The sequence below is a fragment of the Bos indicus x Bos taurus genome, chromosome 28 (genome assembly GCF_003369695.1).
Source record: "Bos indicus x Bos taurus breed Angus x Brahman F1 hybrid chromosome 28, Bos_hybrid_MaternalHap_v2.0, whole genome shotgun sequence".
NCBI classification, from domain to species: Eukaryota; Metazoa; Chordata; class Mammalia; order Artiodactyla; family Bovidae; genus Bos; species Bos indicus x Bos taurus.
The window spans coordinates 160,848-232,936 of NC_040103.1; the positions used below are offsets into that span (position 1 = coordinate 160,848).

The 72,089-nt window shown below is 36.7% G+C and overlaps 1 protein-coding gene and 3 pseudogenes across 1 annotated transcript; 3 read left to right on the forward strand and 1 right to left on the reverse strand.

Moving 5' to 3' along the window:
* Positions 1 to 7,183: 7,183 nt before the first annotated feature.
* On the forward strand, positions 7,184 to 8,114 carry LOC113885185 (annotated as a pseudogene).
* A 19,793-nt stretch (positions 8,115 to 27,907) lies between these two features.
* Positions 27,908 to 28,819, forward strand: LOC113885186 (annotated as a pseudogene).
* A 31,468-nt stretch (positions 28,820 to 60,287) lies between these two features.
* LOC113885187 (olfactory receptor 4P4-like) lies at positions 60,288 to 66,036 on the forward strand. Its single transcript, XM_027530319.1, has 3 exons — positions 60,288 to 60,584; positions 65,046 to 65,791; positions 65,874 to 66,036. Exons 1-3 carry the CDS (start codon positions 60,288 to 60,290, stop codon positions 66,034 to 66,036), a joined length of 1,206 nt encoding a protein of 401 aa, XP_027386120.1.
* Positions 66,037 to 68,664: 2,628 nt separating this feature from the next.
* Positions 68,665 to 69,475, reverse strand: LOC113885188 (annotated as a pseudogene).
* Positions 69,476 to 72,089: the final 2,614 nt, after the last annotated feature.

Sequence of the window (72,089 nt, forward strand, 5' to 3'; positions counted from 1 at the left end):
ATATATATATATATATATATATATATATATATATATATAAAAGTAAAACCTTACATGAACCCATGAACAACATCTGATAGATATAGTGACTAAGGACTACTTTGTACTCAACCTGTTTCCTTAGGTTCTACTGACACTCCTCCTCCTCATTCACACATTCACAACAAGTGAAAAGGGACTAAACAAAGCAAAAGAAGCTAAATAAAGAAAGAAAGATCTATTATGGATTTCTACTTGACCTTAAATAGCACATAAAAATAATTAATATTGAGTAACACAAGTCAGTATATGGCTTCTAAGTTTCCAGTGGGTATAATTAAATCTTGATAGATAATTTCCTAATTTCTATCCTAATGGCAATGATGTAATGTTTATAAGGAACAGAAATTATCTTCTTATTCTCTCTTACTACATTTATGTAAAATGATAATAAAGATTACAAGATTATTAATTTATATTTTAATATATACCATGGTAAAAAACAGCAACTTCAGTCTTTGAAGAAATTATTTTAGGAAAAGTGAAAAATAGATAAATATCTATGCTATTTCATCAGTGCTATCATATTATAGAAATATGGAGCCATACCTGTGGTAACCCTTGAGATTCCATTAAATAAGACTCAAGCCTCTCTTATAGATCCCTTTAATATTATTGACAATTCCTATAATTATAACCTCATACACATTGACTGCTATAGACTGCATGTGGGATTTTTTTTCCCTATTGCCTCTGTTGTGCTTTTAATCAAGTTATCCCCAACAATACTTCCCTAAATGCATCTTTTGGATGGACATTCGTAGGAGAGTCAGATGTCAGATCAAATCAGTCGCTCAGTCGTGTTCGACTCTTTGCGACCCCATGAATCGCAGCACGCCAGGCCTCCCTGTCCATCACTAACTCCCGGAGTTCACTGAGACTCAGGTCCATCGAATCAGCGATGCCATCCAGCCATCTCAGCCTCTGTTGTCCCCTTCTCCTCCTGCCCCCAATCCCTCCCAGCATCAGTCTTTTCCAATGAGTCAAATCTTCGCATGAGGTGTCCAAAGTACTGGAGTTCCAGCTTTAGCATCATTTCTTCCAAAGAAATCCCAGGGCTGATCTCCTTTAGAATGGACTGGTTGGATCTTCTTGCAGTCCAAGGGACTCTGAAGAGTCTTCTCCAACACCACAGTTCAAAAGCATGAATTCTTCAGCGCTCAGCCTTCTTCACAGTCCAACTCTCACATCCATACATGACCACTGGAAAAGCCATAGCCTTGACTAGACGGACCTTTGCTGGCAAAGTAATGTCTCTGCTTTTGAATATGCTATCTAGGTTGGTCAAAACTTTCCTTCCAAGGAGTAAGCAGCATTTCATGGCTGCAGTCACCATCTGAAGTGATTTTGGAGCCCAGAAAAATAAAGTCTGACACTATTTCCACTGTTTCCCCATTTATTTGCCATGAAGTGATGGAACTGGATGCCATGATCTTCGTTTTCTGAATGTTGAGCTTTAAGCCAACTTTTACACTCTCCACTTTCACTTTCATCAAGAGGCTTTTTAGTTCCTCTTCACTTTCTGCCATAAGGGTGCTGTCATCTGCATATCTGATGTTATTGATAATTCTCCCAGCAATCTTGATTCCAGCTTGCGTTTCTTCCAGCCCAGCGTTTCTCATGATGTACTCTGCATATACGTTAAATAAACAGGGTGACAATATACAGCCTTGACATACTCCTTTTCCTATTTGGAACCAGTCTGTTGTTCCATGTCCAGTTCTAACTGTTGCTTCCTGGCCTGCATACAAATTTCTCAAGAGGCAGGTCAGGTGGTCTGATATTCCCATCTCTTTCAGAATTTTCCACAGTTTATTGTGATCCACACAGTCAAAGGCTTTGGCATAGTCAATAAAGCAGAAATAGATGTTTTTTTGGAACTCTCTTGCTTTTTCGATGATCCAGCAGATGTTTGCAATTCGATCTCCGGTTCCTCTGCCTTTTCTTCTTTTTTTTTTTTAATTTAATTTTATTTTTAAACTTTACATAATTGTATTAGTTTTGCCAAATATCAATCCTCTGCCTTTTCTAAAACCAGCTTGAACATCAGGAAGTTCACGGTTCACGTACTGCTGAAGCCTGGCTTGGAGAATTTTGAGCATTACTTTACTAGCGTGTGAGATGAGTGCAATTGTGTGGTAGTTTGAGCATTCTTTGCCTTTGTCTTTCTTTGGGATTGAAACGAAAAATGACCTTTTCTGGTCCTGTGGCCACTGCTGAGCATTCCATATTTGCTGGCATATCGAGTGCTGCACTTTCACAGCATCATCTTTTAGGATTTGAAATAGCTCAACTGGAATTCCATCACCTCCACTAACTTTGTTCGTAGTGATGCTTTCTAAGGCCAACTTGACTTCACATTCCAGCATGTCTGGCTCTAGGTCAGTGATCACACCATCATGATTATCTGGGTCGTGAAGATCTTTTTTGTACAGTTCTTCTGTGTATTCTTGCCATCTCTTCTTAATATCTTTTGCTTCTGTTAGGTCCATACCATTTCTATCCTTTATTGGGCCCATCTTTGCATGAAATGTTCCTTTTGTATCTCTGATTTTCTTGAAGAGATCTCTAGTCTTTCCCATTCTGTTGTTTTCCTCTATTTCTTTCCATTGATTGCTGAAGAAGGCTTTCTTATCTCTTCTTACTATTCTTTGGAACTCTGCATTCAGATGTTTACATCTTTCCTTTTCTCCTTTGCTTTTAGCTTCTCTTTTGTAAGGCCTCCCCAGACAGCCATTTTACTTTTTTGCATTTCTTTTCCAAGGGGATGGTCTTGATCCCTGTCTCCTGTACAATGTCACGAACCTCAGTCCATAGTTCATCAGGCACTCTTTCTATCAGATCTTAGCCCTTAAATCTATTTCTCACTTCCACTGTATAATCATAAGGGATTTGATTTAGTTCATACCTGAATGGTCTAGTGGTTTTCCCTACTTTCTTCAATATAAGTCTAAATTTGGCAATAAGGAGTTCATGGTCTCAGCCACAGTCAGCTCCTGGTCTTGTTTTTGCAGACTGTATAGAGCTTCTCCATCTTTGGCTGCAAAGAATATAATCAATCTGTTTTCATGTTCACCATCTGGTGATGTCCATGTATAGAGACTTCTCTTGTGTTGTTGGTAGAGGGTGTTTGTTATGACCAGTGCATTTTCTTGGCAAAACTCTATTAGTCTTTGCCCTGCTTCATTCTGTATTCCAAGGCCAAATTTGCCTGTTACTCCAGGTGTTTCTTGACTTCCTACTTTTGCATTCCAGTCCCCTATAATGAAAAGGACATCTTTTTTGGGTGTTAGTTCTAAAAGGTCTTGTACGTCTTCATAGAACCGTTCAACTTCAGCTTCTTCAGTATTACTGGTTGGGGCATATACTTGGGCCAGGGATGCCGGCCAGGAGGAGCTACCCCACGCCCCCATGCCTGAGGCCAGGGGTGGTGGCTGGGAGTCAGATGTATTCCATATTTATTTGCTGTGTCAGATCACACCTCAGAAAAATAAAAGGAAACAGCCTGAAGGGTTGCCTGACATTTCAAATAAATGGAAAATCTTACAGAAGTGAGCTTTGTTCTGAGTTACACATGTATATTTTGTTGGTGGTGTTGTTTAACATGTAAACAACTAAGTTATGCCCAACTCTTTGCAGGCCCATGGACTGTAGCCTGCCAGGCTTCTCTCTCCATTGGATTTCCCAGTCAAGAATACTGAAGTGGGTTGACATTTCCTTCTCCAGAGTCTTTTTTCCCTACCCAGAGATAGAACCCGAGTATCCTGCTTGACAGATGGATTCTTTACCACTGAGCCACCAAGGAAGCCTTGTGTGTACCTTAAATTTCTATTAAATATTGGGATTTTGAACAACTTTACATAATTTTTTGATCCGAGTGATTGGAATCTTAAAACTTGAAATCTTCTAGATTAATTTTCTTGGTGGTTATTTTCAAGAGAGGGAATTCAGAAAAATCCAGACATTAATTTGAGGACAAACTGAGAGTTTTAAGCCTTTATTTATTTGTGTCTGGGAAAATAAATTCCAGTATAGTGAAAATAGTATGAGGTTCTAAGCCATACAGAATTTGTCTAGATATAGAATTCCCCTTAGTTGTTGTAGAAACTTGTGTTCCAGCTCCCTTATCTGCAAAACAGGGGCACTTATACCTTCCCTAACAATTGGTGGTAAAGGGAAAATGATTAGTAAATGAAAAGTTTTTAGTATTGTGTCTAGAACATATACAGATTTTCCTACATGGCACAGTGGTAATGAGTCTGCATGACAGTGCAGGAGACCCAGGAGACAGTGGCTCAGTTCCTGGTTCACAGAACATCCCCTAGAGTAAGAAATGGCAACCTGCTCCGGTATTCTTGTTAGAAAATTCCATGGACAGAAGAGCTCTCCAGTCCATGGGGTTGCAAAGAGTCAAACATGACTGAGCACAAATGCCAGAACACATAGTTAGCATATGGTTATTTCAGCTTTTTACTCTAATTACAGCAAATAAAGAATACTACAAATTTTAATTTCATGATTTTCTTTTCTATTGATATGTTAAACACTGAAAGAAAAAAAAAAATCCTATCAAATTTCCCTTGATGGGTTTTTACACTGTTTATGTACTTTTTAACTTTAGTCATAAATCCTTTTTCGTAATACACTTTATTTAAGTGGTTTTTTTTTTTTTTTTCTTTTAAACTGTAGCTGATGTCTTTCCAAACAGTTCCTCACAGAGATTTTTCTTGAAGAATTTCAAGTCTGAAGAAGGAATTCTTGAAAGAAATTCTTTAACAAGAAAGTATGTGGGAAAAGTTAACTCAATATTCTTCCTTCACTCAAAAAACACATGCATCTAAGCATATATATGGGTGGTGTGTGTTGTGGGTGTATGTGGGCGGGGGGCAGTGTGGATATGTGAGTGGGTAGGGAGAGAGAGAGGGATAAAGAAAGGAAACAGGGTAGGAGACAGAAACGAACAACAAACCATAGGCAGTTTTCATGAATTTTAGTTAGAGAAGATCAGAAGGAAAATGAGACCTGCTCTAAAGGATATTTTCTCATGAGAATGCATTTTCCAAAGTGATGTTCACTTTGGAAAATTAGTGCAACACTGCTCCAGATGTTGAATGCTGAGACTTAAACCAATATATAAGAAACATTCTAAAACAAGAGATACACTTCCTACAGTTTTTCTACAATTTTTTACTAAAATCTTAATAAAAAGTTATCTTAAATTTGTTTGTGTCATGTGATCAGTCTTCCACATAAAGTAGGTTTTTTCCTCCATTTATATATAAATAATTCTTTAATAAGCTCTCTTTCATACACAGACTAAACTTATGTTAGTCTGTGTAACAGAAACACTGATGTTTCTTCCTTATGTTTATGTAAGTCTAATATGGATTTGTCAACCAATTTCCCTATTACAGAATAGAAAATCTAAAGATAAAATAATTAACTGATGAACATGGCAGTATTTATTTTCTTAGAGAACAGTGGTTTTTCTCCAATTACTTGTTGGAGTATTGTCCTGTGGAGTTGACAAGTCTGAACAATAGGCTATTTATACTGGATATTCTTTGCACATTTTTTTTTTGATATGAAGCAAACAGATCTACTGTTACCATTTTCACTTATCAGTTGAAAAAAGAGGCTTACAGAGTATTAACTACTCAGCGCTCACAACAACACCACCTACAAACAAACAAAACTAACAAGAACATGTGAGCCCAGATGCTCATCTTTATGATCATTTGATGATGGATCTGTACAATACATCATAGTGTTCCTCAGTAGTACTATTAGGACACAGGTCATTGAAATTAACAGTACTTGAGGCAAACCATGACTTTGCTGTGGAGGACGTTTGATTATGGGTAGAAGGTGATGCTTTCAACATATTGACTTCTCTGCTTCTAGGTATACTACATCAAAAAGGTGGCACTGTCCAGGTTCAATGCACAATACTGGATGCTTGGGGCTAGTGCACTGGGACGACCCAGAGGGATGGTATGGGGAGGGAGGAGGGAGGAGGGTTCAGGATGGGGGAACACATGTATACCTGTGGTGGATTCATTTTGATATTTGGCAAAACTAATACAATTTTGTAAAGTTTAAAAATAAAATAAAATTTAAAATAAAAAAAAACTAAAATGCAAAGCACTGAATAAAAGTATAAAATTCTCAAAAAATAAATATAAAAAAATAAAAATAAAATGAAATGTGTATTTAAATAAGTAGGTTATTTTTTAATCACACAAAGTTCTTCAGATTTCAAAAGAAAACTTCTAGTTCTTGAAAATGTTTATAAATTATCAACAGTAACCTCTATATTTTGAATAATCAGAAAAATGGAGTTTTAATATAGTAATATCCTATATTCACATGCCCCACATTGTACTTGAATCTCTTGTTTCCAGCTACTCCATATTCTGAATCTTGACCACACCTGCCTAAGAGAACCCTTGAAACTATTGATACTTTTGACTAATTTAGGTAGGCTCTACTATAAGTATTACATGCTTTGTTTTAATTTCAAGAATATATATGGAGCTCCACTGATTGTAGGAAATGTTCCTCTGTGACTGAAACTTTATACAAGATTCATATGCACATGGAGAATGGGAGAGATTTTCTTAAAGTTATGTAGATGACTAAAGGTTGAAATGGAGAATGACCTTTATCTTTTATAGAGATGGACAAGAGCTGGAATTTCCTCAACATTCAGTGAATGTTGTTACATAGTTCCCAAGAGCATGAAGTCTGGTATCAGAGTCAGGTTCATCTTGGCTTGACTTTAATTTAATATCGTAATTATTTGGTGTAATTAACTGAATCCTCCAATACTTTTGTTTTCCAATATGCAAAATGACTATCAGAAACTACCTGTTAGTTGGTTATGAGTTAAATCCCTGAAAAATATTTACAAATGATCCAGATTTATATACATATTCTTTTAAAATATCATTAGAAATATGATGTCCATGATCTAAAAACAACAGAAAATATAGACTGTCTGTAGTAAATCCTCTATGAACAACATCTTTTTTCATTGCATAATTAACACAAAGTTTTAAAATGCTCTTAAATATGTATCATGATCTGTTTCATTTCAGATAAACTGAATTTATGTTGTGTATTCTGAACTCAGCTCAGCTTCATGGAAAATCAGAACAATGTCACAGAATCTGTTTTTATAGGGCTGTGGGGAAATAAGAAAATAGAGTTACTTTTCTTCTTCTTGTTCCTGCTCTGTTACCTGGCTGTCTTAATGGGGAATTTTATCATCTTGCTCACCATCACCTGCAACCATCTAATGCAACAACCGATGTACTACCTTCTCTGTCACCTCTCCCTCATCCACGGTGGTCCCCAGGCTAATCAGGGACCTAGCTACAGCACGAAGAAATGTTTCCTATAACAACTGTTGAAACATTTCCTATAACAACTATATGACTCAGCTCTTCACTGCCCACTTGCTGGCAGGTGTGGAAATATTCATCTTGGTGCCAATGGCTTTTGACCACTACATCGCCATTGTCAAGCCCCTGCACTACATGGTCATCATGAACAGAGGTATGACATGTTGATCATCCTGGCCTGGGCTGTGGGTTTTTGGCATTCTATTGCTTTACTTCTCATGGTACTCTAGTTACCTTTTTATGGTCCTAATCAGATAGATCACTACATGTGTGATGTGAAGCCTCTTTTGAAACTGGTGTGCAAAGACATTCTTGTTGTGAGTATCCTAGTGATTGCAAATTCAGGGATGGTAGCTGTTGCCATTTTTCTTGTCCTAGTAGCTTCTTACATAGTCATATTATATAATCTTAGAACACATTCCTCTCCAGGGTGAAGGAAAGCTCTCTCTCCTTGTAGTTCTCACATAACAGTTGTACTGTTATTCTTAGTGCCCTGTATCTACATTTGTATTCTACCTGCAGAGAGAGAGGACAAGGATAAGGAAATCTCTGTTTTACACTGTGATTTCTCCCATGCTGAACCTTCTCATCGACACCCTGAGAAACATGGAAATGAAAATCGCCATGAGGAAAGTATGGTCTAAAGTGATACATTTAGATTTAAAGTAAATAGGGTGATGTACTTGATGTCCTGAGGACATGTATCCATTGAAATATTATTGAAACATATTAGCTTTCTTTGAGGAGTTGGACTCAATGACCCCTGACATTTTATGAGTCAAATAAGCATGTTGCTATGATTCAGATCACGGTCTGCTCTTTTAGGGATCCAGCTAGTTCTGGGTGTGACCACTTGGATTTGAGACATTTTAATATAAGAACTATCCTAAAGCACATCTCCTGTCATATAACAGCCCTCTGCAAAATTGCTGTTAAACCTTATTTTCCTTGGAATAAAATCTAACCTGTTGATCCGTGCATTAGAAAATTATTTGATTGTAACAAGCTAATCTCAGAGGTCACACCACATTGAAAGAAAAATATGGTGTTATAATAATAGGCTATGGGATCAAGGAGACATGGGTAACTACTGACTCTGTAAGTTTTTATGCCTTTGTCTTAGAAATTTGTTTTAATTATATTGTTTTCATTTTGAAAATATCTATGCTGCTGCTAAGTCACTTCAGTCGTGTCCGACTCTATGCAACCCCATAGACAGCAGCCCACCAGGCTCCCCCTTCCCTGGGATTCTCCAGGCAAGAACACTGGATTGGGTTGCCATTTCCTTCTCCAATGTGTGAAAGTGAAAAGTGAAAGTGAAGTCGCTTAGTCGTGTCTGACAAGAGTGGAGTGGGGTGCCATTGCTTTAAAATGAGATAATATTATAGTTCATAAAACGTAATATTAAGAGCTTCCCTGGTGGCTCAGATGGTAAAGAATATGCCTGCATTGTGGGAGACCTGGGTTTGATCCCCGGGTAGGGAAGATCCCCTTGAGAAAGGAATAGCAACCCACTTCAGTATTCTTGCCTGGAGAATTCCATGGACAGAGGAGCCTGGTGGGCTATAGTCCAAGGGGTGGCAAAAAGTTGGACATGACTGAGCAACTAGCATTTTCTTTCTTTCAATACTTGTGAAATTTTGCAAGGCATGTGGCTACTAGAAACTGATATTCGGTGCTTTTCTGCTTTCTTTATCATTCTTCCCTCAATTTGCTTTGTTTGGATGCTTTCATCCAGCTATGCTGGGCCCCTCTACATTGTCTAAAGTGAATGAAAGTTAAAGTGAAGTCTCTCAGTCGTGTCCGACTCTTTGCAACCTCATGGACTGTAGCCCACAAGGCTCCTCCATCCATGGGATTCTCCAAACAAGAATACTGGAGCAGGTTGTCATTTCCTTCTCTAGGGGATCTTCCCCACCCAGGGATCGAATCTGGGTCTCCCACATTGCAGACAGATGCTTTAACCTCTGAGCCACCAAAGAAGACCTCTCACATAGGAGGCCAATCATAAAATTTTTATTCCAATGAATAAGTATGAAACAATCTGAAATATACCCCTTGTTTTTATTAAAGATGATTTTTAAATGAAATACTACTTATCAATTCTAAGATGACTTTTTTAACACATATTAATATCTTTAAAATCAAAGGCAGTATAGATTTAATAAAACATTGTATGTAGAATCATGTGATCTTTCATAGTCCAGAATTTCCATTTTGTCTGTTTCTGTGGAACTTTCAAGACCATTTTACTAGAGAATTTATGTTGATGTTGAAGTTTATGTTGATGGTTTTTCTTTGTGTTGCTGCTGCTGAGTCGCTTCAGTCGTGTCCAACTCTGTGCGACCCCATAGATGGCAGCCCATCAGGCTCCCTGTCCCTGGGATTCTCCAGGCAAGAATACTGGAGTGGGTAGTCATTTCCTTCTCCAATTCATGAAAGTGAAAAGTGAAAGTGAAGTCGCTCAGTCGTGCTCAACTCTTCGTGACTGAAATTAAAGAAAATCATCTCTCCATGGAAAAGGAGAAGAGTCTGCAGGAAAGAATTATCTGGGCATTTCCAAACACTTTAGATTTTTAAAGATAATTAATCCTAATGAAATCTTTGTCTATAAAAATAGATAAGCTGCCTACTCTGTCCATAGTTCTTTCCCAAGGGATTTATTCCATACTCTTTACTAGTACTACTTCTCCAAATATATGTTCTAGATAAGACTGCCTGTGACACCTAAGTATATGCAGAGAGTAACTTTCAAGGCAGCTGATTATCATGCATTTATTCAACTTACAATCTCTAAACTTACCTTAAATCTTTAAACTCTTCTTCTGCTCTTCTATTTCCTCTGACTAGGATAGCCCTACCCATATGCTTTAGGACCCATAGCTTAAATATAACTTGGACTCCCCAGGTAGTACAGTGGTACAGAATCCACCAGCCAAAGCAAGAGACAAAAGAGATGTGGGTTCCATCCCTGAGTCAGGAAGATACCCTGGAGTAGGAAATGACAACCCACTCCATTATTCTTGCCAGGATATTTCAATGGACAGAGGAGCCTGGTGGGCTACAGTCTATGGGGTTGCAGAGTCAGACACAGATGAGTGACTGAGCTTGAGATCAAGGTGATCTGTACTCCTGAGGTCACGTTTAAAAATTAATATTAACAACTGAGCACAGAGAAAGATTCACTCATTCAGAATGCTGAAAAAACAGTGACTACTATTGCACTTATTAATCAGAATATAAAACATTTCCCATAAAACTTAAGAAACTGAATAATAAATTGTATGTATTGCCAAACTCCTAAATGCTTAAAATAGATAAGTAAATGAGTAGTTACTGGATTCAGACGTTTTCTGCTACATACGGGGAAGGGGACTAGCAAAGGACAAATAAGATATGGTCTAAAGACCAAAAAAAAAAAAAAAAACAAGCAAACAAATAAAAAACCCCAAATATTAACTAGGCTAAACATGACTGTTTATTACAAGTGTATGAAGAGTTAGTCGCTCAGTCATTTCTGACTCTTTGCTACCCCATAGACTGTAGCCTGCAAATTCCTCTGTCCATGGAATTCTCCCAGAAAAGAATACTGGAATGGATTGCCATTCCCTTCTCCAGGGGATCTTCCTGACTCAGGGACTGAACCCGGGTCTCCTGCATTGCAGGCAGATCCTTTACTGTCTGAGCCACCAAACAAGTTTACTTATAATTACCAAATCTTGAATGCAGCTAACATGTCTTTTCATGGGTGAATGTATAAACTATTATATATCAAGACAATGGAATATTATTCAGTGCTAAAAATAAATGACCTACCAAGCTATGAGAAGACATGGAGGGCATCTGAATGCATATTGTGAAGTCAAATAAGCCAATGTGGTAAGACCACATATTCTGTGATTTTACATACATGATGTCCAAGAAAGGGCAAAACAATGGAGCTACACAAAAATTTCTCTTCAATATTTATTTCTCATCAGATCAGATAAGATCAGTCACTCAGTCGTGTCTGACTCTTTCTGACTCCATGAATTGCAGCATGCCAGGCCTCTCTGTCCATCACCAACTCCTGGAGTTCACCCAGACTCACGTCCATCGAGTCTGTGATGCCATCCAGCCATCTCATCCTCTGTCGTCCCCTTCTCCTCTTGCCCCCAATCCCTCCCAGCATCAGAGTCTTTTCCAATGAGTCAACTCTTCACATGAGGTAGCCAAAGTACTGGAGTTTCAGCTTAAGCCTCATTCCTTCCAAAGAAATCCCAGGGCTGATCTCCTTCAGAATGGACTGGTTGGATCTCCTTGCAGTCCAAGGGATTCCCAAGAGTCTTCTCCAAGACCACAGTTCAAAAGCATCAATTCTTCGGTGCTCAGCCTTCTTCACAGTCCAACTCTCACATCCATACATGACCACAGGAAAAACCATAGCCTTGACTAGATGAAACTTTGTCAGCAAAGTAATGTCTCTGCTTTTGAATATGCTATCTAGGTTGGTCATAACTTTCCTTTATAGTTCTGATGAAATGTAGAAAAATAGTTGAGAGCACCTGACAATAGTAGAGGGAAGAAGGATGTTGTCCTTACTAAGGTATGACTTCAGCCTGGAGCCACAGGAGCTCTGAAGTATTCAGAGTACAACAGAACTGGCTCCAACCTAAGATAAGAAGATCAGCTCTTTTTGCTCCATTAAGTCAGCCATTGCTCCCTGATGGGCCCTGGGATGGTGAGCATAATGACACAGATGAGACAGCTTTCATTTTCTCAGATTAGTTTGTCCAGAGCAGGGTGGGGCTGTGAGCTGTTAGAAGCCCAGAGCTACAGCAGCTGGAGCATGGGGACACTGAGTCAGTGAAGGGGCTCTGATGGATGCAGCTTTGTGTGCTATGTTCTGCATGCTCCATGACACCACAAGAGTTCAGTCTTCATCCTGATGGGTGCAGCTTTGTGCACTGCATCCTGCATGTTCCATGGCACCACAAGAGCTCAGTCTTCATCCTTTCACAGTCAACAATCACACTGACCTCATATCCAATGATAGCAAGCAGGCAAGTGCTTTATGGAGTAGAACTGTTTTGTTTTGTTTTTTTTAATAAGTTGAAGATCCTGCCTGACATTAAAGTGCCCTTTTGTTTGAGTCATCACTCATTCTGTTAGGTTAGCATCCTAAGGTGGTGGTATGAGCAATGCCAATAAGTTCTGAAGGCTGCAAGAATTTGAAAACTTGAAACAATCTCTTTTTTATTTACCCTTTGGAGGTTCAATGACTAATTTCTTTTGTAACCTAGTTAAGTATTGAAATACCAGTATACTACCATTACCATTGTGATATATAAAAATGAGCAGCTATTTATGCAAAATTATTAGAACTTGGTAATAAATTTTATATATAAATATATATTTTTATGAATTTATAAAGTAGTGTCAGGTCTCACGTACATGAATATACAATGCACAAAGAAGAAAACAACCACTGTGATATGAGAGAAACAATGGAGAGTGCCTTGTGCCTTGACTCTAGGTGGCGGGTCATAGGGTGGACAGGATGACCTCATTAGAGACCATGAGGAGAAGAAAGTTTAGCAGACAGATGAATCCACTTTTGGCAGAGACAAGTAATCCTAGAGTGTATCTGTGCAGGCAAAATTAAGCAAGGACTCCGATCACACAAAAACTGATCTATGACATTAGGACCACAGAAGAGTAATCAGAAAAGTAAGAGGTTGCATGAAGAAAACCTCCCATGCACACCACTGTCAGTAGCAGTCCACATGCCCACCAGTCCATGATGGTTGATTAGTACAAGAGCTTACAGATGGCCACATATCAGACATAGGCTATCACACTAAGCAGGATGATCTCAACATCTCTGAGTAAATGTTCTGAAAAGATTTGGGGCATGAATCCTTTGAATAAGATGGTCTTTTTTTTTTTTTAATTGATTGAGACTATAATCAATATAGGGGTATTCACAGAGGAATAGCAAACATTAAAAAAAGAGAGAGAGAGAGATAAAGAGAGAGAAATGGGCCAGGGAAAAGTACATGGGGAACTCTTGTAATGATCTGCCAGTGATGGTGACCACCATGAGCACATTTCTGACCACAGAGATGATGTAGATGACCTAACACACAAAGATGGTTTTCTGAATCTTTGGAATCTGTGTGAGTCCTAGGAGAAGAAATGGTGTCATGCTGTTCTTATTCTCCATGTATTTCATGTTATGATTATTTATATTACTTGAAAAATTATTAAGGCAACCTTGAATTTATTAAACTTCCTTATTCTTGCTGTTTTTATTGCTCAGTTGCTAAGTCATGTCCAGATCTTTGCTAGCTCATAGAATTCAGCATGTCAGGCTCCCCTATCCTTCTCTGTCTACCAGAGTTTGTTCTAAGTCATGTCCACTGAGTCGGTGATGCCATTTAGCCATCTCATCCTTTGCTGCCTGCTTTCTTTTCCTTTTACTTTTGATCTTTCCCAGCATCAGGGTCTTTTCCAATGAGTTGGCTCTTTGCATCAGATGGCCAAAGTATTGGATCTTCAGCATTAATCCTTCCAATGAATATTTGGTGTTGATTTAATTTAGAATTGACCAGTTTGATCTTCTTTGCAGTCCTAGGGATTCTCAAGAGTCTTCTCCAGCACCACAATTTGAAGACATCAGTTCTTTGCTGCTTGCCTTGTTTATGGTCCAGCTCTTACATCTGTACATGACTACTGGAAGAACAATAGTTTTAACTATCGGATCGTTGTTGGCAAAATGATGTCTCTGTTTTTTAATATGCTTTTTTTGGTTTGCCAGAGCTTTCCTTTCAAGGAGTAACTGTCTTTTAAATTCATGGCTACAGTCATCATCTGAAGTGATTATGGAGCCCAAGAGAATGAAATCTGTCACTGCTTCAAATTCCCTGCCCCCCTTCTATTTGCCATAAAGTGTTGGAACCAGATGTTATGGTATTAGGTTTTAAAATGTTGATTTTTCAAGTTAGTTATTTTACTCTCCTCTTTCGCCCTCATCAAGAGGCTCTTTAATTTCTCTCCACTTTCTGCCATTAGAGTGCTATCATCTATGTATCTGAGGTTATTGATATTTCTCTTGCCATTTTTGATTCCAGTTTGTGATTCATCCATCCTGGCATTTAAACAAGCAAGGTGACAATATACAACCTTGTCATAATCCTTTACCAATCTTAAACCAAGCTCAAACAATACCATGTTTGTACTTCCAAATTTCAAATAGAATGTGGTATTGCATCTTTGAAAGTGTTTTGACCTTGACCTTTCTCTCAGACATAGCTTTTCCTTCTCCAATTCTGAAAGTTGTTAAAAGCAACTTGTGAGTAAGTATATTTGTTTAAGAGTCAGAAAGATCAAACTAGAATCCTGGTTTTTTCAGTTTAAATTTATTTTACCTAGGATATATTTCTTGGCACTTTAAAGTTTTGCTTTTTCATCTATAAAGAGAAAATAATATTATATACTTAGCAGTTTTTATAATAATTGAATGAGGAAACATATGAACATAACCATCACTGTAATGTAAGTATATATATGTATATATATTTTATCTATTTTTGTGGCTGTGTATACATTTAGAAAGTGAATTAATATTTGATTAGTAAGGCAGAGAAACATTTAACTGTACATTAAGTTCATGTCTAATTTTACTTTTAGTGAGGACAAACAGAGTCATGTCATCCTTAGTGGTTGATCATAGCAAAGTGCTTCACATTCATGCCTGAACTAAACAGTTGTTGATCTATTTATTTAATAATTATATTGATGCACCTACTGTATATTTGAATTTTGTCTTCATTCTTATTATTAGTTGTGATTGATTACTAAAGGAGTTGTCTCACTGTAAAAGCCTGGTTTTGGAATAGGAAAACTGGGCCCTTTCATTTTCTTAACTTCAATGAGCCTAAAATTTATTTCAAAGAATGTTAATGGTATTTATCAAAAAAGATTTGGAAAGTGGAAGTGAAGTCGCTCAGTCGTGTCCGACTGTTTGCGACCCCATGGACTGTAGCCTATCAGGCTCCTCCGTCCATGGGATTTTCCAAGGAAGAGTGCTGGAGTGGATTGCCATTTCCTTCTTCAGGGCATCTTCTGACCCAGGAATCAAACCCGGGTCTCTCGCATTGCAGCAGACCCTTTACTATCTGAGCCACCAGGGAAGCTCTAAAAAGATTTGGGGTAAGGATTAACTGCTCTCTTTGAAAAATATTGGAACAATGATTATATAGAAAGTTAACAATTGTTAATAAGCTTTAGATTTAGATTATAGAAAAGCTTGCTTCAATATTAAATTAACATTTTCCTTAATTTATTCATTTTTAATTGAATAAAAATTACAATATTGTGTTGCTTTCCGCCCTATATCAACATGGGTCAGGCATAGGTATATATATATATCCCCTCCCTCATGAACCTCCCTCCCATCTCCTACCCCATCCCACTCATCTAGGTTGTCACACAGCCCTGGTTTGATCTTAATAAGAGTTGAGAGTATTCAGAAACAATGCCATCTTCAAACTGACCTCTTCTTGAATATGACCTCTTCTTTGAATATGAAAGATATGCCACACTTGGAAAGAGACGATTCAGATAATTCAGTATCAAGGCAGTAGTCAGCAAGCAAGTTTTGTTTTGTTTCTAAAAGTCTGATTATTTTTTGTAGCCCAAAGCCTCAAAATGTTTCTATTCAAAATTTAGAATTTGAGCTTGGAATGGATTCAGTTGAACCACTTAGAGGCATGGTCTTCTTTAGACAGCTCTGGTTCTGTAATCAAGAGGCAAAAGATGTGGTGGAAACACATTTAAATGGATCATTCTACCTATGGTGACTCTTGTTCTGGAGATTCACACACACACACACACACACAATTTTCACCTTGCATTACATGAATATTTAAAGAAATTGCTACAAGGCTAAAGGACTTTGTCTTGTAGCTGCAACTTTCTTTCTCAGGGATTAATTATTTTCTTTGATAGAAAAGTTTTGTCTTAAAAACAGGTATTCTGAAGAAACACCTTTGAAAAACTCTTAAATTTGAGTGGGGATTTGTATTAAGGAGTTGTCTCATTAATGTATTCTTACATTGTGTACAATGTAAGATTGTATTTGTAAGATTGTTCATGCCTGAACATGTAAGATTCTATTTGAACATGTGTTTATGTGTTTCTAAGAAAGCTAAATTCATATGAATATTAGATTAGCACAAAACTAATTGCAGTTTTTATTTGCCCTTTGATATTGGAATGAATTCTTAAATAAATACAGTTATGTTTTACATCATTTTAAAACACATTTTTCACTTTAATTTTTTGTTGTTAATGACATTATTTGCTGTTTATTTTATGTTTATTTTAGACTAGGGAAATTATGTTTGACAAAAAGCAAATTAGAGTGATTTTCTTATTTGAGTTTAAAATGGGTCATAAAGCAGCTGAGGCAACTCGCAACATGAACAACACAATTGGCCCAGGAACTGCTAAGGAACAGACAGTGCAGTAGTGGATCAAGAAGGTTCAGAAAGGAGAGAAGGCCCTTGAAGACGAGAAGCACTGTGGCTGGCTATTAGAAGTTGACAATGACCAACTGAGAGGATCATTAAAGCTGATCTCTTACAGCTAACCACACAAGAAGCTGCCAAATAACTCAGCATCAACCATTCTATCTTCATTGGGCATTTGAACCAAATTGGAAAGGTGAAAAAGCTCTATATGTGGGAGCCTCATGAGCTAACCACAGATCAAAAACAAACCATCATTTTGAAGTGTTGTCATTTATTCTATGAAACAATAAATCATTTCTGTTAGATTGTGATGTGCAAGGAAAAATGGATTTTATGACAACCAGCAACCACCAGCTCAGTGGTTGGACCCACAAGAAGTTCCAAAGTACTTCCTAGAACCAAACTTGCACCAGAAAAAAGGTCATGGCCACTGTTTCTTGGTCTGATGCCAGTCTGATCCATTACAGCTTTCTGAATCCTGGCAAAACCATTGCATCTGAAAGATATGTTCAGCAAATCTATGAGATACACAGAAAATTGCAACTCTCCAGCAGCACTTTTCAACAGAATGGGTCCAGACTTTCTCAAAGACAATCAATGCTTCTAAAGTTGAATAAATTGGGCTATGAAGTTTTGTCCCATCTGCCATATTACCCTGACCTCTTGTCACCCTACTACCACTTCTTCAAGTATCTCAACAACATTTTTCAGGACAAATGCTTCCACAAGACGGAGACAGAAAATGTTTTCCAAGAGTTTCTTGAAGGCTGAAGTACAAATTTTTACTCTAAAGGGTTAGAGACTTATTTCTCATTGGCAAAAATGTGTTGATTTTAATGATTCTTATTTTGATTAATGAAGATATGTTTGAACCTAGTTATCATGATTAGAAATTCACAATCTGAAACCTCAATTACATTTGTACCAACCTAATAACAAGGTGGCATAATTACATTGTGAGGCTTCTCAAAAATCCACCTGCAAATGCAAGAGACACGAGACATGGATTTGATCCCTGGGTCAGAAGATCGCCTGCAGTAGGGAATAACATCCACTCCTGTATTCTTACCTGGAAATTTTCATGGAGAAAAAAGCCTGGCTGAATATAGTCCATGGGGTTGAAAAGAGTCAGACATGACTGAGCCCATACACACACACAATTCCAGTGTGGGAATGAGTGATGTAGTTTTGTTATTCAATTATGTCAGAGAAAGAACTTTGTTTTTCTTTTCAATATCAAATATTTTATGGGAAAACTACTATTGATTGCTTGAGAGTCAGATCAGTAAGGGCATAAAATTAACGGCAGCCATTTTAAAGTATCTGACTCTAAAACTAATCATCAGTGGGTTATAGAAGTAGACAGAAATTCTAGGAAGCTCCCAATTAGTTATCTCTGGGACTCAAAGCTTGGTTTGTATGGAATGCTAGGCAATATTATAAAGGTGGAGAAATATAAAAAACACAGGAAGAGATTTCCAGTTGTTCTAAGGCAATGGCACCCCACTCCAGTTCTCTTGCCTGGAAAATCCCATGGATGGAGGAGCCTGGTAGGCTGCAGTCCATGGGGTCGCTAAGTCGAACATGACTGAGCAACTTCACTTTCACCTTTTGCTTTCATGCATTGGAGAAGGAAATGGCAACCCACTCCAGTGTTCTTGCCTGGAGAATCCCAGGGACGGGGGAGCCTGATGGGCTGCCGTCTATGGGGTCACACAGAGTCAGACACGACTGAAGTTACTTAGCATATATGTGCTTGCCACTTGGTTTAATGAGTTATTTTCCTTTTAGTCTTTTTAGGTGCTATGTGGTGGCAAATTATTGTGATTTTAACATGCATGCTCTGACGATTAATGATGGTGAGGGTATTTTTAAAATTTTTATGTTATTATTGAACATTGTTTATCTTACTTTGTAGAGCTTATGATCAAATTATTCACATAATGCAAAATTAAGGATTATGGGTTTCTTATTACTAATCTCTTCTTTACACAGCTTACATACAACTGTTTTGTAATATTTATGCTTTTTGTGTATATATAGATATATGAATCAATAATTAATTTACATATAATTATATAGAATTATATATAAAATTTCATTTTTGTAAAATTTAAACTTAAAAATATGTACCATTGTGTATACATAAACTTGTATATATACATGAAGAATTTACCCCCATTTCGAAGAGTTGACTCATTGGAAAAGACTCTGATGCTGGGAGGGATTGGGGGCAGGAGGAGAAGGGGACGACAGAGGATGAGATGGCTGGATGGCATCACCGACTCGATGGACGTGAATTTGAGTGAACTCCAGGAGATGGTGATGGACAGGGAGGCCTGGCCTGCTGCAATTCATGGGGTCGCAAAGAATCGGACACGACTGAGTGACTGAACTGAACTGAACTGAATTTTTAATTTTTCCTAAAGTTTTTATTGTGTCATATATATATATATATATAATTGATCTAACTCCAACTCAAAAAAATCTTGTAGGTTTTCTACAAAGTTAGCTATAACATATGTGTCTCTAGGTCTCTGATTCATTTTGAGTTAGTATTTCTGTAGTGTGTGGTAATGTTTAAGGTTCATTTTTTTTTTTCTTATGCATGACCAATTGGTTTGCTATTTATAATAAATAGCATAATTTGTTAAAAGTCTATTTCCACATTTGGTACGGGGAGGGAGGAGGGAGGAGGGTTCAGGATGGGGAACACGTGTATACCTGTGGCAGATTCATGTTGATATATTGCAAAACCAATACAATATTGTAAAGTTAAAAAATAAAATAAAAAAGAAGAAAAAAAATAAACCAAAAAAACACACAAATAAACAGGTGAATGTGAAAAAATATATATCATGAGTAATTTGATAGGAATTCACATTAAATCAGTAGATTGCTTTGAGTAAAATGGCCATTTTAACAATATTAATTCTTTCAATCCCAGAGCATGGACTATCTTTCCATTTCTTTCAATCATTTTCAAGGTCTTTTCTTAGTGTGCTATAGTTTTTAGCATATAAGTGTTTCACCTCCATGGTCTGGTGTATTTGTAAGTTTTTTTTTTTTTTTAATTCAGTTTTAGGAAAAAAAAATTTGTTTTGCTTTTACTTTCATTTTCTGATATATATGCTGCTAAATCACTTCAGTCGTGTCCAACTCTGTGCGACACCATAGGAGGCAGCCCACCAGGCTCCCCTGTCCCTGGAATTCTCCAGGCAAGAACACTGGAGTGGGTTGCCACTTCCTTCTCCAATGCATGAAAGTAAAAAGTGAAAGTGAAGTCACTCAGTTGTGTCTGACTTTTCACAACCCCATGGATTGTAGCCCACCAGGCTCCTCTGCCCATGGGATTTTCCAGGCAAGAGTACTGGAGTGGGGTGCCATTGCCTTCTCCATATATATATATATATATATATATATATATATATATATATATATAGTTAATAATAAAGAAATTCAACCAATATCTGTATTTTAATCTTGTATCCTACTGGTTTTGCTGAATTTATCAGTTCTAATAGTTTTGTGAGTCTTTAGGGTTTTCTATATATTTATTATATTGCTGGCATGTAATAATAATTTTACCTTTTCTTTTCCAATTTGGACATGTTTTATTTCCCTTTCTTATCTGATTTCTTATGACTAGGATATCCCAAACTATGTTGAGTAGAAGTGATGAGAGTGGGCATCTTTATCTTGTTTCAGATTTTAGCAAGAAGATTTTCAGCTTTTCAACATTGAGTGCTATGTTGCCTGTGGGTTGTCATAAATAGCTTTTATTATCTTAAGATATGTTTTCTACATACCAACTTTGAGTTTTTATAATGCATGGATATTTAATTTTATCAATTACCTTTTCATCTACTGAGATAATTGAATACTTTCTATTTTTTTCTTTTTTTGATGTGGTGTGTCACATGAATTGATTTGTGCATGTTGCATCATCTTTGTGATGCTTGTATGACCCTTGCATGACCCTTGGTTTTTCAGTAACAAGTTGTTAAGTCTCCATATTTTTTTTTCTTGTTTCTGTGGTTGATTTTATTGTGGTCATAAAAGATTTTTGAATGTATTCCAGTTCAGTTCAGTTCAGTCGCTCAGTCGTGTCCTACTCTTTGTAATCCCATGAATTGCAGCATGCCAGGCCTCCCTGTCCATCACCAACTGCCGGAGTTCACTCAGACTCACGTCCATCGAGTCGGTGATGCCATCCAGCCATCTCATCCTCTGTCGTCCCCTTCTCCTCCTGCCCCCAATCCCTCCCAGCATCAGAGTCTTTTCCAATGAGTCAACTCTTCGCACAAGGTGGCCAAAGTAGTGGAGTTTCAGCTTTAGCATCATTTCTTCCAAAGAAATCCCAGGGCTGATCTCCTTCAGAATGAATTGGTTGGATCTCCTTGCAGTCCAAGGGACTCTCAAGAGTCTTCTCCAATACCACAGTTCAAAAGCATCAATTCTTTGGCACTCAGCTTTCTTCACAGTTCAACTCTCACATCCATACATGACTACTGGAAAAACCATAGCCTTGACTAGACAGACCTTTGTTGGGAAAGTAATGTGCTTTTGAGTATGCTATCTAGGTCGATCATAACTTTCCTTCCAAGGAGTGTCTTTTAATTTCATGGCTGCAATTACCATCTGCAGTGATTTTGGATCCCCCAAAAAGAAAGTCTGACACTGTGTCCACTGTTTCCCCATCTATTTCCCATGAAGTGATGGGACCATATGCCATGATCTTCGTTTTCTGAATGTTGAGCGTTAAGCTTTCTTTCACTCTCCTCTTTCACTTTCATCAAGCAGCTTTTTAGTTCCTCTTCCAGGTTTCTTTAAACTTGTATGTTTCTACATAAATTTCAGAATGGGATTATTGATTTACTCTGATTATTCTGTTTTATTTTATTGGAATCACATTGAAATTAAAAAGCAAAATGGTAAAATAGAATAAGTCTTATAATTCACCTATATGGCATATCTCTTTACTTAATTATGACCTTTATGCATATTGTTGAATTTGGCTTGTTAATATTTTGTTTAGAAATTTTTCATCTGTATTCATAAAAGATGCGAGACAGCAAAAGCGACACAGATGTATAGAACAGTCTTTTGGACTCTGTGGGAGAGGGACGGGGCGGTGGGGGGGGATGATTTGAGAGAATGGCATTAAAACATGTATATTATCATATAAGAAATGAACCACCAGTCCAGATTCGATGCAGGATACAGGAAGCTTGGGGCTGGTGCACTGGGATGACCGAGAGGGATGGTATGGGGAGTGAGGTGGTAGGGGGGGTTCAGGATGGGGAACACGTGTACACCTGTGGCAGATGCATGTTGATGTATGGCAAAACCAATACAATATTGTAAAGAAAAAAATAAAAATTTAAAAATGAGAAAAAAAAAGATATTGGGCTATAATATCTTTTTGGTACTGTCTTTGTCTGATTTTGATTTCAGAGTGATGATGGCTTAATACAATGATTTTGGGTGGGTTCCCTCCTCTTCAATCGTTTGGAAGAGTTTGAGAAGGATTAGTGTAAGTTCTTTTTTGTCTGGTAGAGTTTCCCAGTGAAGCCTTCTGGGTCTGGATTTTTTTTTTTTTTTTTGCTGGGAGGTTTTTCTTTTCTTACTTTTTTTTTTTTTTTTATTAACAGATTCTGTTTCACTTCTAGTGATTAGTGTGTTCAATTTATTTATTTTTCCTTGATTCTGTTTTTGTGTATCATATGTTTCCAGAAATGTGTTCATTTCTTCTACTTTGTCCAATTTATTGGCATATAATTATTCTTAGTATTCACTTACATACTTTTGTATTACAGTGGTATTGTTTGTTATTTCTCACCTTTCATTTCTTATTTTGTTTATTTGGATCCTGTCTGTTTTCTTCTTCATGAGCTTGGCCAGAGGTTTGTCTACTTTGTTTATTTTTTCAATGAACCTGCTCTTGGTTTTATTACTTTTCTATTATTTTACATCTCTATTTTATTTATTTCTATGTGATCTTTATTCCTTCCTTCTGCATATTCTAGGTTTTGTATGTTCTTCTTTTTCTAATCCTTTCAAGTGGTATATTAGACTGTTTATTTGAGTTATTTATTGTTTTTTGAAGACCTGTATTGCTATGAATGTCCCTTTAAGAATCACTTTTGCTGCATCCCATAGGTTGTATAGTTGTGTTTTCATTGTCATTTATCTCAAGGTATTTTTTAGTTTCCTCTTTGATTTCATCAGTAGCCCGTTGGTTTTTCAGTAACGTGTTTTTTAGTCTCCATAATTTTTTTTCTTCTTGTCTCTGTGGTTGATTTTATTGTGGTCACAAAAGATTTTTGAAAGTATCCCAGGTTTCTTTAAGCTTGTATATTCTAGAATGGGATTATTGATCTATTCTGATTATTCTGTTTTATTTTATTGGAATTACATTGAAATTTAAAAAGCAAAATGGTAGAATATAATGTCTTATAATTCACCTATATGGCATATCTACTTACTTATGTATTGAATTTTTCTAAGAAATACTTTCTGCTTTTGATATACAGGTTAAATGTTCTACAAGTATTATTATATACTCAACTTTATCTCTCAAGTTTCATATTTTTAATTAATGAATTTTAATTCATTAATATAGATGTTGATCCTAATTTCAATTTTTAATTGTTGCTATTATAGAAATGCACTTAATTTTTGTATTAAAATTTTATCTTGTGAACTTGCTAAACTAACTGATTGCATGCATGCTAACTCGCTTCAGTTGTGTCAGACTCCTTGAGACCCCTTGGGCTGTAGCCCACCAGTCTCCTCTCTCCATGGGGATTCCCCAGGCAAGAATATTGGAGTGGATTGCCATGCTTTCCTCTAGAGGATCTTCCTGACCCAGGGATCAAGCCCCTGTCTCTTGTGTTTCTTGCATTGGCAGATGGTTTCTTTACCACTACTAGGTCCACCTTAGATTCTTTACAGAACACTTAGAATTTTCTATCATATAACCATTCTTTCTGTATATGTGTATATTTATTAAAAATTTACTCCTACCTTTTGAAGCTCTATGTCTTATGTTTCTTTATTTTACCTCACTGCAGTGTCTAGAACTTAGGATTTAATTCAGAAATAAGAGTGGACAGTCTTTTATTTGTCTTAACTTACCGAGTATTCATTATTATAAGTGATGGTAGTTGTAAGTCTTATACAGTTGCTATATTAGGTTAGGCAATTTCATTTGCTGAAATGTTTGAAAAATATTATATATATATAAAATTGAATTTTAAAATTATAATTAACTTCATGCATTTATTGAAATAACCTTGTGATTCTCTTTATTGTGCTAATACAGTGAATTGAACTGCTGCATTTTGAGTCTTTTATTCCTGGGATAATTTCCACATGATCATGATAAATTATTATTAAATTCATTGGACCAGAAGTTTTATTTGTCAAGAAGTTTAGCAATTAATTTAATTTCTTTAGCTGATATACAACAATTCTGCTTTTCTGTATCTTCTGTTAGATTTGACAATATTTTTATTACAATTATTTTTAATATTTTCTACCACCCTGTTAAAATCCATAGATTCTGCAATGCTGTACATTATTTCATTCTTGGTTCAAGTGTTTTTTTCTCTATTTTTTCTCATTCTCTTCTTTATTTCTCTCCCCCTTTTCCTTATTTTGAGATATTACCAGTTTTATTTGATCTTTCAAATACTGTTTCTTATTTAATCAAATTTGCATTTAAGGACTTTTATTGCTTCCCAGTATCAAGCAGCAAGGAGAAGACAGAGTCAAACACCACAATTTAAGGTGATTTTATTAAAAGATTATTTCTAGATACTGACAGTGTGGGGAGAGTACAACAAATATGAAATACCCTGAAGCTAGTAAGAGTTAAATACATTAGGGTACAGTGAGTATCTAGAGTGGAAATGAGCAATTTAAAAAGGAAAAATATATTGTAAAATAAACAAAACCTTAGAAGGATCCTTCATGACCCATAAAAATCGCTTGATAAGAAATAGGAACTAAGGACTACAGTTTACTACACCTGGTCCCTTAGTTTCTACTGACACCCTGCTTGCCAAAGGGATTAAAAGGGACCAAGGAAAGCAAAAAAAAAAAAAAAAACTAAACTAATAATAATCTAATACTAGATGACACCTGTTGACACAAATTTCTGTTCAAGGCTTTTAAATTTCAAGTGGGAGTAAATAAGCATTGAGAAATAATTTCCAAATTTTGATAGTGATTTTAAGTATACATGTTCTGATTATCTCTTACCACATTTACACAATTAAATAATAAAGATTTCAAATATATTAAATGTGTTTTATATATACCTTGGTAAACATCAGCAAACTCAGTTTTTGAGGAAATTATTTTAGGAGAAGTGAGATATAGAAAAATAAATATCCATAATATTTCATTAGTTTCTATAACATTATAAAGTTATTGAATCATTCCTATGATAACCCTCAAGATATTTAGTTAAAGAAAGAAGCCTCAAACCCGTCTTATATACCCCATTAATATTAGTAGTTTTATTCTTATAATTATAACGTTATACACACTGGCTGCTGTAAAATGCCTATGGGAATTTTTTTTCCCCTAATTTCCTTTGGTGTGCTTTCAATTCAAGTTATATACAGCAATGCCTTCCTCAAAGAGTCTTTTGGATGGACAGTTCCTGAGAGGGTCAGATATATTATCTATCTATTCGCTGTTTCAAAGCCCAGTCTCAGAGAAAAAAAAAAAAAAGAAACAGTCTGAAGCATCACTTGAAATTTCAAATGACTGCAAAGTTTTGCAGAAATCAGTGTTATGATTAGTTGCACAGATGCACATTAAATTTCTATAAAAATAATTGGGATTTAGAAAAATTTTATGTAATTTTTGATTATAGTAATTGAAATTTTATATGCCTTAGTACGTGTTGGTAAAGGTGAAATGGTCAGTAAATGATTTTTTTTTTTAAGTTTTATGCTCAGATCATTTAATTAGTTAGTATATAGTATCTCAACATTTGGGCTTCCCTAGCAGCTCAGATGGTAAAGAATTTGCCTGCAATACAGGAGACCTGGTTTTGATTCCTGGATTGGGAAGATCTTCTAGAGAAGGGCATGGCAATGCACTCCAATATTCTTTCTTGGAGAATTCCATGGACAGAGACTGGAGGGCTACAGCCCATGGGCTTTCAAAGAGTCAGACATGACTGAGAAAACTACACTTGCACTTTCTGTTTTCATCTTAACACTTTACTCTAAACACAGAAAATAATGAAAACCATACATGTTAATTTCATGATACGTTTATTTATTACTAATATGATAAACACTTAAAATGTTGATAACAATTTTATCAAATTGCCCTTGATGGGTTTTTATACTGTCCATGTACAATCATGACCTTAATTATAAATCCCCTTTCTTAATATGCTTATTTAAGTGCTTTTTTCTCTTTCAAACTGTAGCTTGATATATCTTTTGAAACTATCCCTCAATGATTTTTTTTTTTTAAGAATTTAAAGTTTGAAGGAGGGATTTTGGGAAGAAACACCTTAACTGAAAAATATGTGAAAAGTTGGACTCAATGTTCTTCCTTCACTCCCAAAATCCTTGGTATCTAAATATGTATTTGGGTGATGGTGGTATGTGTGTGGGCTGGATGCAGGGAAAGAGAGTGTGAGAGAAAACAGGGAGGGACAAAGAAAGGGACGAGGCAGTCTATTTTTTTTTTTTTTTTTGGTTTAAAGGAAGACCAGAAGAAGAATAAAGCCTTCACTGAGGGATCTTTTTCCATGAGTCTGTATTTTCCAAAGTTCTGATGAACCACTGTAAGTAGTGCATGACTAATTCAAATATTAAGGGATGCTGAGGCTTGTACTGCTGTTTAAAAAAGATGCTAAACTAAGAGCTGCATTTTCTACAACTCATTACAATTAACAACATTTGATTAAAACAATGATTTTACTGTGGAAAACATTTGGTTTTGGGTAAAAGTTGATTTTTTCAACATACTCACTCTGTTCTCCTTGGTTTACAACATCCAAAAGGTGGCATTTAGTGTTTAACTAAATAAGTCATTCCTTGTGTTGAGTTCGCCCAATGTCAAAAAAAAAAAAAATTACTAGCTCTAAGGACTATCAACAGAAACCTCTGAAACATACATTTATTGAAATTAAGGTTAAAGTGGATTTTTATGTAACAATAATATTTCTTCCTATATTCAGATGGTTTACATTGTGGTTAACTTCTCTATTTCTGGTCTCTCCATGTTCTGAATCTTTATCACACATGAGTACAAGGAGAGTCACTGAAAATATTTTAAACTAATACAGGTATGCTCTGCTATGACTAAAAGCATTTTTCAAAATTTTCAAAAGTAATATTTAGTTCCATTGAATATTCATCTGAAATTGGGACTTTGTACATGATTTACATGCACATGGAGAAGTCGAGAGATTTTCTTAAATATGTAAATAGCCATTACATAGATGACTAAAGGCTGGGATGGAGAATGACTTTATATTTTTTATAGAGATGGACAAAAGCTGAAATTTCTGTGATCAGTGAATGTTGTTGCATAGTTCCCAAGAACATGAACTCCGGTATCAGGGTCAGGTTCATCTTAGTTTGATTGCAACTTAATCTCTTAATGACTTGGTGCAAATTCTGAAAACTCTTGCTTTTATTTTACAAGTATAAAATGAGTATCAGAATACCACCTCTTGGTTGGGTTGTTATGTTCCAGACATAATTATTATTTTATTAAATATTGTTCAAAATATGCTGCTCTTAATATCAAATAATAGATTGCTTATAGTAAATTTTCTGTGCCCTACATCTTTGCCCAATGTACAATAATCCAAAACTTTAAATATGCAATTAAAGATGTATTATGTTCTTTATTGTTTTAGATGAACTGAATTTCTGTTGTGTCCTCCAAACTCTACACAACTTCATGGAAACCCAAAACAATGTCACAGAATTTGTTTTCATAGGGTTGTGGGGAAATAAGAAAATATAGTTACTGTTCTTCTTCTTGTTCCTGCTCTGTTATCTGGCTGTCTTAATGGGGAATTTCATCGTCTTTCTCACCATCACCTGCAGCCATCTAATGCAACAACCGATGTACTACTTCCTTTGTCACCTCTCCTTCATGGATTTCAGCTACACCTCCACTGTGATCCCCAGGCTAATCACGGACTTAGCTGCAGCACGAAGAAACATTTCCTATAACAATTGTATGACCCAGATCTTCACTGCCCACTTGCTGGCAGGTGTGGAAATATTCATCTTGGTGTTCATGGCTTTTGATCACTATATCGCCATCGTCAAGCCCCTGAACAGACAGAGTTGTGACATGTTGATGGTCCTGGCCTGGGCTGTAGGTTTTTGGCATTCTATTGCTTTACTTCTCATGGTACTCAAGTTACCTTTCTGTGGTCCTAATCAGATAGATCACTACCTATGTGATGTGAAGCCTCTTTTAAAACTGGTGTGCAAAGATATTCATGTTGTGAGTATCTTAGTGATTGCAAATTCAGGAATGGTGGTGGTTGTCATATTTCTTGTTCTAGTAGCTTCTTACATAGTCATATTATATAACCTTAGAATACATTCTTCTGCAGGGCGAAAAAAATCTCTCTCAACATGTAGTTCTCACATAACAGTTGTAGTTTTATTCTTTGTGCCCTGTATCTATACTTACATTCTACCTGCAGGGAGCAAGAACAAGGACAAGGACATCTCTGTGTTTTACGCTGTGATTGCCCCCATGCTGAACCCTCTCATCTACACCCTGAGAAACATGGAGATGAAAATCGCCATGAGGAAGGTATGGGCTAAAGTGGCACATTCAGGTTTAAAGTAAATAGGGTGATACTCATTATGATTTAGAATTCATGTCTCGTCTCTAGGACCTGTGTCCTTTGAGGTATTAGCAGAAAACGTATACCATTTCTTTGAGGAATTGAAATAAATGTCTTCAGGCATTCAGTTCAGTCGCTCAGTCATGTCCAACTCTTTGCAACCCCATGGACTGCAGCACACCAGGCTTCCCTGTCCATCACCAGCTCCCGGAGTTTAGTCAAACTCATGTTCATTGAGTCGATGATGCCATCCAACCATCTCATCCTCTGCCGTCCGCTTCTCCTCCTGCCTTCAATCTTTCCCAGCATGAGGGTCTTTTCCAATGAGTCAGTTATTCTCATCAGGTGGCCAAAGTTTTGGAGTTTCAGATTCATCATCAATCCTTCCAATGAATATTCAGGACTTGTTTTCTTTAGGATGGACTGGTTGGAGCTCCTTGATGTCCAAGAGACTCTCAAGAGTCTTCTCCAACACCATAGTTTGAAAGCATGAATTTTTGGCACTCAGATTTCTTTATAGTCCATCTCTCATGCCTGACATTAGGTTAGCCAATGAAGCATGCTACTGTGATTCAGACTACAATATGCACTTTAAAGAACCCAGCTAGTTTCGTGTGTGAGCACTGAAGGAATGCAAGAATTGTCCTTCTAAAACTCATCTCTTATTGTATGACCGACCTGCCCAATAATTCCTGAGGAACCTATTTTCCTTGGAATACAATCCAACCTTCTCACTCATGCATTAGAAAATTAGGTATAACTATCTAATTTCATAAGTCATCACATTGAAAGAAATTATGGAGTTACAAAGAGACTAGGTGGTCAAGGAAACCTGGGTGACTTCTCAATTTTTTTGGTTTTATGCCTTTGTCTTGGAAATTTGTTCTAATTATATTGTTTTTGAAAATGAATACCTATGAAATGAGATAATATTATGCTTCATAAAATGAAATATTAATTGGGCCACCATCTGTTAAATTTTGCTTGGGGTATGGCTACAAGAAACTCATACTAGGTGCTTTGCACCAGATTTGGCAATAATAAACTCATAGTAGATTCTTTCTTGTTTCTTCATCTTTTACCCCTCAGTTCCCTCTCATTAGAAGCTTTTATCCAGCTACACTGGGCCCCTCTACATTCTCTAAACTGACCCTAAAATCTGGAAATCTATGACTGTTTTTCTTCTATTTTCTCTGACTAGGATCCCTCCACTCTTATGTTTTAGGGTCCATGTCATAAATATTATTCACATTTCAGATATTATCTTATTCAGGAATATTTTGCAGATCTATAAATAAACCAATAATGGACAGAAATGGTAGGAATCTAACAGAAACAGAAGATACTAAGAAAAGGTGGCAAGAACATACAGAAGAACAGTACAAAAAAGTTCTTCATGACCCAGATAATCATGATGGCGGGATCATTCACCTAGATCCCGACATCCTGGAATGTGAAGTCAAGTGGGCCTTAGGAAGCATCACTATGAACAAAGCTAGTGGAGGTGATGGAATTCCAGTTGAGCTATTCCAAATCCTGAAAGATGATGCTGTGAAAGTGCTGCACTCAATATGCCAGCAAATTTGGAACACTCAGCAATGGCCACAGGACTGGAAAAGGTCAGTTTTCATTCCAATCCCAAAGAAAGGCAATGCCAAAGAATGCTCAAACTACTGCACAATTGCACTCATCTCACACGCTAGTAAAATAATGCTCAAAATTCTCCAAGCAGGCTTCAGCAATACATAAACAGTGAACTTCCAAATGTTCAAGCTGGTTTTAGAACAGTCAGAGGAACAAGAGATCAAATTGCCAACATCTGTTGGATTATCAAAAAAGCAAGAGAGTTCCAGAAAAACATCTATTTCTGCTTTATTGACTATGCCAAAGCCTTTGACTGTGTGGATCACAATAAACTGTGGAAAATTCTGAAGGAGATAGGAATAGCAGACCACCTGACCTGCCTCTTGAGAAACCTGTATACAGGTCAGGAAGCAACAGTCAGAACTGGACATAGAACAACAGACTAGTTCCAAATAGGAAAAGGAGTATGTCAAGGCTGTATATTGTTACCTTGTTTATTTAACTTCTATGCAGAGTACATCATGAGAAATGCTGGGCTAGAGAAAGCAGAAGCTGGAATCAAGATTGCTGGGAGAAATATCAAAATCTCAGATATGCATATGAAACCACCCTTATGGCAGAAAGTGAAGAAGAACTAAAGGGCCTCTTGATGAAAGTGAAAAAGGAGAGGAGAGTGAAAAAGTTGGCTTAAAGCTCAACGTTCAGAAAACTAAGATCATGGCATCTGGTTCCATCACTTCATGGGGAATAGACAAGGAAACAGTGGAAACAGTGTCAGACTTTATTTTTGGGGGCTCCAAAATACTGCAGATGGTGACTGCAGCCATGAAATTAAAAGACACTTACTCCTTGGAAGGAAAGTTATCACCAAGCTAGACAGCATATTAAAAATCAGAGACATCACTTTGTCAACAAAGGCCTGTCTAGTTAAGGCTATGTTTTTTTCCAGTGGTCATGTATGCATGTTAGAGTTGGACTGTGAAGGAAGCTGAGTGCCAAAGAATTGATGCTTTTGAGCTGTGGTGTTGGAGAAGACTCTTGAGAGTCCCTTGGACTGCAAGGAGATCCCACCAGTACATCCTAAAGGATATCAGTCCTGAGTGTTCATTGGAAGGACTGATGTTGAAGCTGAAACTCCAATACTTTGGCCACCTGATGTGAAGAGTTGACTCATTGGAAAAGACTGGGATACTGGGAAAGATTGAGGGCAGGAGAAGCGGACAACAGAGGATGAGATGGTTGGAAGGCATCACTGACTCAATGGACATGGTTTTAGGTGGCCTCTGGGAGTAGGTGATGGACAGAGAGGCCTGGCGTGCTGCAGTCCATGGAGTCACAAAGAGACGGACATGACTGAGTGACTGAATTGAACTGAAATAGACCAGAAGTATTTCCCTTTTGCTTTTCTTTTCCTTTTATAGGTTTTTAGCTGTACTTTTACTGTATATGAAATAATCCAAACCCCATACTACTTTGTGTGTGTGTGTGTATGTGTGTGTGTGTGTGTGTGTGTGTGTGTGAATTGCATTTTCCCTGTTTGACTGAGGCAAAAATTATATATCTTTCTATTTATTTGTACCCCTGAAGTTTTTCATAATAAACCCAAGGCAAATTAAGCTGTGATTAAACATTTATGAAATTAAATTCAAAGACTCTGTATTTTCCTTTTAATATGAATGTATATATTGTTCTCTTGTATATAAAATTCCCCTTATTTATTAATAATATATCAGAAAGACTAAATATTAGCATAAATCCCATGATATATCAGATATGGAATGCAGAAGAAACTATATTTCCCCCCATTATTTGTTTTTGGCATTTACGTGAAAGATAATTGCCCATAGGTGTCCATAGGTTCATTTCTGTGCTGTCTGTTATGTTCCATTGATCCATATGTCTGTTTTTGTATCAATACCATGCATTTCGTGTACTGTTGCTTTGAATATTGTATGAAGAGTGGAATTGTGATACCTTCAGGGTTTTTTTGCTTTTGTTTTTGTTCAAGTTTGCTTTGTTAATTTGGGGTCTTTTGGTTTCATACGAATTTTAGAATTATTTGTTCCACTTCTGTAAAAATTTCATTGGTATTTTGATAGGAATTGTATTATATTTCTAGATTGTATTGAATAGCATAGACATTTTAACAATATTAATTATTCTAATCCAAGAGCCTGTGATGTGTTTTCTTTTTTTTTTTTTAATTTTTATTTTATTTTTAAACTTTACAATATTGTATTAGTTTTGCCAAATATAGAAATGAATCCACCACAGGTATACCCGCGTTCCCCATCCTGAACCCTCCTCCCTCCTCCCTCCCCTACCTTCCCTCTGGGTCCTCCCAGTGTACCAGTCCCAAGCATCCAGTACCGTGTATCGAACCTGGACTGGTGACTCGTTTCATACATGATACTATACATGTTTCAATGCTATTCTCCCAAATCTCCCCACCCTCTCCCTCTCCCACAGAGTCCATAAGACTGATCTATACATCAGTGTCTCTTTTGAAGTCTCGTACACAGGATTATTGTTACCATCTTTCTAAATTCCATATATATGCGTTAGTATACTGTATTGGTGTTTTTCTTTCTGGCTTACTTCACTCTGTATAATAGGTTCCAGTTTCATCCATCTCATTAGAACTGATTCAAATGTATTCTTTTTAATGGCTGAGTAATACTCCATTGTGTATATGTACCACAGATTTCTTAGCCATTCATCTGCTGATGGGCATCTAGGTTGCTTCCATGTCCTGGCTATTATAAACAGTGCTGTGATGAACATTGGGGTACACGTGTCTCTTTCCCTTCTGGTTTCCTCAGTGTGTATGCCCAGCAGTGGGATTGCTGGATCATAAGGCAGTTCTATTTCCAGTTTTTTAAGGAATCTCCACACTGTTCTCCATAGTGGCTGTACTAGTTTGCATTCCCACCAACAGTGTAAGAGAGTTCCCTTTTCTCCACACCCTCTCCAGCATTTATTGCTTGTAGACTTTTGGATCGCAGCCATTCTGACGGGTGTGAAATGGTACCTCATAGTGGTTTTGATTTGCATTTCTCTGATAATGAGTGATGTTGAGCATCTTTTCATGTGTTTGGTAGCCATCTGTATGTCATCTTTGGAGAAATGTCTATTTAGTTCTTTGGCCCATTTTTTTGATTGGGTCATTTATTTTTCTGGAGTTGAGCTGTAGGAGTTGCTTGTATATTTTTGAGATCAGTTGTTTGTCCGTTGCTTCATTTGCTATTATTTTCTCCCATTCTGAAGGCTGAAAATCTTAACAGACCCGTCACAAGCACGGAAATTGAAACTGTAATCAAAAATCTTCCAGCAAACAAAAGCCCAGGTCCAGACGGCTTCACAGCTGAATTCTACCAAAAATTTAGAGAAGAGCTAACACCTATCCTGCTCAAACTCTTCCAGAAAATTGCAGAGGAAGGTAAACTTCCAAACTCATTCTATGAGGCCACCATCACCCTAATACCAAAACCTGACAAAGATCCCACAAAAAAAGAAAACTACAGGCCAATATCACTGATGAACATAGATGCAAAAATCCTTAACAAAATTCTAGCAATCAGAATCCAACAACACATTTAAAAGATTATACACCATGACCAAGTGGGCTTTATCCCAGGGATGCAAGGATTCTTCAATATCCGCAAGTCAATCAATGTTATACACCACTTTAACAAATTGAAAAATAAAAACCATATGATTATCTCAATAGATGCAGAGAAAGCCTTTGACAAAATTCAACATCCATTTATGATAAGAACTCTCCAGAAAGCAGGAATAAAAGGAACATACCTCAACATAATAAAAGCTATATATGACAAACCCACAGCAAACATTATCCTCAATGGTGAAAAATTGAAAGCATTTCCTCTAAAGTCAGGAACAAGACAAGGGTGCCCACTTTCACCATTACTATTCAACATAATTTTGGAAGTTTTGGCCACAGCAATCAGAGCAGAAAAAGAAATAAAAGGAATCCAAATTGGAAAAGAAGAAGTAAAACTCTCACTATTTGCAGATGACATGATCCTCTACATAGAAAACCCTAAAGACTCCACCAGAAAACTACTAGAACTAATCAATGATTATAGTAAAGTTGCAGGATATAAAATCAACACACAAAAATCCCTTGCATTCCTGTACACTAATAATGAGAAAACTGAAAGAGAAATTAAGGAAACAATTCCATTCACCATTGCAACAGAAAGAATAAAATACTTAGGAATATATCTACCTAAAGAAACTAAAGACCTATATATAGAAAACTATAAAACACTGGTGAAAGAAATCAAAGAGGACATTAATAGATGGAGAAATATACCATGTTCATGGATTGGAAGAATCAATATAGTGAAAATGAGTATACTACCCAAAGCAATTTATAGATTCAATGCAATCCCTATCAAGCTACCAACATTATTCTTCACAGAGCTAGAATAAATAATTTCACAATTTGTATGGAAATACAAAAAACATCGAATAGCCAAAGCTATCTTGAGAAAGAAGAATGGAACTGGAGGAATCAACCTACCTGACTTCAGGCTCTATTACAAAGCCACAGTTATCAAGACAGTATGTACTGGCACAAAGACAGAAATATTGATCAATGGAACAAAATAGAAAGCCCGGAGATAAATCCATGCACCTATGGACACCTTATCTTTGACAAAGGAGGCAAGAATATACAATGGATTAAAGACAATCTCTTTAACAAGTGGTGCTGGGAAAACTGGTCAACCACTTGTAAAAGAATGAAACTAGAACACTTTCTAACACCATACACAAAAATAAACTCAAAATGGATTAAAGATCTAAATGTAAGACCAGAAACTATAAAACTCCTAGAGGAGAACATAGGCAAAACACTCTCTGACATACATCACAGCAGGATCCTCTATGACCCACCTCCCAGAATATTGGAAATAAAGGCAAAAATAAACAAATGGGACCTAATTAAACTTAAAAGCTTCTGCACATCAAAGGAAACTATTAGCAAGGTGAAAAGGCAGCCTTCAGAATGGGAGAAAATAATAGCAAATGAAGCAACGGATGTGTTTTCATTTATTTGCATTTTCTACAATTTCTCCCACCATTTTCTCTTTCTTTTCTTTTTCAGAGTGTAGGCTTTTTACTTTCATTAAGTTTATTACTAGATAGTTTATTCTTTTTGATGTGATTTTAACCAGGAATTAAAAATATATATATTGTCCCTCTCTGTTAATTCATTATTAGTGTATAGACATGCAACAGGTATATACAAATCTTAAATCTGGTAACTTTTGCTAAGTTCATTTTTCTAATATTTTAAAGGTAGAGACTTTGGAGTTTTCTATATAAAGTTATGTCATCTGCAAAGAGTGACTTTTACTTCTTCACTTTAAGTGTGGATTGCTTTTATTTCTTCTTCTAGTCTGATTGTTGTGTGGGACTTCAAACACTATGTTAAATAGAAGTGGTGAGTGTGGGCAGGCTTGTTTCATTTCTGATTTAGCAAAAAGACTCTCCGTTTTCACCATTGAGCATGATGTTTCCTATGGGTTTGTCATAAATGACTTTCATTATGTAATGAGATGTAATGGATCAGTGAATTATAAGCAAATATATTTTAATTATAATTTTATTAAAAACATTGCACTTAGGAGTCAAATCATGTACTGATATTGATTCTGTGGTACTGGAGAAATTGAAATCTAAAATTAAAGTAACATTTGCAATTTCTGATAGAACTTTTATATATACATTCCCTAGAGTCATTGAGAAATGAATTGTGCAACAACAGCAACAAAAAATACAAGTATGTAGGTTATGTTTTAAAGTAGTTTCTGGGTCAACTGTCCTGACTTCCCTTTGGGGGAAAAAATAATAATAGTAATTAGTGTAGACAGAGGAAGAAGCAAAAACTCAGACTAACGTATACTATACCTACTGACCAGATTTTAAAAACATTCTGCATAAAACTTAAGGAACTAAATTAAAATGTGTATAAATATTCACCCACTCCTACTTATCTAAAACTGATAAGTGAATGGAAGTCAAAACCAAAGACCTTACCTTATACACTTAGGAAAAAAGTAAATAAAATCAGCAAAAGACAAATGTGATCTAGAAAAGAACAAGCAAACTGACTGCAAAATACATTTGTTTGCACATGGATGCTTATACCAACTTCATTTATGACTGCCAAACCTTGAAGCATCTAAGATGCCCTTCAGTAAATAAAGTGAAAGAGTTATGTCCCATTCTTTGCAATCCCATGGACTATAGCCTGCCAGGCTCCTCTATCCATGGGATTTTCCAGGCAAGAGTAGTAGAGTGGGTTTCAATTCCCTTCTCCAGGGAATCTTCTGAACACAGGTCTCCCAAATTACAGGCAGATTCTTCATTGGCTGAGGCACCAGGGAAGCCCAAAACTGGCACATTTAGACAATGTAATACACCTCAGTATTAAAAAGAAATGAGCTACCAAGCCATGAGAAGATATGGTGGACACATAAATGAATATTGTTAGGTAAAAGATAAAAAAAAAAAAAAAATGAGTCTCTAGAAGTTAAGTGGCTAGTTCAAACAGCTAGTAAATAGGAGAAAAATAATTGAGTGCTTTCTGAGAGTGAATAATAAAACGGATTCTGATTAGTTTGGTAATTACTTTATGTTCTTCTTAACATAACAGTAAAGTAAGTAAAGTAAAGTCGCTCAGTAGTGTCTGACTCTTTGTGACCCCATGGACTGTAGCCTACCAGGCTCCTTTGTCCATGGGATTTTCCAGGCAATAGTCCTGGAGTGGATTGCCATTTCCTTCTTCAGGGGATCTTCCCAACCCAGGGATCAAACCAGGGTCTCCCGCGTTGTAGACAGATGCTTTACCTTCTGAGCCACCAGGGAAGTCCAGATTAACACAATAGAGGTAATGCCATTTATGTCATTATTGTGAGATGGAATTATAAATTTGAAGCATGAAATAATCTCTCAGTAAACTATTGTTATTACTACTTTCTAATACTTAAGATATTATAAAAATTGATTTTCTGAAGTCTTATATACTTGAAAGAAACCATTAACACATGGATTTCAGTATGAAGTAAGAGATTAAATACCTGAAGTACTTTTGGGGCTGAGCGTATATGATCTGTGGAAATGAAGTGGCATAAGAGAAAAACAAAACAAACAGCAGAATAGAAGCTCTGCTAAGACAGGCAATGTCCACAGCTCCAGGGACATGACCTTGGACAGCAAGGTGGGAGGCTTTTTGTGAAGCTCTGTTTAGAAATGCCTCTGGGAACACGATTTCTTAGAATATTCAAAGGCTAATTAATTCTTACATTGTCATATAAGTCACATTCTGTTCTTCTCAACCAAATTTCCTTTAGGCATAGACACAAAATAAATGACTCTATGACTCCCATGATTGAAAATGTTTGTTTGCTTGTGTGAGAATTGCAGAATACTTGTTTTATTTATTTGTTTTAATCTGAAGATCCATTGGTTCCATCACTGACTCACATTCTACTCCCTGGGCAAATATATACAATTTTCTAAGACTCTGCAAAGTGAGTGTCTCAAGAAGAAACTATTCCTGATTCAACCTAAAAATTCATTGTACAGCCACTTAGATGTAATGATCAATGAATTAATGAAATAACCATTTCACTTTTTAAAAAGAATATTTGAACAAATGTGCATTATACATCATTTAAATCTATTCTCTTTAGTTTAAATTTTGATTACCATAAAATTATTTGGCTAACTTTAGTGTTAGTAGCACATTATTCACAAGTAGAATCCCAGTTGAGTTAGAGTTATAAAATATTCTATCCATAGTGAATTGCATTGAGTCCTATTTTGATTCTCTTATATTTTCCTCTTTCCTCCGTATTCTTATCAAAGAATAGCCCAGTTTATGCTTGTATATCTCCACTGACTAATAATTTCCTAGCTTCAAAATCCTTGCCATCCTGAAATGGGATAGAGTCATTCAATTCAATTAAGGTAATTTTATAGGAAACCATATTCTGATACAACTAGGAGAAAATTTGAACTTATGGCATAAAATTTACTTTAACTATAATAATAACTATTCTTATAATTTAAGCAGCAAAATGAAAAAAGAATGCTGAATTTTTGTGAAATGATACTAAAGAAATAAAAATAATTATTTAACTATATTTTTGTAGTGCAGAGAAAATTGTGACTTAGTGTTAAGAAGTACCCTAAGATAACCAATATCTTACAGTAATTTCATTTTTATTAACAGACTATCAAAATTAAAACTACTTCATAAATTTGTGCTGTGATATTTCTTTCATCTTTATTGTATTTTTTTAACTTTTATTTTATTTTTAAACTTTACAAAATTGTATTAGTTTTGCCAAATATCAAAATGAATCTGCCACAGGTATACCCGCGTTCCCCATCCTGAACCCTCCTCCCTCCTCCCTCCCCTACCCTCCCTCTGGGTCGTCCCAGTGCACCAGCCCCAAGCATCCAGTACCGTGCATCGAACCTGGACTGGCGACTCGTTTCATACATGATACTATACATGTTTCAATGCTATTCTCCCAAATCTCCCCACCCTCTCCCTTTCCCACAGAGTCCATAAGACTGATCTATACATCGGTGTCTCTTTTGAAGTCTCGTACACAGGGTTATTGTTACCATCTTTCTAAATTCCATATATATGCGTTAGTATACTGTATTGGTGTTTTTCTTTCTGGCTTACTTCACTCTGTATAATAGGTTCCAGTTTTATCCATCTCATTAGAACTGATTCAAACGTATTCTTTTTAATGGCTGAGTAATACTCCATTGTGTATATGTACCACAGATTTCTTAGCCATTCACCTGCTGATGGGCATCTAGGTTGCTTCCTTGTCCTGGCTATTATAAACAGTGCTGCGATGAACATTGGGGTACACGTGTCTCTTTCCCTTCTGGTTTCCTCAGTGTGTATGCCCAGCAGTGGGATTGCTGGATCATAAGGCAGTTCTATTTCCAGTTTTTTAAGGAATCTCTACACTGTTCTCCATAGTGGCTGTACTAGTTTGCATTCCCACCAGCAGTGTAAGAGGGTTCCCTTTTCTCCACACCCTCTCCAGCATTTATTGCTTGTAGATTTTGGATCGCAGCCATTCTGACTGGTGTGAAATGGTACCTCATAGTGGTTTTGATTTGCATTTGGTCAACCACTTGTAAAAGAATGAAACTAGAACACTTTCTAACACCATACACAAAAATAAACTCAAAATGGATTAAAGATCTAAATGTAAGACCAGAAACTATAAAACTCCTAGAGGAGAACATAGGTAAAACACTCTCCGGCATACATCACAGCAGGATCCTCTATGACCCACCTCCCAGAATATTGGAAATAAAAGAAAAAATAAACAAATGGGACCTAATTAAACTTAAAAGCTTCTGCACAACAAAGGAAACTATTAGCAAGGTGAAAAGGCAGCCTTCAGAATGGGAGAAAATAATAGCAAATGAAGCAATGGACAAACAACTAATCTCAAAAATATACAAGCAACTCCTACAGCTCAACTCCAGAAAAATAAATGACCCAATCAAAAAATGGGCCAAAGAACTTTATTGTATTTTTTAATGAAATGCATATATGGCAATTTCAGAAACTGCTCACTCAAAAAATACAGTAAGAAAAATTAACTAGCACATCATACCCATGTATGACACTGGGGTATTTCAAATTATTTCTTACCTTATTCATTGTATTATGAGTTTTTGTAGTAGCATATTAAATCTATACATATAGACAATGTGTTTTTAAGAGGTGAGCAATGTTCACAAATCATAGGGAAGTGGAGAAAATTAATTCTATTTACTGACTGAGGTCCATATTAAGAATATATGCTATATAGGGAAAAATATTTAATAAAATTGATGAGAAAAATGTTTGGATAGATTTACAGTGATTGCAAAAGCTGGCTACAGAATCTTCAGCATTTTCTCAGATCTCTCTTTCTTGGGAAATTTGATTTTTTCATGTTTATTTTCCCCCTTTGCCCTTCTCATACATGTCTCAAGATTCCTTAATTTGACATTATATTTTGACTGTGCTATATATATATTTTTTTTTCTTTCTTTCTTTGAAATGCTTAATTTATAGGAAATGGTAGGTGGTGGGTAGTGGGAAGTGGATGTTTACTAAATTTGAGTAAAATGATTTTGTCAATTCTTAAAATGAAAGTGAAAGTGTTAGTCATTCAGTTGTGTCTGACTCTTTGCAACCCCATAGACTGTAGCCCACCATGCTCCTCTGCCCATGGAATTCTCCAGACCAGAATACTGAAGTGGGTAGCCATTCCCTTCTCCAGGGGATCTTCTTGACCCAGGGATTGGAACTAGGTCTCCAGTATTCCAGGCAGATTCTTTACCATCTGAGCTACCAAAGAAGCTCTCTTAAAATATCAGACTAATATTAAATAAGCATCCTTAATTACTGAAACGTAAATTCTCTAGTATCTTATAGCTAATTTTCTCTCTTTTGGACTTCCAATCTTATTCTAGTGTGCTCTTAATGACATAAACTAATAGGAAGTCATCTGCTAAAGGAAAAATATTGTGAAATTTTACTCCCAGCATCTCAGAGAACATTTAAAGGTCAATTATTGAGCTGAGGCTAATAAGTACACGAGTACAACATTTAACTCCTTTTCCTACTGTTTATAAACACTCCTCTACGTTAAATTTGGACCTCCTTACAAAAACCAATAGTATCTCTATGCTTTTACCAAACAAGATGCTTCTACAAAGATAGTCTCCCTCTTTCTCTCCCAAAAAGGAAATGCAAATCCTGAACATTCTGGACAATGCTAGTTTCTCTTCTAGTTCAGGTTGAAATCTTTCTTGAATAATCTGTAACACTAAGAATAGATTGTAAAATTAATAATCCAAACTTAAAAAATAAAATAGAAGTATGTAATTAAATGTATGAAAATTATGCAATACTGAATTAGCCCTTGTTTCTGTGATTGGGATCAAGAATTTAGACATAGTGAAGATGGCTTATCTTTGCTCTGTGATGTCTGGGGTTGCAGCTTATAAAATTCAAAAGTTCATTAACTGGCAGCTGAAATTGCTTATCACCTTAAATTACATGCCTGAAAGTTGATGCTGGTTGTGAACTAGGACCTCAGCTGAGATGTTGGCCATAAAAATCTGTATCTGTCTTGTATGTGTGGGTTTTCAGTGGACTGGTTTGGTTTCTGTACAGTATGGAACCTGAAAAAAAAATTCTTTCACGCCTTCTATTCTACGGTTTCTAAAGTTAAACATTCAGTGAAACCAAATGTCACTAACTGGAATAGACCTACACATCTAGATATCTTGTGGTCTATACAAACTAGACAATCAAATGCATTGGCCGAGGTTTTCCTTTTAGAAATATTCATGTTTGAGGCTGCAATGCTATAATAGTCCATGTTCAGTCAGTGCCAAATTTTCTTGTAGAACTAAATGCAAACAGATGCAATCACGTTTTGTCCTCTGCCAACTCCCCATAAGATCACAGTTGTGGACTGAGGGAAAATAAATGATTTGGCAAGAGTTTCATGAACATTTTTTTTAATTTTTAATTTTATTTTATTTTTAAACTTTACAATATTGTATTAGTTTTGCCAAACATCGAAATGAATCTGCCACAGGTATACCCGTGTTCCCCATCCTGAACCCTCCTCCCTCCTCCGTCCCCATACCCTCCCTCTGGGTCGTCCCAGTGCACCAGTCCCAAACATCCAGTATCGTGCATTGAATCTGGACTGGCGACTCGTTTCATACATGATATTATACATGTTTCAATGCCATTCTCCCAAATCTCCCCACCCTCTCCCTCTCCCACAAAGTCCATAAGACTGATGTATATATCAGTGTCTCTTTTGCTGTCTCGTACACAGGATTATTGTTACCATCTTTCTAAATTCCATATATATGTGTTAGTATACTGTATTGGTGTTTTTCTTTCTGGCTTACTTCACTCTGTATAATAGGTTCCAGTTTCATCCACCTCATTAGAACTGATTCAAATGTATTCTTTTTAATGGCTGAGTAATACTCCATTGTGTATATGTACCACAGATTTCTTAGCCATTCATCTGCTGATGGGCATCTAGGTTGCTTCCATGTCCTGGCTATTATAAAGAGTGCTGCGATGAACATTGGGGTACACGTGTCTCTTTTCCTTCTGGTTTCCTCAGTGTGTATGCCCAGCAGTGGGATTGCTGGATCATAAGGCAGTTCTATTTCCAGTTTTTTAAGGAATCTCCACACTGTTCTCCATAGTGGCTGTACTAGTTTGCATTCCCACCAGCAGTGTAAGAGGGTTCCCTTTTCTCCACACCCTCTCCAACATTTATTGCTTGTAGACTTACGGATAGCAGCCATTCTGACTGGTGTGAAATGGTACCTCATGGTGGTTTTGATTTGCATTTCTCTGATAATGAGTGATGTTGAGCATCTTTTCACGTGTTCGTTAGCCATCTGTATGTCTTCTTTGGAGAAATGTCTATTTAGTTCTTTGGCCTATTTTTTTGATTGGGTCATTTATTTTTCTGGAGTTGAGCTGTAGCAGTTGCTTGTATATTTTTGAGATTAGTTGTTTGTCAGTTGCTTCATTTGCTATTATTTTCTCCCATTCTGAAGGCTGCCTTTTCACCTTGCTAATAGTTTCCTTTGTTGTGCAGAAGCTTTTAAGTTTAATTAGGTCCCATTTGTTTATTTTTGCTTTTATTTCCAATATTCCAGGAGGTGGGTCATAGAGGATCCTGCTGTGATATATGTCGGAGAATGTTTTGCCTATGTTCTCCTCTAGGAGCTTTACAGTTTCTGGTCTTACGTTGAGATCTTTAATCCATTTTGAGTTTATTTTTGTGTATGGTGTTAGAAAGTGTTCTAGTTTCATTCTTTTACAAGTGGTTGACCAGTTTACCCAGCACCACTTGTTAATGAGATTGTCTTTAATCCATTGTATATTCTTGTCTCCTTTGTCAAAGATAAGGTGTCCATAGGTGTACGGATTTATCTCTGGGCTTTCTATTTTGTTCCAATGATCAATATTTCTGTCTTTGTGCCTTGATTCTGTCTTGATAACTGTGGCTTTGTAATAGAGCCTGAAGTCAGGTTGGTTGGTTGTTTCCTCCAGTTCCATTCTTTCTCAAGATAGCTTTGGCTATTCGATGTTTTTTGTATTTCCATACAAATTGTGAAATTATTTGTTCTAGCTCTGTGGAGAATACTGTTGGTAGCTTGATAGGGATTGCATTGAATCTATAAATTGCTTTGGGTAGTATACTCATTTTCACTATATTGATTCTTCCAATCCATGAACATGGTATATTTCTCCATCTATTAGTGTCCTCTTTGATTTCTTTCACCAGTGTTTTATAGTTTTCTATATACAGGTCTTCAGTTTCTTTAGGTAGATATATTCCTAAGTATTTTATTCTTTCTGTTGCAATGGTGAATGGAGTTGTTTCCTTAATTTCTCTTTCTGTTTTCTCATTATTAGTGTATAGGAATGCAAGGGATTTCTGTGTGTTGATTTTATATCCTGCAACTTTATTATAATCATTGATTAGTTCTAGTAATTTTCTGGTGGAGTCTTTAGGGTTTTCTATGTAGAGGATCATGTCATCTGCAAATAGTGAGAGTTTTACTTCTTCTTTTCCAATTTGGATTCCTTTTATTTCTTTTTCTGCTCTGATTGCTGTGGCCAAAACTTCCAAAACTATGTTGAATAGTAATGGTGAAAGTGGGCACCCTTGTCTTGTTCCTGACTTTAGAGGAAATGCTTTCATTTTTTCACCATTGAGGATAATGTTTGCTGTGGGTTTGTCATATATAGCTTTTATTATGTTGAGGTATGTTCCTTCTATTCCTGCTTTCTGGAGAGTTTTTATCATAAATGGATGTTGAATTTTGTCAAAGGCTTTCTCTGCATCTAATTGAGACAATCATATGGTTTGTATTTTTCAATTTGTTAATGTGGTGTATTACATTGATTGACTTGCGGATATTGAAGAATCCTTGCATCCCTGGGATAAAGCCCACTTGGTCATGGTGTATGATCTTTTTAATGTGTTGTTGGATTCTGATTGCTAGAATTTTGTTAAGGATTTTTGCATCTATGTTCATCAGTGATATTGGCCTGTAGTTTTCTTTTTTTGTGGGATCTTTGTCAGGTTTTGGTATTAGGGTGATGGTGGCCTCATAGAATGAGTTTGGAAGTTTACCTTCCTCTGCAATTTTCTGGAAGAGTTTGAGCAGGATAGGTGTCAGCTCTTCTCTAAATTTTTGGTAGAATTCAGCTGTGAAGCTGTCTGGACCTGGGCTTTTGTTTGCTGGAAGATTTTTGATTACAGTTTCAATTTCCGTGCTTGTGATGGGTCTGTTAAGATTTTCTATTTCTTCCTGGTCGAGTTTTGCAAAGTTGTACTTTTCTAAGAATTTGTCTATTTCTTCCACATTGTCCATTTTATTGGCATATAATTATTGATAGTAGTCTCTTATGATCCTTTGTATTTCTGTGTTGTCTGTTGTGATCTCTCCAGTTTCATTTCTAATTTTATTGATTTGGTTTTTCTCCCTTTGTTTCTTGATGAGTCTGGGTAATTGTTTGTCAATTTTATTTACCCTTTCAAAGAAACAGCTTTTGATTTTGTTGATTTTTGCTATGGTCTCTTTTGTTTCTTTTGCATTTATTTCTTTCCTAATTTTTAAGATTTCTTTCCTTCTACTACCCTTGGAGTTCTTCATTTCTTCCTTTTCTAGTTGCGTTAGGTGTAGGGTTAGGTTATTTATTTGACTTTTTTCTTGTTTCTTGAGGTATGCCTGTATTGCTATGAACTTTCCCCTTAGGACTGCTTTTAAAGTGTCCCATAGGTTTTGGGTTGTTGTGTTTTCATTTTCATTCATCTCTATGCAAATTTTGATTTCTTTTTTGATTTCTTCTGTGATTTGTTGGTTATTCAACAGCGTGTTGTTCAGCCTCCATATGTTGGAATTTTTAATAGTTTTTCTCCTGTAATTGAGATCTAATCTTACTGCATTGTGGTCAGAAAAGATGCTTGGAATGATTTCCATTTTTTTGAATTTACCAAGGCTAGATTTATGGCCCAGGATGTGATCTATCCTGGAGAAGGTTCCATGTGTGCTTGAGAAAAAGGTGAAATTCATTGTTTTGGGATGAAATGTCCTATAGATATCAATTAGGTCTAACTGGTCTATTGTATCGTTTAAAGTTTGTGTTTCCTTGTCAATTTTCTGTTTAGTTGATCTATCCATAGATGTGAGTGGGGTATTAAAGTCTCCCACTATTATTGTGTTATTCTAATTTCTCCTTTCATACTTGTTAGCATTTGTCTTACAAATTGCAGCACTCCCATGTTGGGTGCATATATATTTATAATTGTTATATCTTCTTCTTGGATTGATCCTTTGATCATTATGTAGTGACCTTCTTTGTCTCTTTTCACAGCCTTTGTTTTAAAGTCTATTTTATCTGATATGAGTATTGCTACTCCTGCTTTCTTTTGGTCCCTATTTGCATGGAAAATCTTTTTCCAGCCCTTCACTTTCGGTCTGTATGTATCCCCTGTTTTGAGGTGGGTCTCTTGTAGACAACATATGTAGGGGTCTTGTTTTTGTATCCATTCAGCCAGTCTTTGTTTTTTGGTTGGGGCATTCAACCCATTTACGTTTAAGGTAATTACTGATAAGTATGATCCCGTTGCCATTTACTTTATTGTTTTGGGTTCGATTTATACACCATTTTTGTGTTTCCTGTCTAGAGAATATCCTTTAGTATTTTTTGGAGAGCTGGTTTGATGGTGCTGAATTCTCTCATCTTTTGCTTGTCTGAAAAGCTTTTGATTTCTCCTTCATATTTGAATGAGATCCTTGCTGGGTACAATAATCTGGGCCGCAGGTTATTTTCTTTCATCACTTTAAGTATGTCTTGCCATTCCCTCCTGGCTTGAAGAGTTTCTATTGAAAGATCAGCTGTTATCCTTATGGGAATTCCCTTGTGTGTTATTTGTTGTTTTTCCCTTGCTGCTTTTAATATTTGTTCTTTGTGTTTCATCTTTGCTAATTTGATTAATATGTGTCTTGGGGTGTTTTGCCTTGGGTTTATCCTGTTTGGGACTCTCTGGGTTTCTTGGACTTGGGTGGTTATTTCCTTCTCCATTTTAGGGAAGTTTTCAACTATTATCTCTTCAAGTATTTTCTCATGGTCTTTGTTTTTGTCTTCTTCTTCTGGAACCCCTATGATTTGAATATTGTAGCGTTTAATATTGTCCTGGAGGTCTCTGAGATTGTCCTCATTTCTTTTAATTCATTTTTCTTTTATCCTCTCTGATTCATTTATTTCTACCATTCTATCTTCTAATTCCCTAATCCTATCTTCTGCCTCTGTTATTCTACTATTTGTTGCCTCCAGAGTGTTTTTAATTTCATTTATTGCATTATTCATTATATATTGACTCTCTTTTATTTCTTCTAGGTCCTTGTTAAACCTTTCTTGCATCTTCTCAACGTTGTCTCCAGGCTATTTATCTGTGATTCCATTTTGATTTCAAGATTTTGGATCAATTTCACTATCATTATTCGGAATTCTTTATCAGGTAGATTCCCTATCTCTTCCTCTTTTGTTTGGTTTGGTGGGCATTTATCCTGTTCCTTTATCTGCTGGGTATTCCTCTGTCTCTTCATCTTGTTTAAATTGCTGAGTTTGGGGTGTCCTTTCTGTATTCTGGCAGTTTGTGGAGTTCTCTTTATTGTGGCGTTTCCTCGCTCTGTGTGAGTTTGTACAGGTGGCTTGTCAAGGTTTCTTGGTTAGGGAAGCTTGTGGCGGTGTTCTGGTGGGTGGAGCTGTGTTTCTTCTCTCTGGAGTGCAGTGAAATGTCTAGTAATGAGTTATGGGATGTCTATGGTTTTGGGGTGACTTTGGGCTGCCTGTATCTTGGAGCTCAGGGCTGTGTTCCCTGTTGCTGGAGAATTTGCTTGGTATGTCTTGCCCTGGAACTTGTTGGCCCTTGTGTGGTACTTGGTTTCAGTGCTGGTATAGAGGCATTTGATGAGCTCCTGTCAATTAATGTTCCTTGGAGTTAGGAGCTCCCTGGAGTCAGGGTTTGGACTTAAGTCTCCTGCTTCCAGTTATCAGTCTTATTTTTACCGTAGTTTCAGAGTTTCTCCTTCTATACAGCACCATTGATAAAACATCTAGGTTAAAGATGAAAAGTTTCTCCACAGTGAGTGACACCCAGAGAGTTTCACAGCGTTACGTGGAGAAGAGAAGAGGGAGGAAGGAGACAGAGGTGGCCAGGAGGATAAAGGGGGGGAATGAAAAGGAGATAGACAGATCCAGCCAGTAATCAGTTCCCTAAGTGTTCTCCACCATCTGGAACACACAGAAATTCACAGAGTTGGGTAGAGTAGAGAGGGGTTAGGGAGGAGACACAGGCGACCTGGTGGAGAAAAAGGAGAGTCCAAAGGGAGAGAGAGCAGTTAAGCCAGTAATCCCACTCTCTAGTGAAAAATGGGTACTGAAGATTGGGTTCTTAAAGGTACAAAATTGGTAACAAATACATAAAAGAAAAAATTAAAAATCTAGTGTAGAGTTTGGAATTTCAAAAATACGATGTTAAAGAAAAGAAGAGGGGGAGGAGCCAAGATGGCAGAGGAGTAGGACGGGTAGAACACTTTCTCCCCCACGAATTCATCAAAAGAGCATTTAAACGTCGAGTAAATTCCACAAAACAACTTCTGAATGCCGGCAGAGGACATCAGGCACCCAGAAAAGCAACCCAACTCTTTGAAAGGAGGTAGGAAAAAATATAAAAGACAAACAAAGAGACAAAAGAGGGAGGGACGGAGTTCCGTCCCAGGAAGGGAGTCTTAAAAAGAGAGAAGTTTCCAAACACCAGGAAACCTTCTCACTCCCGAATCTGTGCCGAGCTTTGGAAGCACAGAGGGCAATATAACAGGGAGAAAAAATAAACAATTAAAACTCGCAGATTGCGAGCCCTATGGTAACTCCCCCAGTGGAGAAGCAGCGCAGATGCCTGCACACGCCATTAGCAAGCGGGGGCTGGGCAGGGAGGTGCGGCGCGGGATGCATCGCTTAGAGTAAGAATCTGGCCTGAATACCCTGAGCACTATCTGAGCGAAATAATTTGGGCTAGCAAACCAGACTGTGGGATATCTACCACGCGAAAAGCCAGCCCCAACCTAAGACACCACCAGTCCCACGCACGGAACAAAGGACTGAACATAGATAGTAGGCTGCAGACCTTCCCCCTCCGGTGACAGGCAGCCAGAGCCGGAAGGGGGCAATCGCAGCCCCAGAGAGACATTATCTATAAAACTGTAAGCAGGCTTCTTTGCTAACTAAAACTTCTTGGGGGTCTGGACAGTCAACATCCACCTGAGAAGGTGTGCCGGTTTTACACCCAGATAACCGAGTGGTGGGGAGGCTATAAGTCGCAGCATTGGCGTTCGCCAAACACCTCATCACCTGAGCTGCTCAGACCTGGGAAGAGCACAAAATGCAGGCCCAACTGAGTCTGCGCCTCTGAGGACTACCCGAGTGCCTGAACCTGAGCGGCTTGGACCTGGGAGGTACATGCAGCCCAGGGCCGGCCTCGGATTGTTCTCGGCGGAACAACCTAGAGCCCGAGCAGTGTGGGCAGGGAAGCTACACGCACCGTGAGCGGGGGCAGACCCAGTGTGGCTGAGGCACTGCGAGCGCACGCCAGTGTTATTTGTTTGCAGCATCCCTCCCTCCCTCCCCACAGCGCGACTGAACAAGTGAGCCTAAAAAAAAAAAAAAAAAAAAAGTTTCCCCCACCATCCCCTTTGTGTCAGGGCGGAAGCCAGACACTGAAGAGACCAGCAAACAGAAGAAGTTATAACAGAGGGAAACGCCCTGGAAGCTACGGGCAATAGATTAAAACCCCGTGGTTACTACGGACTACATAGGAAGGGGCCTATAGATCTTGAGAAATATAAGTCAGACCAAGGAACTAGCCAAAAATGAACTGAACCCACAATACAACAAAACCAGAGAAAGTCCTAGATATATTTTTACTATTTTTACGATCATTCTTTCTTTCTTTCTTTCTTTTTTTAATTAAAAAAAATTTTTTTAAGTCCTCTATTGGTCCTTTAATTTTCACTTTTATAACCTATTACTTTGCAAAAAAAAAAAAGATCCTATTTTTTTCTTCTTCAGCAAACTTCATATATATATATTTTATAATTTTTGACCTTTTTTTTTTTCTTCTTTTCTTTAACATTGTATTTTTGAAATTCCAAACTCTACTCTAGTTTTTTAATTTTAGCTTTTTGGTATATGTTATCAATTTTGTACCTACAGGTTTTTTTTTTTTATAATTTCTGTGACTTTTTTTCTGTTTCATTCTCTTCTTCTTTCATATAACATTGTATATCTGAAATTCCAAACTCTACTCTAGATTTTTAATTTATGCTTTTTTGTATTTGATATCAAATTTGTACCTGTGTTTTCTTTATAATTTTTGCGACATTGTTTTTGTTTGTTTTCTCTCTTTATGTTTCTTCTTCCTTTTTTTTAACATTGTATTTTTGATATCCAAACTCTACTCTAGATTTTTAATTTTTGCTTTTATGTATTTGTTACCAATTTTTTACCTTTAAGAACCCAATCTTCAGGACCCATTTTTCACTAGGGAGCGAGATTACTGGCTTGACTGCTCTCTGTCCCTTTGGACTCTCCTTTTTCTCCACCAGGTTGCCTGTGTCTCCTCCCTAACCCCTCTCTACTCTACCCAACTCTGTGAGTTTATGTGTGTTCCAGATGGTGGAGAACACTTAGGGAACTGATTACTGGCTGGATCTGTCTCCCTCCTTTTCATTACCCCCTTTTATCCCTCTGGCCACCTCTGTCTCCTTCCTCCTTCTTCTCTTCTCTGTATAACTCCCTGAACATCTCTGAGTGGTCCAGTTGTGGAGTGCACATAAGGAAGTGACTACTGGCTACCCCACTCTCTCCACTATTGATTCCACCTCATCTCATTTGGGTCACCTCTAACTCCCTCCTCCCTCTTATCTTCTCCATGAAACGCTGTGAACCTCTCTGAGTGACCCTCACAGTAGAGAAACTTTTCATCTTTAACCTAGATGTTTTATCAATGGTGCTGTATAGAAGGAGAAGTTTTGAAACTACTGTAAAAATAAGACCGAAAACTGGAAGCAGGAGGCTTAAGTCCAAACCCTGACTCCAGGGAACTCCTGACTCCAAGGAACATTAACTGACAGGAGCTCATCAAACGCCTCCATACTGACACTGAAACCAAGTACCACACAAGGGCCAACAAGTTCCGGGGCAAGACATACCAAGCAAATTCTCCAGCAACAAAGGAGCACAGCTCTGAGCTTCAAGATACAAGCTGCCCAAAGTCACCCCAAAACCATAGACATCTCATAACTCATTGCTGGACATTTCATTGCACTCCAGAGAGAAGAAATACAGCTCCACCCACAAGAACACCGACACAAGCTTCCCTAACCAGGAAACCTTGACAAGTCACCTGTACAAACCCATACACAGCAAGGAAACGCCACAATAAAGAGAACTCCACAAACTGCCAGAATACAGAAAGGACACCCCAAACTCAGCAATTTAAACAAGATGAAGAGACAGAGGAATACCCAGCAGATAAAGGAACAGGATAAATGCCCACCAAACCAAACAAAAGAGGAAGAGATAGGGAATCTACCTGATAAAGAATTCCGAATAATGATAGTGAAATTGATCCAAAATCTTGAATTTAAAATGGACTCACAGATAAATAGCCTGGAGACAAGGATTGAGAAGATGCAAGAAAGGTTTAACAAGGACCTAGAAGAAATAAAAGAGAGTCAATATATAATGAATAATGCAATAAATGAAATTAAAAACACTCTGGAGGCAACAAATAGTAGAATAACAGAGGCAGAAGATAGGATTAGGGAATTAGAAGATAGAATGGTAGAAATAAATGAATCAGAGAGGATAAAAGAAAAACGAATTAAAAGAAATGAGGACAATCTCAGAGACCTCCAGGACAATATTGAATGCTACAACATTTGAATCATAGGGGTTCCAGAAGAAGAAGACAAAAAGAAAGACCATGAGAAAATACTTGAAGAGATAATAGTTGAAAACTTCCCTAAAATGGGGAAGGAAATAATCACCCAAATCCAAGAAACCCAGAGAGTCCCAAACAGGATAAACCCAAGGCAAAACACCCCAAGACACATATTAATCAAATTAGCAAAGATGAAACACAAAGAACAAATATTAAAAGCAGCAAGGGAAAAACAACAAATAACACACAAGGGAATTCCCATAAGGATAACAGCTGATCTTTCAATAGAAACTCTTCAAGCCAGGAGGGAATGGCAAGACATACTTAAAATGATGAAAGAAAATAACCTACAGCCCAGATTATTGTACCCAGCAAGGGTTTCATTCAAGTATGAAGGAGAAATCAAAAACTTTTCAGACAAACAAAAGCTGAGAGAATTCAGCACCACCAAACCAGCTCTCCAACAAATACTAAAGGATATTCTCTAGACAGGAAACACAAAAACAGTATAAGTTCGAACCCAAAACAATAAAGTAAATGGCAACGGGATCATACTTATCAGTAATTACCTTAAACGTAAATGGGTTGAATGCCCCAACCAAAAAACAAAGACTGGCTGAATGGATACAAAAACAAGACCCCTACATATGTTGTCTACAAGAGACCAACCTCAAAACAGGGGACACATACAGACCGAAAGTGAAGGGCTGGAAAAAGATTTTCCATGCAAATAGGGACCAAAAGAAAGCAGGAGTAGCAATACTCATATCAGATAAAATAGACTTTAAAACAAAGGCTGTGAAAAGAGACAAAGAAGGTCACTACATAATGATCAAAGGATCAATCCAAGAAGAAGATATAACAGTTATAAATATATATGCACCCAACACGGGAGCGCCGCAGTATGTAAGACAAATGCTAACAAGTATGAAAGGAGAAATTAACAATAACACAATAATAGTGGGAGACTTTAATACCCCACTCACACCTATGGATAGATCAACTAAACAGAAAATTAACAAGGAAACACAAACTTTAAATGACACAATAGACCAGTTAGACCTAATTGATATCTATAGGACATTTCATCCCAAAACAATGAATTTCACCTTTTTCTCAAGTGCACATGGAACCTTCTCCAGGATAGATCACATCCTGGGCCATAAAGCTAGCCTTGGTAAATTCAAAAAAATAGAAATCATTCCAAGCATCTTTTCTGACCGCAATGCAGTAAGATTAGATGTCAATTACAGGAGAAAAACGATTAAAAACTCCAACATATGGAGGCTGAACAACACGCTGTTGAATAACCCACAAATCACAGAAGAAATCAAAAAAGAAATCAAAATTTGCATAGAAACGAATGAAAATGAAAACACAACAACCCAAAACCTATGGGACACTTTAAAAGCAGTCCTAAGGGGAAAGTTCATAGCAATACAGGCATACCTCAAGAAACAAGAAAAAAGTCAAATAAATAACCTAACTCTACACCTAAAGCAACTAGAAAAGGAAGAAATGAAGAACCCCAGGGTTAGTAGAAGGAAAGAAATCATAAAAATTAGAGCAGAAATAAATGCAAAAGAAACAAAAGAGACCATAGCAAAAATCATCAAAACCAAAAGCTGGTTCTTTGAAAGGATATATAAAATTGACAAACCATTAGCCAGACTCATCAAGAAACAAAGGGAGAAAAATCAAATCAATAAAATTAGAAATGAAAATGGAGAGATCACAACAGACAACACAGAAATACAAAGGATCATAAGAGACTACTATCAACAATTATATGCCAAAAAATGGACAACGTGGAAGAAATGGACAAATTCTTAGAAAAGTACAACTTTGCAAAACTCAACCAGGAAGAAATAGAAAATCTTAACAGACCCATCACAAGCACGGAAATTGAAACTGTAATCAAAAATCTTCCAGCAAACAAAAGCCCGGGTCCAGATGGCTTCACAGTTGAATTCTACCAAAAATTTAGAGAAGAGCTAACACCTATCCTGCTCAAACTCTTCCAGAAAATTGCAGAGGAAGGTAAACTTCCAAACTCATTCTATGAGGCCACCATCACCCTAATACCAAAACCTGACAAAGATCCCACAAAAAAAGAAAACTACAGGCCAATATCACTGATGAACATAGATGCAAAAATCCTTAACAAAATTCTAGCAACCAGAATCCAACAACACATTAAAAAGATCATACACCATGACCAAGTGGGCTTTATCCCAGGGATGCAAGGATTCTTCAATATCCGCAAGTCAATCAATGTTATACACCACTTTAACAAATTGAAAAATAAAAACCATATGATTATCTCAATAGATGCAGAGAAAGCCTTTGACAAAATTCAATACCCATTTATGATAAAAACTCTCCAGAAAGCAGGAATAGAAGGAACATACCTCAACATAATAAAAGCTATATATGACAAACCCACAGCAACATTATCCTCAATGGTGAAAAATTGAAATCATTTCCTCTAAAGTCAGGCACAAGACAAGGGTGCCCACTTTCACCATTACTATTCAACATAGTTTTGGAAGTTTTGGCCACAGCAATCAGAGCAGAAAAAGAAATAAAAGGAATCCAAATTGGAAAAGAAGAAGTAAAACTCTCACTATTTGCAGATGACATGATCCTCTACATAGAAAACCCTAAAGACTCCACCAGAAAATTACTAGAACTAATCAATGACTATAGTAAAGTTGCAGGATATAAAATCAACACACAGAAATCCCTTGCATTCCTATACACTAATAATGAGAAAACAGAAAGAGAAATTAAGGAAACAATTCCATTCACCATTGCAACAGAAAGAATAAAATACTTAGGAATATATCTACCTAAAGAAACTAAAGACCTATATATAGAAAACTACAAAACACTGGTGAAAGAAATCAAAGAGGACACTAATAGATGGAGAAATATACCATGTTCATGGATTGGAAGAATCAATATAGTGAAAATGAGTATACTACCCAAAGCAATTTATAGATTCAATGCAATCCCTATCAAGCTACCAACAGAATTCTTCACAGAGCTAGAACAAATAATTTCACAATTTGTATGGAAATACAAAAAAAACTCGAAGAGCCAAAGCTATCTTGAGAAAGAAGAATGGAACTGGAGGAATCAACCTACCTGACTTCAGGCTCTACTACAAAGCCACAGTCATCAAGACAGTATGGTACTGGCACAAAGACAGAAATATAGATCAATGGAACAAAATAGAAAGCCCAGAGATAAATCCACGCACATATGGACACCTTATCCTCGACAAAGGAGGCAAGAATATACAATGGATTAAAAACAATCTCTTTAACAAGTGGTGCTGGGAAAACTGGTCAACCACTTGTAAAAGAATGAAACTAGAACACTTTCTAACACCATACACAAAAATAAACTCAAAATGGATTAAAGATCTAAACATAAGACCAGAAACTATAAAACTCCTAGAGGAGAACATAGGCAAAACACTCTCTGACATACATCACAGCAGGATCCTCTATGACCCACCTCCCAGAATAGCGGAAATAAAAGCAAAAATAAACAAATGGGACCTAATTAAACTTAAAAGCTTCTGCACATCAAAGGAAACTATCAGCAAGGTGAAAAGACAGCTTTCAGAATGGGAGAAAATAATAGCAAATGAAGCAACTGACAAACAACTAATCTCAAAAATATACAAGCAACTCCTACAGCTCAACTCCAGAAAAATAAATGACCCAATCAAAAAATGGGCCAAAGAACTAAATAGACATTTCTCCAAAGAAGACATACAGATGGCTAACAAACACATGAAAAGATGCTCAACATCACTCATTATCAGAGAAATGCAAATCAAAACCAATATGAGGTACCATTTCACACCAGTCAGAATGGCTGTGATCCAAAAGTCTACAAATAAATGTTGGAGAGGGTGTGGAGAAAAGGGAACCCTCTTACACTGTTGGTGGGAATGCAAACTAGTACAGCCACTATGGAGAACAGTGTGGAGATTCCTTAAAAAACTGGAAATAGAACTGCCTTATGATCCAGCAATCCCACTGCTGGGCATACACACTGAGGAAACCAGAAGAGAAAGAGACACGTGTACCCCAATGTTCATTGCAGCACTGTTATAATAGCCAGGACATGGAAGCAACATTGATGTCCATCAGCAGATGAATGGATAAGAAAGCTGTGGTACATATACACAATGGAGTATTACTCAGCCATTAAAAAGAATTCATTTGAATCAGTTCTAATGAAGTGGATGAAACTGGAGCCTATTATACAGAGTGAAGTAAGCCAGAAGAAAAAACACCAATACAGTATACTAACGCATATATATTGAATTTAGAAAGATGGTAACAATAACCCTGTGTACGAGATAGCAAAAGAGACACTGATGTATGGAACAATCTTATGGACTCTGTGGGAGAGGGAGAGGGTGGGAAGATTTGGGAGAATGGCATTGAAACATGTAGAATATCATGTATGAAACGAGAAACCAGTCCAGGTTCAATGCACGATACTGGATGCTTGGGGCTAGTGCACGGGGACGACCCAGAGGGATGGTATGGGGAGGGAGGAGGGAGGAGGGTTCAGGATGGGGAGCACATGTATACCTGTGGCAGATTCATTTTGATATTTGGCAAAACTAATACAATTATGTAATGTTTAAAAATAAAATAAAATTAAAAAAATTAAAAATAAATAAAGAAAAGAAGAAGGAAAAGAAAGAGAGAAAAAACGAACAGACAAAAACAAACAAGGTCGCAAAAATTATAAAGAAAATACAGGTACAAAATTGATAACAAATACCAAAAAGCATAAATTAAAAATCTAGAGTAGAGTTTGGAATTTCAGATATACAATGTTATTTAAAAGAAGAAGAGAAAGAAACAGAGGAAAAGAAAAAGAAAAAAGTGTCACAGAAATTATTAAAAAAAAAAAACTATAGGTACAAAATTGATAACAAATACCAATTTGTATCTTGAATCTCAGGGCTATGTTCCTGTGTTGCTGGAGAATTTGCATGGTATGCTTTCTCTTAGTTTCTCAATGAAACTAAGCCATTCACATGGGCCAAACCAAGATCGGCGGGGAATGGTGGAGAGATCTGACAGAATGTGGTCCACTGGAGAAGGGAATGGCAAACCTCTTCAGTACTGTTGCCTTGAGAACCCCATAAACAGTATGAAAAGGCAAAATGATAGGATACTGAAAGAGGAACTCCCCCGGTCAGTAGGTGCCCAATATGCTACAGGAGATCAGTGGAGAAATAACTCCAGAAAGAATGAAGGGATGGAGCCAAAGCAAAAAGAATACCCAGCTGTGGATGTGACTGGTGAGAGAAGCAAGGTCCAATGCTGTAAATAGCAATATTGCATAGGAAACTGGAATGTGAGGTTCATGAATCAAGGCAAATTGAAAGTGGTCCAACAAGAGATGGCAAGACTGGATGTCGACATTCTAGGACTCAGCGAACTAAAATGGACTGGAAAGGGTGAATTTAACTCAGATGACCATTATATCTACTACTGCGGGCAGGAATCCCTCAGAAGAAATGGAGTAGCCATCATAGTCAACAAAAAAGTCCAAAATGCAGTACTTGGATGCAATCTCAAAAACTACAGAATGATTTCTGCCCATTTCCAAGGCAAACCATTCAATATCAAGGTAATCCAAGTCTATGCCCCAACCAGTAACACTGAAGAAGCTGAAGTTGAACGGTTCTATGAAGACCTACAAGACCTTTTAGAACTAACACCCAAAAAGATGTCCTTTTCATTATAGGGGACTGGAATGCAAAAGTAGGAAGTCAAGAAACACCTGGAGTAATAGTCAAACTTCGCCTTGGAAAAAGCAATGAAGCAGGGCAAAGACTAATAGAGTTTTGCCAAGAAAATGCACTGGTATTAGCAAACACCCTCTTCCAACAACACAAGAGAAGACTCTACACATGGACATCACCAGATGGTCAACACCAAAATCAGATTGATTATATTCTTTGCAGCCAAAGATGTAGAAGCTCTATACAGTCAACAAAAACAAGACCGGGAGCTGACTGTGGCTCAGATCATGAACTCCTTATTGCCAAATTCAAACTTAAGTTGAAGAAAGTAGGGAAAACCACTAGACCATACAGGTATGACCTAAATCAAGTCCCTTATGATTATACAGTGGAGGTGAGAAATAGATTTAAGGGCCTAGATCTGATAGATGGAGTGCCTGATGAACTATGGACTGAGGTTTGTGACATTGTACAGGAGACAGGGATCAAGACCATCCCCATGGGAAAGAAATGCAAAAAAGGGAAATGGGTGTTTGGGGAGGCCTTACAAATAGCTGTGAAAAGAAGAGAAGTGAAAAGCAAAGGAGAAAAGGAAAGATATAAGCATCTGAATGCAGAGTTTCAAAGAATAGCAAGAAGAGATAAGACAGCCTTCCTCAGCGTCCAATGCAAAGAAATAGAGGAAAACAACAGAATGGGAAAGACTAGAGACCTCTTCAAGAAAATTAGAGATACCAAGGGAACATTTCATGCAAAGATGGGCTCGATAAAGGACAGAAATGGTATGGACCTAACAGAAGCAGAAGATATTAAGAAGAGGTGGCAAGAATACATAGAAGAACTGTACAAAAAAGATAGCAGATAATCACGATGGTGTGATCACTCACCTAGAGCAAGAAATCCTCGAATGTGAAGTCAATTTGGCCTTAGGAACCATCGCTATAAACAAAGCTAGTGGAGGTGATGGAATTCCAGATGAGCTATTTCAAATCCTGAAAGATGATGCTGTGAAAGTGCTGCACTCAGTATGCCAGCAAATTTGGAAAACTCAGCAGTGGCCACAGGACTGGAAAAGGTCAGTGTTCAGTGAAATCCCAAAGAAACGCAATGCCAAAGAATGCTCAAACTACCACACAATTGCAGTCATCTCACATGCTAGTACAATAATGCTCAAAATTCTCCAAGCCAGGCTTCACCAATACGTGAAACGTGAACTTCGAGATGTTCAAACTGGTTTTAGAAAAGGCAGAGGAACCAGAGACCAAATTGCCAACATCCACTGGATCATCAAAAAAGCAAGAGAGTTCCAGAAAAACATCTATTTCTGCTTTATTGACTCTGCCAAAGCCTTTGACTGTGTGGATCACAATAAACTGTGGAAAATTCTGAAAGAGATGGGAATACCAGACCACCTGACCTGCCTCTTGAGATCTGTATGCAGGTCAGGAAACAACAGTTAGAACTGGACATGGAACAGCAGACTGGTTCCAAATAGGAAAAGGAGTACATCAAGGCTGTATACTGTCACCCTGCTTATTTAACTTATATGCAGAGTACATCATGAGAAACGCTGGACTGGAAGAAGCACAAGCTGGAATCAAGATTGCTAAAATAAAATTAGAGAGAAAAAAAAGAAAAAAAAATAAAAATAAAAATAAAATAAATTAAAAAAAAAATAAAACAAATCAATGTTATCTTAAATTGAAAGACTAAGTGAAGTTAGTCAAGATTTCTCTATTATGAAAAGATATAATAATTATGATAAAATAATGTCAATAGCCATCATTTTAATCTCAGCATATTTTTAACACTGGAAATACTTTTTCAATAGCCTAATAAAATTAATATTACTCATCAGCAGAAAAAAAAAAAAAGATTGCCGGGAGAAATCTCAATAACCTCAGATATGCAGATGACAACACCCTTATGGCAGAAAGTGAAGAGGAACTCAAAAGCCTCTTGATGAAAGTGAAAGTGGAGAGTGAAAAAGTTGGCTTAAAGCTCAACATTCAGAAAATGAAGATCATGGCATCCGGTCCCATAGCTTCATGGGAAATAGATGGGGAAACAGTGGAAACAGTGTCAAGCTTTATTTTTGGGGCCTCCAAAATCACTGCATATGGTGACTACAGCCATGAAATGAAAAGACACTTACTCCTTGGAAGGAAAGTTATGACCAACCTAGATAGCATATTCAAAAGCAGAGACATTATGTTGCCAACAAAGGTCGGTCTAGTCAAGGCTATGGTTTTTCCTGTGGTCAGGTATGGATGTGAGAGTTGGACTGTGAAGAAGGCTGAGTGCCGAAGAATTGATGCTTTTGAACTGTGGTGTTGGAAAGGACTCTTGAGAGTCCCTTGGACCACAAGGAGATCCAACCAGTCCATTCTGAAGGAGATCAGCCCTGGGATTTCTTTGGAAGAAATGATGCTAAAGCTAAAACTCCAGTACTTGGCCACCTCATGCTAAGTGTTGACTTATTGGAAAAGACTCTGATGCTGGGAGGGATTGGGGGCAGGAGGAGAAGGTGACGACAGAGGATGAGATGGCTGGATGGCATCACTGACTCAATGGACGTGAGTCTGAATGAACTCCAGGAGTTGGTGATGGACAGGGAGGCCTGGCATGCTGCGATTCATCTGGTCACAAAGAGTTGGATATGACTGAGCTACTGAACTGAACTGAACTGAACTGGTGTCTTTCTCTGGAACTTTTGGCCCTTGTGTGGTGCTTGGTTTGAGTGTAGGTATGGAGGCATTTGATGAGCTCCTATTGATTAATGTTCCCTGGAGTCAGGAGTTCTCTGGTGGTCTCAGGATTTGGACTTAAGCCCCCTTCCTCTGGTTTTCAGTCTTATTCTTACAATAGCCTCAAGACTTCTCCATCTCTGTAACAAGTGGTTCCAAAAGTCTCTCCACTGTTAGGGTCAGGATTTCCAAACTTTTGGGGTCCCAACTTAAAATGATGGGTGAAGTTGCTGAAGTCATGCTCCTTCTCCTTCCCAGCACTCGACACCTTGCCATTCAGGGGGACACACTCTGTGGGTCGGTGGGAGTTTCTCCTCCTCCTCCTCTCTCTTGTCCATTCCCAGTAGCTGGTGGGGTATCCACTGATGGGACTGGAGAAGCAGTGGCAGGAAAGAGGGCAGCAGCTGCAGCAGCCACCTCTGGCCGAGTTGCAGTGCCTCCCGCTTTGCCCGCCAGCCCCCAGACTAGACTTTTAAATGTAGCTGAGATTAACCTCAACAGTAAATGGTTAAAAGTAAAGGAAGAATATTGAGTGGGTAAGTACTAATGAAAAGAAAGATAGTGTTTGTATTAATGTCAGAAGAAAAAATTAACAGAAAAAATTATGTCAATGACATTTCTTTGCACTAGGAAACTATAAAAATTCTATGGAAATAGAAGTTTGTATATTCTATGGAAATAGAGGTTTATAAATATAATGAGATCTCATGGACAGCTACAGCTCACTTGAACCAGAGTCTCTGTTAAATTCAATTTAAGCACACAGTTATTACTTTTTAAAATAGTATATGTTGTATTATAAATTAATTTTCTTCAAATCCTCATTACTTTGACCGCCTCGTCTGATGACAATTCAGTTAAGTGTCTACTGCAATAAGCACATATTTTAAACAAATTGAAATTTAAAATTATACAATACAGCAACTAGTAACGTTCGGAGGGTCCTTTAGATTTCAAGCAACACACAAGATGTTTTCATTCTCTTTTCAAACCGTTTATTCTATAATAAACCAAACTTCAAAACTTGGTTCTGGGGCTTCCCTGACAGTTCAGTAGACTTTGCCTTCCAGTGCAGAAAGTGTGGGTTCAATCCCTGGATTAGGGAGTTAAGATCCCACATGACCAATACCCAAACATAAAACAGAAGCAATATTGTAACAAATTCAATAAAGACTTAAAAAATGGTCCATATCAATAAATAAATAAATAAAAATTTATTTCTGATTATCTGGGCCTTTGGCTTCCTCAAATTTTGTTTCAACATAAAGAACATGATTTACAGTCTCAGTATTGAACAAAATTGGGCTTTCAGTTAGTACTCAAACTCCTCAGAGTATAAGCAATTATTAGCTGCGGCATATTAGCTGGCAAGACTTGGCCAGATCTTCTTTGGGGAACTGTCTCAACCTTAAAAAAGATGACAGGGAGGTTGGGGGTTATTATCTCCCAGTTCAGTTTAGTTCAGTCTCTCAGTCATGTCCGACTCTTTGTGACCCCATGAATCACAGCATGCCAGGCCTCCCTGTCCATCACCAACTCCCAGAGTTCACTCAACTCATGTAATCTCCCAGGTCACCTAATTTAAACACCTTTGGAAATCAAACAGAAGGCTTATATGTACATTCCATTCCAAGAACCACAGAGGAGATACAACATTTGTGTAGGAAAAAAAAAAAAAAAACAACTATTCAATATAAATGCTAGAGATGATTTCACTTTATTTTATTTTCAAAAATCAGAAGAGCATTTCCTATTTCTATAAGGACAGCAGGAAAGTCCTAGAACCAGGATTCATGTGAGCTGATTATATGTTAAAATTCATTAATCTTAGCAATGCAGTTAAGATTCTGACTGCATTCAGAACATTGCCACCATTTACTCAGAGATAAAAGAATTTATCTAGTGATATAATCATCTGGTAAAATTTCAATCAAGCTATAGTAAATAATAATATCTTTCAAATACAAAAAAATAAATTTTGCATATATCATTTAAATTAAATTTTATCTATAAAAATCCTGATTCCATATGTTCATTCCCCTTGTCATATGCCTCAGAAGATGCCAAAGTTAAGCAGACTTCTTTTGGTATGAGTTTGAGAAATTCATGAGAAAATGATAGCATTTGTGTCACATAGGGGCTATATAAGAGAAAAGTAAAAAAAAAAAAAAAAAAAGACGTTATGCTTCAGACAGAAGAGAAAAAAAAAATAAAGAAAAAAAGGGTTACAGTTAAAATAAGTTAAGGGAATGTACTAGTATAGAGATTCATCACTCTTCTGCCTACTTTGCTACTCTGCACAATATGTATATACTGACTAATTGAAATAGCAGAAGGCTATAGTATAGAAAAACTTAATATCAGCAGAGGATCTGGAATGTAAAGGTAGAGCAAATTCAATAAGGAAGAATTAGAACAGGATGAACAGAGAGCAAATAGAATTAGTTTAGCCAATAATTGGTACAGGTGTTAAGAGAAAACTTTGAAGCTGTCAGGAAAAATTTAACTTATTCATGACTTTTTGTCATGTGAGACAACTTGGTTATGAAAGAAATAAGAACAACAACAAAAAAATGTCCCTAGAATCATAATTTGTACCTGACAACCAAATTAGCAACATCCGGATAGTGAAAAAAAAATTAAAATGAACCTAAAAACAGTCTTTAATATTTATCAGTATTTATGCAAATTGTTAACTGTTTGGCTTCCATTATTTGCAAGAGAGATAAAAAATGATCATTTATCAGGATTAATGGTTCAATAAATGTGAAATATTTAAAACTGCTTCCAGGAAATATTAGGTATTATTATCGTTACTTATCTTTTATGTCTGTGAAGGACCTGCAATAACAATCAATTTGATATGAGTTGTAATAGCTTCATTTTTAGCTGTTAATCTTTCAGCACACTTTTGTTTATTTTTTTATCATGGTGTATGGGATACTCAATCTATACATAATGATATGAAGAGAAACAAAGTGAAAGAGAAAATAATCAGTGCCCATTTCATAGTATGTACCTGCTAATTCTACCTGCACTACCATGAAATATTTATATTTACACTAGAAATGCTCATATTAAAAAGGAAAAATTTGTTGTCATATATAATGAATTTGTGTTAGCAGCAATGTTAGCCCTTGTAGTTTATGATAGGAAATGTTCTCTTTAAATCACTTAGATATGAAAATGAAGATCTTGTATATATAAAATGAGTAACTCAAATATTAACAAAGGAAACTGGAAATAACATGGGAGTTTTGGAAATGTAAGTTATAATTTAAATAACATGAGTATGAAGTCCCTGATATTAAGTTGGAGGCTGTCAAGGAGAAACATTTAAGAGGGAAAAAAGGGAACCAGTTAAGTTTTCTAATTATTTTCCCATTTTGTTACTTTGATACTTTGGACTAAAAATATGCTTATAAATTATAGAAGCATAATGGAAAATTAATTGGAAATGAAAGCATCTACAACCTAAACTAAAGCTATTTAAGGAAGTACTTTTACATATTTTTCTGATTATAGAAATACTAATAATATATGTGATACTTTGAAAAATATTTTTGGGGATATATTATTTGTGAAGAAATCATTGTAACCTAAAAGGTAACAAAGCAGAAAGATTATAATTAGTCTAATTGCAAAATATTCTATTATAGAAATTATTGAAACCTGATCTGTATCAAGGGAGTGTTTGATTCATTTCCTTATTACTGTTATTAGTCTTTTAGGCAACCTTTGTTTCTTAATTTTACATATAATTACTATTACTTTTAATAATTTAAATTAAAAAGAAATGCCACAGCCACTTTTGGTTCACCTGATACAGTATTTTCTTTATTATTCTCCACAATGTTTGTAAATATATCAGTCTATTTCCCAGAATCAAGACTTTTTCTTGTTCAGTCTTAAGTGTGTCCAACTTTTTGTTGCTACATGGACTACATGTAGCATGCCAGGCTTCCCTGTCCTTCATTGTCTCCTGGAGTTTGCTCAGATTCATGTCCATTGAGTCGATGATGCCATCCAACCATCTCATCCTCTGTCATTACCATTTCCCTCTGCCCTCAATCTTCCCCAGCATCAGGGTCTTTTTCAGAGAGTCAGGTCTTCACATCAGTTGGCCAAAATATTGGAACTTCAGCTTCAGCATCAGTCATTCCAATGAATGTTCAGGATTGATTTCCTTTAGGATTGATTGACTTGTTTGTCATCCTTGCTGTTTGGACTCTCAAGAGTCTTCTCCAACATCACAGTTTGAAAGCCTCCATTCTTCCTCACTCAGCCTTCTCTATGCTCCAACTCTCACATCCATACATGACTACTGGAAAAACTGAAGCTTTGACTATGTGGACCTATGTTGGCAAAGTGATATCTCTTATGCTGTCTAGGTTTGCTATAGCTTTTATTCAGTGAGTCAAATGAGTCACTTGCCCTGTGTGCCAGCAACACATTGATAAATATAATAATAATTTAGTGCAATATTTTTAAAAAAATAATGTTCCACAAGAAAATTACAAATATTTTAAATAAAGACAGGGTTCTATCTTGAAATTGCACAACTTACCTTACTCCCTTCACTTTAAGTCTGGTTGTGTGAATCTCCTAAGCAAACAAGCTGCTTCAGGAAAACAAATGTATCTTTCCTAAGCTCACTTTTCATCCCATACATAAGATGACTGTGCATGTTTGTTTATACTTGAGCAAATGTACTTATTAATACTATTCTCTTTCACTCTAGAAAATAATTGGATCTGGTGTATTATATGGCAAGCTAATCATATGGGGTTTAGAATTAACTATTTAAAAGTATAGTGTTGGAAGCTGATTTACCAAATGAATGTATTTCTCCAACACTCACTCTGATTGACACCATGCTTAGTCAATATTTCTCATGCTAACCTGTTATATATATATATATATATATATATATATTTTTTTTTAAGGCAAACTCACTGAGTCTTCACTGCATTAGACCATAAAATATACCAGTAACATCACTGAATTTATTCCCTTGGGACTTTCCCAGAACATGAAAATCAAACATGTGTGCTTCCTAGTATTCTTATTTTGTTACATAGCTATTTGGATGGGAAACTTGCTCATAATGATTTCTATCACATGCAGTCAACTAAATAATCAACCCATGTATTTCTTCCTTAATTACCTTGCTCTATCAGACCTGTGTTATACCTCAACAGTGACACCCAAGTTAGTCACTGACTTGCTGGCAGAAAGTAGCACAATTTCATACATAGACTGCATGGCACAACTTTCTGCCACGCATTTCTTTGGGGGGATTGAAGTCTGTATCCTCACCATGACAGCCTCTGACTGCTTTGTGGCCATCTGCAGGCCCCTGCACTGCACCGTCATCATGAGCAGGCACAGACGCTGTGCCATGGTCAGTGCTTGTTGTGCTGGGGCATTTCTGCACTCCTTTCCCAAGGGTCTCCTCACCATTAACTTACCTTTCTGTGGCTCCGATGAAATAGATCACTATTTCTGTGACGTGTATCCTTTGCTGAAACTGGTCAACAAGGACACCTATGGAGTTGGGATCCTAGTGGTGGCCAATGCAGGCATGATGGGGTTGGTGATCTTTGTGGTAGTGATGCTTTCCTACATTTTGATATTATATACCATCAAGCCTTACCCTACAGAAAGCTGGTACAAAGCTCTTTCCACCTGTAGTTCCCACATCACAGTTGTGGGTTTTTTTTAATTTTTAATTTATTTATTTTTTTTTTACTTTACAATATTGTATTGGTTTTGCCATACATCAACATGCATCCACCATGGGCTTTGCACCTACTTTCTTTATTTACATTAGACCGGCCACAACGTTTCCAGAAGAAAAGGTGTTTGCTCTCTTCTACATCATCATTCCTCCCATGTTCAACCCTCTGATTTACACTCTCAGAAATGCAGAGATGAAGAATGCCTTAAGGAAGGTGTGGTGCTAGAAACTATTTTTGACTGCAAGGCAAATCAAATGAAATCACTTTGCTTTCTCATTACACATCTTATTCAAGTAATATTTGCTTACTTTAGTTTAATAAACAATGGACTTTGCTCTAGAAAAATTAAGCATAAACACTAGCATCAGTTGAAATCCTTTCTTCTATCAATCTATGTTTCTTATTAACATCTTCCCCTAGTAATAAGAGTCATCAATTCCTTGTTGAAGTTACATTTTGCTTTGATTTTTTTTTCTCTTTCCATAAGTCACTAAATGGAGGTTACCATTCTAATCTCCCCATACTTTAATTCCATGGAAAGAATCTCTAAATGTACATAAGCTACAGTCATGTTGATCATCCCAGAGAGAAAGTCCATAGAACCTTGCTGTACTCCCTGCATTCTCATAAAAAAAGGAGTATCAGAAATTTAAAGTCTTATTTTCTACTCAGCTGAGGACTTCCCATATTCATTGCAACTATTTGAAAAGCAAAAATTAGGTAGGAACTGAACACCAAAAATACGATTTATGTGAAAATCACTATATAAAAATTGGAACTTGTTTTTAAAGTGATTTTAATGAAATCATCTTAAAAATGACAAAATTAAAAATTATATAAGCTTTTACCATGACAATATCTTCATATATACTGAAAAATTAGTTTGGAAATAAAAAGGGGAACTATATGATTTATTGCTAAAATTGAGATAATTTGACTGTAAAAAGAGGAGTTCTGCTAATAATTATGTTGAAATAAAATGGGATTGTATCAAACAAGTAGGATGTCTGCCCACTTTTCAATGTCTGAGAAGTATGGATACTCTATACTTCTGAAAAAGTTATTGGCAGGAACATTGCAGAATCTGCATGTAATCTTAGATGAAGTCAATAGGATTGTAAAAATAAATGTAAATGCTGGTACTGAATCTATTCAATCTAGTGTATGCTTTTGTTTTTCCATTGCCATTGCATTGCCATGTCGTCCTCCAGGGGATCTTCCCCACCCAGGGATCCAACCCAGGCCTCCTGAAACTCCTTCATTGCAGGCACATTCTTTATTAGAGCCATCTGGCAAGCCCAAAGCAAAGGGTACACATTTTCAATTTCCATATAATTTCTATACACTTTGATATCCCTAGATATATATACAAATAAGTATCTCTTTTCAAATAATTGAATTTTATTTTTTTTTACTTAATTCTTTAATAAATAAGATTCATTCGACATCATGAAAATAACTTGAAGGGGAGGAATAATGTATTATATGGCACATGTATAGCGGCTTCCGAGGTGGAGCTAGTGGTAAAGACCCCACCTGCCAATTCAGGAAAGGGAGGAAATGTGGGCTTGCTGCAGTCCATGGGGTTCCAAAGAGTCAGACATGACTGAGCAACTGAACTGAACTGTCATTGTGTTCATTATTGTCATACATGTCATTATTGAGGATTAAATCTTTGATCTTCACCTTTATGTTGTCTTCCTCTGATACACCTAAGCACAGCAGCAGAATATACATTCCCATCACTGACTCTGATCTATATTTTGTCAAATATTTTTTTAGGATTATTCTACACTTGAATTTAAATAGTAAGTGAAAGTCTTTTACTTTGAGAAAAATCATCTATTTTGAGGAACTAAGGGATTTATATTTTCTTTTTTGTAGCAAAGTCACTTGTGGTTTATTTATTCTTTGATCATATATACTTAATGTCAAACCCAGTTAAAATAGCAGGAGTTCATGTGTGTGTATATACATACACATATAAAAAACATATATTTTCCCCAGTACTTACAATGTCACGTTGGAAGCAGATCACACAATGACTTGCTTTTCAGAGGGACATGCCATGTAGACTATAAGACTGGACTTTACACTATGTTCTACTTAGATCTATATATTCTTTTCACTTAAGTAAAATAATAGTGGTGTACAGATACACACAAAAAAATCTGTAGATATTTGATTTAAAAAAAAATCTAGAGTTGTAGGACATGAGGCTAGGTATATAGTTCTGAAAGGAGTTTGCAGTATGTGATTGTTCCTAATTTCCTATAACTGTCTTTTTGTTGTTGTTTAGTCACTGAGTCATGTCCAGCTGTTTTGCATCCCCATGGGCTATAGCCAACCAGACTCCTCTCTCCACAGGATTTCCAAAAAAAAAAAAAAACTGGAGTGGGTAGCAATTTCCTTCTCCAGGGGATCTTCCTAGCCCAAGGATGGAACCTGTGTCTCATGCATTAGCAGGCCGATTCTTTAACTGTCTTTGGCTTTTTAACATATTATTACCTTTTACACCTTGAGGCCGAGTATTTTGAGGGCTATGTCTCCCCCAGGTTTAGCCTTCAATACTAGCAGTATCACTCTTTCTCCAGACTTTTCAATGTGTTTTTACTCTGTAAAATGTTTTCTTTTTTCTTTTTCTTTTTTTTCTTTTAACAGAGGGGATTATTAGTGAAAAGTGAAATCAAGGAAAACACTTTGAGAGGAAAATAAAAAAGGAAACACTGAAGGCAAGCTGTTGTTGAAGGCTTGGCTTTTACACATTCTGACTGTTTTTCCCATTAGCATGAGAGAATTAGCAACAGAAGGAGTGATGAGAAGACAGTTACTGGCATCAAAGACGAATGACCTTCAAGTCATTAACCTTCCTTCCCAGAATCTTTTATTGCACCAAACTCTTCTTATGGAATTTTTCATCTCCATGTTTTTAAGTGTGTAGATAAGTAGGTTGAACATGGGGACAATAATTGTGTAGAAGAGTGCGAACACCTTATCTTCTGGTAGTGTTGAGACAGGTCTAATGTAAACAAAGAAGACAGGTGGAGAAAAGAGGATCATGACTGTGATGTGGAAACTATAGGTGGAAAGTGCTTTATGGCAGCTTTCTGCAGAATATGTGTGCACATTATACAAAATCAAAATGTAGGAGGCCATCAAAACCACAAAGAGCACCAGTCCCATCAAGTCAGAATTGGCAATGACAAAAAAGCCAATTTTGTGTGTATCAGGGCAGGCTAGTTTCATCAAAGGATATGCATCACAGAAATAGTGATATATTTCACTGGGGCCACAGAAAGGTAAAACAATTGCAAGAAGAAAGAGACCAAGAGAATGAAGAAGTCCCCTGTACATGATGTTATGAGAATTGAGTGACGTCTTTGCCTGTTCATGATGATGGCTTAGTGGAGAGGTTTGCAGATGGCCACATAGTGGTCATACGCCATCCCTGTGAGGATGAAGACCTCAGTCCCCCCAAAGAAGTGTGTGGTGAAAAGCTGTGTCATGTAGTTTTTATAAGAAACAACCTTTTTCTCCATCAGTAAGTCAGTCATGAGTTTGGGTGTCACAGTGGAGGTGTAGAAGAGATCTGAGGGTTAAGAAGATAGTTAAGGAAGAAGTACATGGGATGGGTGATTAGCTGACTGCATGTAATAGAAATCATGATCAAAGTCCCCAACCAAATAGCCAGGTAACAGAGTAAGAAAAATAAAAAGCAGAGAATCTGGAATTTCTTGTCCATAGAAAGTCCCAAGAGAATAAATTTAGTAACATTACTTCAATCTTCCCTGATTTGATGATGTTCAAGAAAATTATCTGAAATGACAAAGGTAATGAAATGAATCAATGATGAGAAAATGGAAACCTAATATTTACTTAAAATGGTACCAATGCCTTTTAAAGACATGTTGAGACCCACTCAAATCACTTTCATTTAATGGAACTTTTTTGAATATCTGTACTAATATTCTTCTAAGAGCTAAGAATACAATGGCAAATTAGAGAAAGTTCCAGTTTTTATATAATTTAAATTATTTTGTGAGGAAACAAGAAATTACATTTGTCAAGAATGAAAGAAGAGATAATCTTAATAGTGTTAAGTAGGGTGACATATAATGTGCCAATTTAGGATGTAAAATAGAGGTAACTACAGAATTTGCTTGATTAAATGGTTTCAAATGAAATCACAAAATTGGTGTAGGATGTGTGGGTGGGTTTTACAGTGCTTGGCACATAGTCAATGCTAAATAAATATAAACTAAATTAAAAAAGCAAAATTGAAAGCAAACAATGTGCTATAGTTTTGAAGGAATAATAAAAGAAATAAGCAATCACCCATTAGTCAGGTAGTTCATGATAAAACTGAGGAACAAATAATTTCTATAAGTGGACTCATAATCCTTTTTGATTTATAAGAGGAAATAATTCCATCATGTGAAATACTCAATGAAACTTTTATATTTCTTAAACTTTATTTGTAACATCTATAGGTTAATGTATCTACAACTCTGCTTTTTCTATTTGCCTGCATTTCTCTTGCAAGATTATTTCCTCTTTCAAGATAAATTTACTTTCAGAAGCTATTTGACTTACATCTTATAGTTGCCTAAGTTGGAAATATAGAGAAATGGACTCCTTTAATTCAAAAATAATTTCCCCCAAACACAATACAATAAACAAAATGTAGCACTTCTTCCCTTAATTTCTTAGAGAATTCACCCACACAATCTGCAAGACTATATAAAAGAATGTTTTCAATTCTCTAAAATAGAAACACTTATACCTACATTCAGCTAATCATCTGGTAAATACACTATACGAATAGACAAACTACCTAGTTTTTCCTCTCTCATTCTGTTGTTTAGTTCTTCATTCTCTACGATCCCAGGCTCCCACTCATAAAATAAGAGATAAGATAGTGTCTGAAGATCTCCCAAGATTCCAATACTGTGTGACTTCTGATTCTCCATTAATCTGGGGAAGATATCTGTCTCCCTCTCTCCTGCTTGCCTTTCTCTGCTTGATACATGGAGACCATAAAAAATAAAAAATACAGTATCAGCAAGTGGTTATTTCATTACAGTTCCTGTGCCTCAGTTTACTGTAAAACTGAGGTAAAGATAATATCTCTTTATATGCTATTTTATTAAATAAAAATTACTGAATATGAAATTTCTTAAAGCATATATGGAAAGTACTATACATTGAATAATTTTTGGCCATCCTCTAAGTTACTAAGGGCTTCCCTGGTGGCTCTGATGGTAAAAATCTGCTTGCAATGAGGGAGACTAGGGTTCAGTCCCTGGGTTGGGAAGATCTCCTGGAGAAAGGAATGGCTACCCACTTCAATAAATAAGTTTGCCTGGAGAATTCCATGGACAGAGAAGCCTGGTGGGCTATAGTCCATGGAGTGACAAAGAGTCAGACACAACTGAGGTAATAACACATAGTTACTAAATACAAGATCAAGGCCCCAGAGAAAATGCAAGTATACCAGCTCAGGAATTGCGTATTATACTATTCTTCTCTGAACAATATAAGAAATATTATTAATATTAATATCAGAAATTTGGAGATAGACCCGAGTTCAGCACACAGCTCTGATACTCAAATTCAGGAGTCTTCACCTCCTTTAACACTTTGTCCTTCTTCCTTAAAATAAGCATGCAGTGCTTAATTTACAGGACTATTGTGGAATGTAAATAAGCTTACATATACAGAACTTGATGCTCAAAAACATGCTAGTTTCACCTCCTTCCTCTTGAAACCCCCATAGTGTTATAAATTTAAGCATTTAAGCAGTCCTTTAACTATTCAAGTAGGACTAGATTCTAGCAATTAAGGTTATAAATTCTGGACCTACATAGAATGAGATACCAGCTCCAAAATCCTCTTGGAGCATAATCACAGACAAAATATGTAACCTCAACTTCTTCATCTATAAAATGAGCAATACTGTAATTAACTCCGAGATCTGCTATAAAGATGTGATGAGTTCACTCATGTAACAGCTTAGAACACAAAGAGTTGGACATGACTGAGCAATTTTCACTAGGACAGAAAGTGAAAGTGGCTCAGTTGTATCCCACACTTTGTGACCTCATGGACTATACAGCCCATGGAATTCTCCAGGCCAGAATACTGGAGTGGATAGCCGTTCCCTTCTCCAGGGCATTTTCCCAACCCAGGAATTGAACCCAGGTCTCCTGCATTTCTGGTGCATTCTTTACCAGCCCTGCCACTGGGGAAGCCCTTCGGACAGACACTGGTATATGTTA

What these genes read in the sequence shown, in the direction of transcription:
- LOC113885187 (XM_027530319.1), top strand. Translation starts at nt 60,288, where the DNA reads ATGGGTGAAGTTGCTGAAGTCATGCTCCTTCTCCTTCCCAGCACTCGA. An exon ending in TCAACAGTAAATGGTTAAAA is followed by an intron (nt 60,585 to 65,045) that starts GTAAAGGAAGAA and finishes TCACTGCATTAG; the next exon opens with ACCATAAAATATACCAGTAA. An exon ending in ATCACAGTTGTGGGTTTTTT is followed by an intron (nt 65,792 to 65,873) that starts TTAATTTTTAAT and finishes ATCCACCATGGG; the next exon opens with CTTTGCACCTACTTTCTTTA.